This window comes from Gordionus sp. m RMFG-2023, chromosome 4 (assembly GCF_954871325.1).
Source record: "Gordionus sp. m RMFG-2023 chromosome 4, tfGorSpeb1-WG-v2, whole genome shotgun sequence".
NCBI classification, from domain to species: domain Eukaryota; kingdom Metazoa; phylum Nematomorpha; class Gordioida; order Chordodea; family Parachordodidae; genus Gordionus; species Gordionus sp. m RMFG-2023.
Genome location: NC_088778.1, coordinates 7,538,603 through 7,610,691, shown reverse-complemented (window position 1 = coordinate 7,610,691; position 72,089 = coordinate 7,538,603). Strand labels below are relative to the sequence as shown.

Below are 72,089 nucleotides of genomic sequence, written 5' to 3'. Positions count from 1 at the left end.
GCTTTATATAATGTGTAGTGGCATTATAGGTATAACGATATCCATTTGTAAGCTGTTTCTGGTATATAATATAATTTAGGCTAGATTCATAATTGATATTCCAAGAATTATTGAATATATATTAGAAATATAAATAAAAGTTTATTTCAAAATAATAAAGTAGTAAATTTTATTTTGGATTAAGGAATATGAGGAGGGAACTTCTATAAACTAAAGCAGATTCTTTTGGAAAAAAAAATTAGAGCGAGAGTTTACTTTGAGACTATTCAAAGTTTATTTTAAGTTATTATACTTATTTATAATAGTTATGAGTGTCAATCAATTATCAAATATTTAGTTATTAATGGGTGTTATCATGTAACTTATCCAATATACATTACTAAAATTTGCTACCAATTCGCTTTAAATAATATCAGATAAAAAATTCGATAAGAAAATTCGTAGCTAAGCCTAAGTATTATGGGAGTGGGGAAGGGAATTGGTAACTATTGCGTTCATAGCCATTTCAAATTCATTATCCTTACTCAGCTTCCTTATGTTCTGCTAACAAAAGATTTAAAAAAAAATTTTTTAATTCAATTAACAGATTTGAAAATGTTTTACTTTTTACTATCATAAATAGCTCAAAGCCGGAATTAGACAGGATAGGATGATACTTAAATCAATGATCCTAGCGACATCCCAGTTGCAAGAATCTTAACTCAGGAAGATGGGAATTTACAACACCTCATAAAAATATTAGCCAGAGCTTTGCTTTAAAGGGAGATGAATGGAGTTTTTTTTGGATAAAAAACTACCTCTCAAAGACATAAATGATAAAAACGTTGCAATCCTACCAATAACCTGTAAGCAGAGGCGGATTGAACATATACCTGGATGAGCATTTAATTAACTTACTTTAACGAATAAATGAAAGAATCGACAGATTCGCAATAATATCTGAATAATAATATATTTATTAGAGATAACCATTTTCAGACCAATGAAACATTTAGCAATTTTGAAATTGAAAATTTAAATCATGGGAATTTTCTTGAGATATCTATTATATCAAAAAAAGATAAAACTTAGAGACAAGCAAATTAACAGCAAACAAGACATCAATCTATTTGACGAATCATAAAAAAGAATGGATGTTATAATATGTATATTGTAAATAATTAATGGCCTTGGTCATCACAAAGATGAAACAAGAAGTCACGTATGCTGAAGTGAAGAGAGCGTACTACCGAATTATAAATAAGACCCATAGTATATAATTAATAAAAATCTATTGAGGGGAAAATTTTATCGTTAAATCAGCTCAAATTTTTTAGAAAATTTAATTGAGGATTATAAATAGCCAGTTCTTTGTAGTATTGTGAAGCAGTATTATATTAAAACATTCATAATAATCCACTTCAAAATTCCAGATATTTATAAACTACAAAAAAAAGCTTCATTTGTTGAGTTAAAATATAGTTAAATTAATTCTATAATATTATTTAATATTAATTATGTCTTAAATAATAACGATCCACAATATTGCAGAAAACATAAATATTTCAAACTTATTGTTTTATATAAATAAGCTTTTGTAAAATTTAAATTTCGATTACGACCATATCACGTTGAAAGCACCGGTTCCCTTTCGAACACCGAAGTTAAGCAACGTTGAGCCTGGTTAGTACTTGGATGGGTGACCGCCTGGGAATCCCAGGTGTCGTAATCTTTTATTATTTATAAATAATCTTTCTTAAATAAGTGTTTTTAAATTTTTGCAAGATTTAATTCATCCTATTAATAAGCAACCGACTTAATTTACGTATTATATAATTTTTATGACTGTGAAATACGAAGTGATTATAATTTATTCTATTCATTTGCTACTTGAAAACCACGATCAGTAGCTGAATAAAATATATTATAGACGATGTTCAAGATATATTTTTCTCTTAGTGAATTTTGAGGATAAAAGTTCCAAAATGGATGAAACTTTTCATTTTACCTGCGAAAATAATTTAGTAGCCACAGTTAATGCAGCGATAGTTTTAGAAAAAAGAAGAGTTAAAATTATTCCTACATTTCAAAAGTGTCAGTCTTTAGAGAATAACAATAAACAAAATATGTCCAAAAATATGGTTGATAATATATTTGAAAAGACATATCAAATACCACAAGATGAAATTCATTTTATGTAACCATGTTATAGAAAAAATATTAACCGAAAAACTGCAAGTCTATATAATTTATATTATAACATAGGATTTATATGATGGTAGTGAAGGGAAATCAACCCTCTTACCACCACCCACCCCCCACCCCTATCCTTGGAAATGTCTTGTTCTTGTAAATATGATAGTCCTTGAATTCGTGTAATATTTAATGAATAAAAACTTTATATTGACATAAACATTAAAAATATTAAGATTCCGATACTTTCTTAAAAATTATTCAAAATTTGATGTGTAAAAGCTTATATTAATATTTTGGAAAAATAGAATAGTAAATTATTTGATTATAGAGATTATCAAGAGTATTCTTTAGAAAAGAGGTCAATTCTTAATTGGAACTATTACTGTATTGATCTCTTAACCACCACAAATCTTAAAATAACACTTTGATTTCAAAGTGTCTAAAATAAATAAATGAATTTTATTGATTTAATTGTCTGCTTGGGGAGGGGGCAGGGCAGACAAAGGCTTTCTATTGTTATACACAAATCGAATTATATCAGTTTCACTGGAAACCTCCCTCTCAAGGAGTTAACCTAATTTTTTGATCATTTTTATTATTATTTTTAATATAAAATATAATATATCAAAATTTATCTAAGAATAGAGTGTTTGTGTTGGTCAGGTTGCTGATCCTACCGAAGACCGATTAAAAAAGATAAAAGTTTACTATGAGTTGCTTTTTGGTTAATGTACATGTTCATTAAGTAAGACATAAAACATGATTATTTAATGCCTAACATTTTATAATATCTCATTCATCGTTTAATTTTATTCTTCCGGTTCATTCATTCGTCAATTAATTTAATTTATTAGAAATGGAAATCATAGAAGATGATAATATTTTTGAATCATCACCCTCAGCCAAAGAATAACTATTGGTTTAGAAAATAGTATTAGTAGTGGAAATGAAAAAAATCGATCAAATTCAAATTTGAAAATATTTTAAAGAATTATATAAATTTTTTGATAGGATAATTCTGAGAATCCAGATATTTTCAATTCTTTAAGGACGAGTAAATTATGCATATATATCAAATTGAGAGCTCATATTTTAAATAAATGAATAAAAACTTTAATAAAAAACCAACTTATAGTTATGATTAGGACTGAAAACAATAAAAACCCAAGATTAATGAAATATTGTATTGGTATTAGATGGGTAAATTTTTTTAGAAGATAATTAAAATATTTAATTATAAATCAATTTTATTTTTTAACCAAATAGCTATCACATTCAAAAACAAAAACTAACTAATATGCTAATCAAATTGATTTAAATTATATTCAATAAATTTGTATTGGTTTAATCCTTTTGTAAAAATAATATAACAAAAATGATTTGATGATATAATCAAAAATTGTAACACATTTCATTTTTAATAAATTTCATGCAAAATAAAACTATTATTGCTTAACAAAAAAACATTTAAACATTTTTTAAACGGGACCGAATTGAACTAAAGGTCTGGTCTCACTTGACTTAATGGTCTCGGTCAGGTCTCATTTTAGAAAAAAAGGACCGGACTGTTGCAAACACTAAAGAATAGATACAGATACTTTTAAAATAGTCTTTATTATATAGATATTTTTATAAAAGTGTATAGATACAGTTACTATATTTTATATATATACTTTAACAACTCTATTAAACATTAATAATACCGGTTATCACACTGATGTATTTGGGTTGTGTGTTTTTTTATAAGATTCATTTGCTCGTTTCTATATCAACATTTTATTATAATATAAAAAATACATTTAAATAATGAACGCACAAAATTTTATATAATTAATTGAATTTATAGTATCAATGACTTTGGGTCTATAAATTCGCTCTATATCAATATTTCATATTATATTCCCAGTGGTCATATCGTCAATTTAAATTAAAAAATGGTTAATTAAATTAAATTATTTGAACGATGAAAAATAACGTGTTAAGATATAACATAAGCAATTTTAAAAAATAACAATTTATTTTAAAATAAATATATTTTTATGCCTCAATTCAATAAAAAGTCAACCAACACATCGTTCCTTTTGCAACAAATATGCTGAATACTCATTATATATTTTATTCAAGCCCTACATTTCTAAAATACAACATAATCAAATCTCAAGAGGGGATTCAACAGGGAGACCCCTTTGTCCCTGTCCTCTTTTACATTGGGATTTACAAAATAATCCAGGAAATTCAATCCAAATCCATCCTTACCTTAAATTCCTGGTAGCTCGATGATGAACAACCTTTCCACAATCCTGTCCATCCAACCCATCATCGAGGATCTCTCATATATAATAGGACAATCACTCAATTTCCTAAATGTGAGATTTGCTTCTTAAATCCTACATCCAGTCTTTTAGGCACCATATACCATGTCAGTAACAGAGATGAGATGATACATCTTGTATCATAGGTAGTGAAAAGCCTAATGAAATTTTAAAACAAATCCCTTAACAATTTGTCTATAATAAACATATTATTTATTTACCTCCTTGCTCATAATCCTTTTTTTAATCAAATATGCCTGAGATACTCACCGATCTTCAAATGTAGTGATAGATTTCTATGGACCCCAATGAAGGATTTTATTTTAGTCAGCTAATTTCTCTCGAAATCAGTCGGTTCATTTTAAGCATTCAATCTTCTCTAGGGGATATGTATCTTTTTTTTATATACTTTTTAATGTTTTTGTTCTTCATAAAAAATATATTTTTTTTATATATAATTAATAATCTATTCTTTTTTAAAATATTTTTTTAATTTAATTTTGTTCGTATTGTATTTAATTTTTTTACATTTATTTTATTATAAAAATTCACAAAATAAAATATATTATGATTTTAGGGTAACAATGAATTGAAATAAATAAATCTAAAACAATACTAAAACACAAAAAAAATAATCCATTTTTTCAATTTTCTTCATCATCCTCACTCTGTTCAGCTATAAATTTATCAATTCTCATTTGAGTTGCTTCATATGCGTCCTATTTTTTTAAAAAAAATCATATATTTTAATTGGCAATTTATTATAAAATCACTTATAAACTATTTTTTTTAACTTGATAAAAAATTGTACTTAAATTTACTGTAGTTTTTTTCTTCTCTTAAATAAATATTAAAAAAATATACAAATATTGAATCCAAATCATTCCTCAGTTACTCCTAACTCATCTATCTCACTCTTTCTAGAAGTTTCCCTATTTCCTATTATTTTCTTTCCCATAAACTTTTTTTAAATGTAATTTATCAAACACCTCCATATCTTTTTTTACAAAATCCGGCCGATTGGAATTTTAAAAAAAATCTAAATTATATTAAATCATATAATAAAGCATTTTGTTCATATACTGCTTATATATTTTTAATTTCCTATAAAACACAGTCAAGATGTCAAAATTTTTCTGCCCGGCGGTTAAAATGATCCAAAGAAAAAAATCCGGGCTGACCAAATTATTGAGCTGACCTTAAATGATTTTTCAAATTTAGACAGTATGTTACCAGCTGCAGGTTTCTCATTAAATTATCTTAGAGCAACTATTATGGAGAATTATCATGAAAATATTATCAATTAATTTTTTAAACCTTTACGGTCTTTTGAGCTTTCAAAAAATGTTCCATATCCGTTTTAAAGACTTCTTCAAAATATTTATCTTGCTCTTGGTACTGTTCGTCTTCTTCGCATATCCTTGAAGCGTTGTTTAAACAAAAAAAAGAATTAAATTTTATGAGATATTAAGTATCTGATAAGTAGCTCAATTGCCGATGATCTAAAATAAATATCAGGGAAAATCGATTTTAAAAATGTAAATTTTAAATAAGTGCGTCGACTTTGTAAAACCAATTCGGTGAAACATAATCGTTTAACTATTTCGCACGATTCTTCGTTAACTATATTTACTTGAGGATAAAAACTTCATAATGTTGTCAAAATCTATTATAAAAAAATTCGTATTTTTAAAAAGGAAAGAAATGCCTCTATTTATATTCTAGGATCGAGCATGGTATACATACATAGGGAAATTATCAAATTTTTAAATATATTTACTATATTTATTTTTAATTCATGTTTTAAATAGTCTCCTATAATACAAGAAGTTAAAGAGTATTCAAAGTCTCATAATGTAGTAAATATTCAAATAAATATGCAAATTAGTGTTGTTAAATGGCTTATTTTGAGCCGATTTTTAAAAACGGCTAACAAAATTTTATTAGGAAAATTATAAAGCAACCTTAAGATTTTGCTCATAGGTGACACAAAGGTTTTAACATCTATTAACGAAATCTCGAGGCTTAGACAATTTTTTTCTGGCTAAAATAATTAGTTGGGTGTTTTTAAAAATCGGATCAAATCGAACAGTTTAACAACACTAATCCAAATATACGATGCTAATGCCAACTGTTTGCGTTTTTTCAGATACCTTTCATATTTATTTTAAAACTAAAAAACCTCCTTCGTCAAAAGATAGAAATGAAAAGATTATATTTGTTTTAAAATATTAACATCCTCGATATCCATATCATAATCTTCTATATATAATATATAATCGTGCAATATTACATATCGCGTCCATTTCCTTCAAATAAAAATTATATAAGTGAACACATAATTTATTCAAAAATATTGTATCATAATTTATTTTGAAAAAATATAGATGATTAAACATTTAATTCTAATGTCTAATAATTATTGCAATTTTAATGGTAAATATTGTGTACTTCATTAGCTTTTTGGAGCATAAGATATTCCAATTAGTTGGGCACAGTAAATGAATAGTCACATTATTGCGAGTCATTTCTCGAAATTAACTAAGAATTTTATCCAATCGATGAAGTTTTGTAACATTTTTTCAATTTTAAATAATTTTGCGGACAAAGTTTTATATCCTTTTGAAACTATGAGATTTATTATATGGGTCAGGCATCTAATATTATTTAGAGGTTTTAATGTGGCGTCTTTTTTTCCTGTAATTTGAGAATTTTCAAAGCCGCCAGTATATTCGCAGCATTTTCATGTGTTATAAATAATACCTTATCAAATACGTTATAATTTTTTTTAAGCATTCAGTCAACTTTTATGAAATTTGCAGATTTTTTTTATTTAATATGTAAATAATATATAAATAAAAATCAATTTATTAGGTATCCTAAAAAGACATATCTATTTAAAGCATCCGGCCTTGAACATTAATAATATTAAAGGTAGCAAATAAATATCGAAAAAACTATTAACATCTATAGAAAAAATACAATTATAAATATGAATACACTAAAACTTATAATAAGGAATAATCTCCAAAATATTCGAATCGGAAAACTTCCGGAATATATTATTAAATATTAATGCTTCCATTAAAATTTGGTTAAGATCCACTGCCAAGGAAAAGCTCAGAAAAATATTTGATATATGTCAATATAAAATTATTTCCAAGATTTTAAAAACGATATATCTATAACAGATCTATGGTCTGCATTGAATGGCATATCGTACTGATCACTGCCCATTTTATCAAAGACTTTAAAATGATAAATATATTATTTGATATCGTTTCTTTCTCACTTCCCCATAAAGCCACCGATGTTGCTGATTTAATATTGGAATGCCTAAAAAATTATAACTTATTTGATAAAGTGTTATTTATAACACACGACAATGCCGCCAATATATTGAGACACCTTGCTAAAACCTTTAAATAATATGAGATGCCTAGCTCATGATATCAATCTTCTAAAGGCATTAAAAAGTTGTCACCAAAGTTATCAAAAATAGAAAAAATCGTTGCCAAACTACATCGCTTGGATAAAATTCTTAATAAATTTCGACAAAAGACGCGCAAAAATTTGACTATTCCTTTATCTTGCCCAACTAGGTGGAATAGCACATTTCTTATGCTCCAAAAAGCTAAAGAAGTACATAATATTTACCATTAAAATTGAAATTACAATATTTATTAGACATTAGAATTAAATGTTTAATCGTATATACTTTTCTCAAAATAAATTATGATATATATTTTTGAATAACTTTACGTGTTCTCTTACTTATTTTTTATTTGAAGGAAATAGACGCGCTGTGCAATATTGCACGATTGTAGATAGAATTTTATATGGATGTTGAGGATGTAAATATTTTAAAACAAATAGATTTTTTTCTATCATATTTCTATCTTTTGACGAAGGAGGTTTTTTAGTTTTTTTAAAATAAATTAAAAGGTAAGCTCTGAAAAAATGCCAACAATTGGCATTAGCATGGTATATTTGGATAGTACAATTAAATATTTACTACATTATGAGGCTTTGAATACGCCTTTACCTTCTTGTATTATATAGGCTATTCAAAGCATGAGTGAAAAATATAGTAAATAATATTAAAAAATTTGATAATTTCCCTATGTACATATGTACCATGCTCAGTCCTAGAATAAAAATAGAGGCATTGCCTTCCTTTTTAAAATATAAAGATTATCATAACAAGTTCAAACAATATTTTTATATTTTATCTATATTATCTTCCTCTTAAAATACGAATTTTTTCATAATAAATTTAGACATTATGAAGCTTTTTATCCTCAAGTAAATATAGCTAACGAAAAATCGTAGGAAATAGTTGAATGATTATGTTTCACCGAAACAGTTTTACAAGGTCGGCGCACTTATTTGACTTTCCCTTTTGCAGGCCTGGCCCGAATTTCAAATGTAGAAATTAATTCTTTTTTAAAAATTATTGTACCAAAATAATAAAATAATAGATATATATGTTATATTGAGTCTAGTTTTTATATTTAAAATTAAATATTTTTATTTTTCATAAAAAATTCAACATAAAATTGATAAATTTAAATATATTTAAAAAAATTCTAAGGCCCGACCCAGCCCAAACTTGATTTTTTTTAAAAAAAAGAAGCCTGGCACTGCAGATCTCTAATTACAATAGCAGCATATCATCTTTTTTTTAAATATTAAACCATATCTCATGTTTTTTTGTTGATAATAATAAAATATTAACATTAAATATAAATAAAATAAATTATTTTACTGAAAATAAATAATTAGGAAATTAATCCTAAGCATATCTTATGGAAAGCTGACGGACACTTAGCCGATGCAGAATTTTGACTAATTAAGTTTTCGCCGATTTCATATCTAAGCTTGATCACGCTTAACCAATTTTTTCCCCTAAAATCTCGGCTAAGTTGTTTTGTTGTAGGCTAAAATTAGCCAAATACGCACTAATCCCAGATACTCTTAAAGATACTTTTTTTCAAGATACATTTCCTTTCCTATTAAAATTAGGTACAATATGCATATTGTCAAAATTGAGAATCTATTGTTAAAACTTAAACATATTTTTTTATTCTATCCCTAAACACATGTCACCACAAAAAGTCGTAGCACTGGAAGGTAACGTATTTTACTTTATGAATAACAGGTTTATATTAGCATAATATTTAAAACATAGTTATGCTCAGACTTTTAATCTGAATAAAATTAATTAATGTTTGGGATAAATTATCATCAGAGATGAGTATTAAGATTTTTGGCAATTCATTATGCCAAATAACATTAGTATCGGTTTAATTTTATATAAAAAAATAGAATAAAATAATTATAATAAAAACGCGAAATAAAAGGGTATCAAAATGTGTTCAATAGGTTCGAACTAAAAATGTAACTATTTATATATATACCTACAGGTAGCCATATCTCCCCTTATCAGCAGAAGAACTCCCACAATTTTTTCCTCAACATGCGTGAATATATCTACCACAAATCTTCCACAATTTTAAAACTTCTCCCACATTAATATTTTTTAAATGTTAAATAATAATTTTTAAAAACTATTTTAAAATTAAATTTAAAAAGATGATCAATAAACAAATCCAGTTTGTTTCAATTTAAAAAAAAACATGAGTACGATATTTTTTTCTTTATCCTGGGTGTAAATCGAAAAATCGACTTATATATTTTTAAATTCAAAGTAAATTTTATCAATCATTATTACTATCTTTTTCGTAGAGATTCTCAAAGTTTAATATGCCAATTTATAAAAAGAGTATCCATTTTATTAAGAAAGCAATACATCTCCCAGTATAAATTAAAACTCTAAGATATAATATTAAATTAAAAAACATAAATTATATAACAACTAGTGCTTTCTAAATTCAGCGTTTGTGTTTTTGCATTCTTGTTTAAATGGAAGTGAATATCATTAAAAAATATTATAAAACGCAGAAAAAAAAATTGTACAATCCATTTGGAATAAAACGCAAAAAACCCATTTATTTTTAAGCACTAAAAATAAACTGATTTCATAAAGTATAATAAATTAACAACTATGAATACTCTTCAGTCAGTCAAAGGCCTGTAAAAAATAATATTTTCCCTTGATAATTCTTACTTAGCAGTCCGGATCTAGACTCTACAACTCAGCGACACAGATCTCTAATGTAAGTAAATAAATTTGCAAATACCTTAATTTATGTGCTTGCACAACTTTCTCCGCCAAACTAATTTTCATCTGCACTTTATTGAATTCTTCTGTCAAAGTTCTTAATTCTTCGCATATTTCGCGTTTTTGATTAACCGTAGCTGTGCATTTGGCTTCACATTCTTCGTTTTTTGCCTTTAAATCGAAATCCGCCGATTTAATGCTAGCTTCTAAGTAGGAAATGGAGTTGAGTTTGGAAACTATATCCTTCTTCAGCTTCGTTATATTTTTTATTAGAAAAATAACTATATTAAGAACGAACGTTGAATTTAATGCAATGTGCAGCTTTTTTTAAATCACATCTCAACAATTTATGTTATTTTTTCAAATTAAATTCCTATAGAATTTCAATAATTATAATTAGTTTTTGAGGAGATAAAATAACTTTTTATTTGCAGGTTATTTTTAAAAAAAATATTAAGATGACAATAAATTTTTATTAATTTCATTGGTATAAGAAAATTAAGAAAATAATGATAACCTTTATCAATATTCTCATATTTTAAATATATCAACGATAATTTTGAAATTGACCTATAATGTTGCCTTAATTCAACGATCATTTTTTAGAAGTCTATTAAAGTTTATTTATTTTTTGATAAATATGATATAGATGGGATGGTAATGAGTAGAAATTGGCTCTTAAATTCTTATATTTGATGCTTGTCTAACCCATCCTTAATGGGTAAAGTAAAAATGTAATGTTGCAAGAGCTTGGCTAAACAAATAATATAACGTAAGTAAAAGTTTATAAATAAAAATTTCATAAGCTGGTTATTATTTTTAAAAAATGATAAAGTTTTGATTTATAAAATTTGGAGAAAGGTCTAACAAAAGGAAGACAATTTAAATGTTATGAACTGATTCTTGAACCCCGTGACCATATGCTCTGAAGGAGATGGGGAGTTTAAATAGGAGGAATTACTTGTTCTAGAGTCTCGCTTTCCTTTTCGAGCAACGTCCTTACACTAGACACTGTTTGCCTGGCGTTTTCGACAGTTCCTCGCAAAAAGACTTGCATTTCCTCTAATTTTTCTGGAGTCAATTGGTGGGCCCTAAGCTCGTATTTGCAATTATAAAGTTCTAGCTCCATCATTCTCGTATTGGTGATGATGCAAGAGGCATTTACCTATTCATATTTTTTTTAAATTATATAATAAATGAACTATTAATAAATTAATCAAGTTAGATATAATTTATAACTTTATAAAAAATAAATAAAAGAATTTTATTTATTAAAGAAAACTATAGTTATGGTGTATTCAATTTTTATGTTTATAAATTATAATCTACTCTATCTTACTATTAATGTTTGTTTTAAAAAAATCCAACTCTATTTCTTCCTATAATTTTGAAAATTAATTGAAGTCTTTTGATTTTTAAGTTAATGTAGAGTCTTGCAACTTAATAAGAAAAAAGTAGGCTCAGAAATCTGAATATTGGGCTTGAAAGCCCGGCACATGGAAAATATTTTTCAACCAGGCCAACCCAGGAATTTAAAATTTTTTCCTGAAACCCTTAATAATTTAAATTTATGATTATTTCTTTCATAAAACATGGGTAAATTATTTTTTTGGGGCCAGGGCGAAAAATATTTCAGTGCTTGAATTAGGCCACACTGATATCCAACTAAAACACTAACTTAAAAGTAGGGGTGGAAAACAAAAAAAAATTTTTTTAATATTAAAAAAAAAACACTTTCCGCTGATTTTCAAGATTAAGTAATTTCAATATTAAAAAATTAGTCGTATATAGACCTTTGCATTTTTTTTTATTAAACAAATATATAAAGTATTGAAGTAGGAATTAACTTTTTTTTAAAAAAAAAATACGTTTTTTATATTATAAAACACAAAGAAAACGTTTACCTTTGTCCATAATCTAATTACAAAATACATTATTTGATATTTGAAGAAAGACAAAATCGAGAAAAAACAAATGTTTTAATTTGGAAGCACTATTCTTATAATTGATTTTAAAAAATTGACAATATCTTTTTACCCCCATGAAAACCTGAAAAATCACATTAGCAAAAAAAAATTCTTTATTAAAATACATACCCAAAAATATACTCGAATTTTTATTTTTAAATATGGTTTAAAATGATATTACAATATAACAAAATGAAGCATTAATAAAAGACCTTTTCTGTCAAAGTATTCAATTGGTCATCCTGGATAGCCTTATTCTTTTCGAGCTGCAAAATTTCTTTGCCAATCGATTCGATATCGTTCCCCAATTGGAACTTTTTATCTTGGATGATCTTCATGTCCTTCTTAGAGAACTTTTGAGTATTTAATTTAGCTATCAGAGCGCGGTGTTCAATTTCTTCTTTCTCCAGTTTACTTTCTTTTATATTTTTATAATTATTTATTTATGGTGCAATCGCTACACAATAAGTCATATAAATTCTTTAATATTTATACGTAAAAGATAAAAGTAGTAATTTATAGAGGTTATTGAAAATATAATAAACTTAATGTGTTTGTGATGGCAATTTTTTCGGATTGGTTATCAATGAGATGAGTTAAGTGATTTCTGCATTGCTCTCTGTACACATTGAGATCTCTAGACTCAGCTTCCAAATCTATCCTCTTTTGTTTCAGCCTAATTTGTTTAAAAAAAATTTTCAATTTAAAGCATTGTTTAACTGATATGTAATACTACCTAGCAGACCCTATTCTTTGGCCTATTTCTTCTCCCAAATTTCAAACTGTCCCCATCCAAAAAATTTACCGCTGCACCTTTACATTTTTTTTAAAATAATTCTTTTTGGTTTCTAGTGTGAGTAATATACGAAAAAAGGGTAACTTGGTTTTATTAAGACGTGAAAAGGACATAATTGAAAGTATTAACTTTGGAAATATTTTGAAAGTATTTAAAAATACATCCCAACCAAAAATATATTGTTAATGCTAATTTTTTATTAGTTTTACATTGCTCAATCATTGGTCATAATATCAATTGTTATATAGTTAAATTACATTTGTATATCTTTTATTAAAACCCCTAAAAAGTATTATGCAAGCATTATACTAAATTTAAAATAATATTTGTAACATCTTATTATTTTTCAGCTATAAGTCAATTCTCATCTATAAAAACATATTTGATCATAATTATATTTTTTGTATGATATTTTTGTGCAGTATTTTTAAATAAAATAATTGTATATTTCAATTTTGTGTTAACATAACTCAAATTCATTCTGAAATTTCTTCCAACCACCAAAAAATTTTTTTACCTGCTATTCCCACCAAGTAATAGAACTTGAATTGACCCTAAGCCAAAATGACAATTCATTCATTTAAATACAAATCAACCACTGACAGGCCATTTTGGTTACACACATAAATAATTAAAATTAGAGATCCGCAAAAGTAGGCCCAACCTTACCCAGCATGAACACTATTTTTTTTAAATCGGTTTAGGTTAGGCCTAATATTTTTTCAAAAAAACCAACAGGCCAGGTTTAAATTTTGAAATAAAATTGATAGATTTTAAACTTTTATGCAAGAAACAAGTCACCAATATTTTTTTAAAATTTGTTTGTTAGAATGATCAATAATTTGATTATGTTCAGTGTAAAAAAAAATCTATATGAAATACAAAAAAAATAACTTTTATCTTTAAATAAATTTGTACATGACCAGGCTGACCAATATTTTGGTGAGTTTATGGGACAAATAAAAAAAAAATCGTTTGAGATCAGGCCAGGCAATTTTTTTTTAAATAAAATATCTGGCCAAACTTAAAAGTGTCATCAGCTGATTTGCCAACGCCACTTCAAAGTATATTTTAATGTATGAATTGACAGTCTAGGTGAATATTATATATTGGTCTAAACTTGATTTTAGAGTTGCTCCTAATGCATTAGCTAGGATACAACCATCTATATTGACTATCCCAAACTAAGGAAGAAATTTCAGTTATTTCAACATCTAAAACTTTTATACTGGTTAAAATAATGGATATAATTTAATAGTGAAAATTATTTTTTAATAAGTAATTTGTGTTTGAATGTAGCCTATTTTTAAAAATAAATTTTTAACAAAAAAATTGTAAATAAAATTAATACAAGAAAGAAATGAAAGTAGAGTTGTGCCAATATTAAATATCAGATCAGAGTTCAGCCAATATTTAGCACTTTTAAAAATATTGGATCAAGGGACATTTATTTAAAAAAATACATTCCAACCTAATATTAAATTTAATTAATTTTTAAATGTTAAAAAAAAATATTTTTTTTAGAAGAAATACTAGCTAAAAAAGTGGTTTTGTTATTGTTATGTAATTTAGAAAAAGATTTGAAAATATTTAATGATATTTAAGGAGTTATCATCAGTCACAAAAATTTCCCATATTATGATTTGGGGTTATTAAAAAAAATATATATATTAAATCATATGTGATAATGCACCAAATACTGTCAGCAATAACAAAAAATTTTAAATTGTTTTATTTTTACTCATAGTTTACAGAATCTATTTTTAGTATAGAGAATATTGATTTTTTATGACATTGGTTCAAAGATTGCTAACTAACAATCTAATTATTGGATCAGTTTTATATGATATAGGAAAATATTGAATCTGATTGGAAAAATTTGGGTTTTTTGCCAGAACATCTGAATGCAAAGGTATAAAAAAAATTATTGATTAAAAAATTTAAGCAATTTTATTGAAGATTAATAAATAATTGATTTTTGAAAACCTTTCAAACTCTTGTAGCTTTATCTTCAAGATCTCACATTCATTCTCAAGTCTCTTTCTTTCACTTTCATCAATGTCATTTTTTATTTCACTATTTTCTTTTTAAAAATATATATAAATTATTAAAATTTTTATTAATCAAAGCATTTAGAGGATTAGGTTACAAATGCAAACAATACACAATACCACAATATACAATATTGAAAACATTAAAAACAATAAAAATGTGCTCTATAATGGAAAAAAAACTCATGTTTTCTAAAATAACTTATGCAAAAGTAAAATTTGTGTTCTGTATAAAGTGCCTTAAAAAATATAAAACTAAGAATCTTATGCAACTCAAATAAAATGGTTTATAAATTATGCCCATACCAGCTAAAGCAACAATAAATTATTAACCCTCTCTAAAAATGTACTTTCTTAGATTAACCAATTTGATTGACAATTATTATTCAAAGTTTCAAATCAAATATCAATAGTTAAAAAAAATCATTCAAATAAAAGCCATTTCATTATTTAAACTTATTTGTATTATATAAATTATCTAGCTATTATTCAAAAATATTTGTGAATAATCAATTAACTTTGATTTGAATTAAATTAAATATTTTACAAATTGAATTATAGTTTTATAATTTGTACAAATACAAAATTTGACTTATATAAATACAAATAAAATAATTGTTTGATTTGTAAAAAAAATGTAATTATTCAATTCATATTGTAGATGTACCCTAGATATTAAATTAAAATCATTTTTTAAAGAATATATTGACTAGTAGTTAAATAATGAGGAAAAAACCTATGGATTCAAATAATTAATAATGATAATGCTATAAACTAAATTAAATGAAAAAGTAAAATTATGTAATATACTATATATAATAATAAACCATAACTAGCTAGAAAATTTTGACAAATCTCATCTCTGTGATCATTATTACCATTTTGCATAAAATGTTTATATGATTCAGTAACCATTTCAAGTTCATACATTTTTAATAAGGTATTGTCAACAGATTCCACATCACATTTGAACATGTTATGATAATTAAGAGGGATGTTTTGTAAGATCTATTTGAAAACAATTTAGGACAAAATTAAGTTTAGAAAATAAATACTAGTTGAATATTTTGTCTTTAATATATAAATTGAAATAATTAAGTTAAATTTATAAGTAGAAGAATAGGAAGTGATAAAATTATAAATTAGGCTAATCATACTTCTATGGCCTCAATCATCCAATAAATAGTGGCTAATGAATTATGCCATGATATTAAGCTTCCATTGCAAGAGAGAACTGATTTTTGTAGGTTAAATGGATAACCAATTGATTTCAATGCTTTAAGGAAGAATTCAGGATCATATTTTTGTTGTATACTAAAACTTGCATCAAAATTTCTAAATATGAACTGAATAAAGTTTAAATCTAAAAACCTAAATTAATAACTAAATACCTCAAATATTTGTGAAAATAGTAATTGTGATGGAACATTAAAAGATTTGCTTGTTATTGGATAAGGATAGGAATTTGTTGACAAATACTAAAAAATAAATAAATTTATGATCTAAAAAAATTAAAACCAACATTAAATATTTTATCAATAACTTCACGTTGAAATTTTTTGTCATTAATTGGTCGAGTTTCTTTTTTGCCAAGGATACTATTTCTATTATAGTCTATATATAAATGTAATAAATTGTATTTTACCTGCCAGCAAAAGAAATTTCGCTAGGTCTTAATTTATTATTTGACAACAAGCTAGCCTTATTGCTAAGAATACTCTCTCTTATAGTATTGTTATCCTGTATGTTAATTTTTCCTTGAGATGATAGTGGATAAAATGAATCTCTAGGTTTGTTGCCAATGAAGCTTGTGAGTCTATTAGAATTATAAGTGGTAGAATCCATTATGAAAGATATAAATAATTTGATAATCCCGGCATAGTTGTAAATAAAATACGGACTATTAATATTTTTGTTATGATTTACCAGCTGTTTTTTTAACTTTTTAGTTAGTTAATTATATTTTGTAAATCTCATTATTCCAAATCAATCAACAAACAATCTTATTGAATTAACTGATATTATTGTTGTACAGTAAAATATACTCTTATATAATATTCACTTGAAATATTAACATTTCTAAATTAAAAAAAAATCAGTCTACAAAATAAATAAAATTAACTTAAGATAGCATTCTTACGCAATAAAATATCAAATTCTATTTTTGTGACTAACTATTATATAGATTGTTTATGGATGTATTGCGAGAAGAGTTAATTCCCCCTCCACCTGGGCATTTTCTAATGTAGCCCCCCTTTCTTTGTTTTGAGGAGGAATTGCCAAAAAAATTTATTATTTTTAAAAAAATTTGAATCCCTTTTCTCTTTATTATTGTTTAGTCAGATTCTTTTTAATAATTTTTTATAGCCATAAGCCACATGGAGGCAGAGAAGCAACAAGTTTTTTTTTCAATATTTACATTTTCATTATTTAAAATTTTTCAACTAAAATTATTATTTTGATTTCTCTCATTTTAGCAATTAATATGTATATTAGAAATAAATTTAAGGATAATAATAAGAAAATTTTTTCTTTTTTAAATATTACATATTAAATGTTAAAACTGTTATAGTAAGTAAGCAGAGGACTTTTAAGATTTAATACTTTTATATATTTTTTTATTTAAAATAAAATATATACTTCATAAATCTTCTTTTAAGTTAATTGTTGTTTATCTTATGTTGCTAAAATATTTTTCCTATTATCTATAGTTTCCATTTTATTAAGGATTGAATATATATGATTGTTTTCTAAAATTTATTTTTTTAAATGGAATATTTATTTTATATCAATTATTCATAAAAATTTAGTTTAATTAATATTTTTTTAGATTATTATAGACAATTTATGTGAAAATAAGAGATGTATTTCCATATATTGGCTATGGATGACTTAGATGTTAAGATATACTCTTTTTCTGAAGTTGTAGGATATATTTAAGGGCCGTAGCCAGGAATTTTCACTTAGGGGGGCCAAGTGCTTACTTGGGGGGGGGGGCACTATTTTTTTAAAATCAAACAAATAATTACGCATTCATAGAAATTTTTTCCTATTTTTATTAGAAATTTAATAACAAAATAATACTATAATATGAATATACAAAACAAAATAATACTATAATATGCATATACAAAACAAAATATACTTTAATAGAATACGGCAATTTTTATTTTTAAATTTTAATATAAATGAACTAAAAGATAAATTCTGCGTTATTCTTTTTTCGTACGCCATTAATACTAAATTTTGTTTACGTTTATCCTTCATAGACTCTCTACTGCTCGATAAAACTCTCTTTAATGTAGAGAACGAGGCCTCACAAGAAGCCGTTTATTGCTGCTGAGTAGCATTTATATAATTCTTTAAATGCATGATTATATTTTTTTTTATACATAATATGTAAGATATTTTCAAAATTATATTTTCTTTAGATTCCGAAGCTAGCAATCCTTTTGCTATCTTCATTTCATGATGCAGTGTTTCCAATGGCCATTTTATCTGATAAAAAATAATCAGGATCAAGGAGGGGGAGGGGGGGGCTATGTATTAAAAGATGAAAAAAGATTAAAATCATCTTCTCTAAATCGGTCTAATCAGTTTCTGAAATTTCTGATTTAGTATTACTAGTAGTTTGTAGAAGTGATGTTGCTTGACATTTGTTTAACTTTAACTTAAAATAAGAGTTAATAACTGATTGTTTCTTCATAATTTTAAAATAAACGCTGTAAAATAAAATAATTGGTTATATATTATAATATAAATGTGATACCTATAGAGAATGTTATACACAACAAAAACAAATGAAAAAAAAAATGAATGAATGATAATTTAATATTGGGTAAAAATAAAAATAAAACTGGATAGAAAAAAATTTACAAACTAGACATGTTTGTAGAATAAATATTCAAAATTTATTTTAAATATATAAAAATAATCAATTCTGAATAGACATGTTTTTTGAATATTTTGGAATAAATATTCAAAATTTATATTAAAAATATAAAAATAATCAATTCTAAAAAAAAATTTTCAAATTTGGGGGGGGGGGGGGGCAGAAAAATTTTTGGGGGCCGAAGATTTTTTCTGAGGGCCAGGTTTGGGGGCCAAAAATTTTTTTGGGGGCCGGCCCCCCCGGGGCCCCTCCGTGGCTACGGCCCTATATTTAACAATAATTTTTTTTTGTGCCTAAAATATTTTGCGAAACTTGACCAAGGTATTTTTATATTTAAGCCCGTTGTTTTGGTAATAGTTGTAGAAGGAGATAGTACGATTTCTATTTCAATATTCTGTATTATTTGATTGTCGTCCTCATCAAATGATAAGTTAGAATCAGATTTTATATTATGTTCTGTATTCTGATTCTTGGTCTTATCAAGTATCAATTCAGATGCATATACAGAACCAGACATTTAAACAAAATTTTAAATTAATAAATTAAATTTAAAATGCACTTATTATAACATATTAAATATAATAATAATGAATATATTTATCATGATATAATTTTTAACTTGTTACTTTTAGATATTTTTGTCACTTACATTCTAAAAAAATGAAACTAGTCACAGTTATTTTTTTGTAAAAATGTAACTAATTATTTAACAACACTACAAATATTTAATTTGAATAATGGAACAAAATATCACGTTATTTTGGAAAATTGAAAAACTTGAACACAATTTTTTTTTTCGCTAATTAGTTTTACCAAAATAAAAGAAAAAAAAATGTAATATATTTAAATAACACTCTACATTTAACATAATGAAATTAAAATAAGAATAATTGTCAAATTAAGAAAATATAAGGTCGTTTGGAATATCTAACAAAAATAGGCTAATAAAAAAAAGTATTAGTTGGAGAAGAAAATTCAATAAAAATCAACATTGATGATTGGTTATTAAATTTTTATGGCGGCACCTCAACCCATTGAAATATTCTACAAAATAGATGATTTACCCAATAATATTTTAAATATCAAATTTTTTTTAAAAAAAATATAGTCCCCATATATTTTTATAAATTATTTATTTAAAGTTAAGAGAGCTGTTCTCTCCACACACAAGTATTGGTGATAAATGTCTCAGCAGGGCTTGCACCAACTATAAAAAGACTAATTCGAATTTTTTAGTGAATCTAATATCTTAATCGAGGATTACACGTAGGATAGCTCAATCTTGAAAAAAAAATATTCTTGCCAAGGCTTAGCGAATTTTTTCGACTATTAGGATTGATTCTTGTCTTCATTTAACAACAGACAACCAAATTTTAACAAAATCTTATAAATATTTTGTTATTTTCATAGAAGGTAGGTAAAGAAAAACCAAAAATATATTTGAAATCTTTTATTTAATTTATCTTTATTTTTACTATTACTACTGAAGATATTAAAAATTTTACAACTATATATATATATTATTATTTTAATACTATTTACATATATACAATTTACAATTTGTTTTAAGGTTACTTTCAGAAAAGTTATTTTAACGTTTTACATATACAAATACGTTATCTTTTTTTAAAGGCCGCACAAAATATATTTCACAAAAAGAAAAAAAGGTCTTTAAATTAATTTAAAAAGAAAGAAAAATATAAATTTTTTATATTCTAATTAACATTTCCCTCTTTTTTTAAATCTCATTTTTCATCAGTTTCTTCCAGTTATTCGTCTCTCAATTGATCCATTGGTCATTTGTTCGTATATCTTTAGATTGTTTGTTTGACCATCTGATTATCGTTTGTTGAATCGATTATCGAACATCATGAAACATCGTTGGTTGCACGTCGTTGGTTGAACATTGCTTGTTGATTTGCTGTTTGTATTGATCATCCCATTTCTCTTTCAAAATTTTATATATATATTTTTTACAAAAATTTTTATTTATTTATAACAATCATTTTCTATGCCGTAGGTCATATTCTCGCTCTTGAACTTGACTTTGAATTTTGAACTTGAACTTGTTCACTTCTTCCCCCTTTAAAAATTTTTACATTTGTTTGTAGTAGAATTTTCATTTGATATTTTATTCGTTGTTTAGCCTCAGTCATATCTTTTTTATTGGTTTGTTCGTAGCTTGTTATCATTATCGTCTAATCATTCGCTTGAATATCATCCTCCCATTAGTTTGTTCATCTCGTTATTTATTATCATTTTTATCAATGTTTGTAAACACATATTATGATCATTCTCAAATACAATAATTTTGGAATAATTGAAATGATAATGGAATAAATAATTTATCAGAATCATTCATAAGAATAAGAATCATAATTTGGAATATAGAATAATAGAATATTTGGAATTGTCTCTTTTTATATAATAATTTTTATTTATTATTTAATTATTTTTATTTTTAAATTTTACTCCTTTATTTTTCAATTTAAACAATTTTTTATATCATAATTACTCTTCAAATTGTTCTTTATAACAAAATTTCCCTTTCTCCTTCCATTTTCAACATACGATCTCCATATCGTACTCTTAATCTCTCTTTCAACATCACGATATTTAATCACCTTAATATTTATTTTAAGTTTCTTTATAAATTTTTTATTAATTATAAAATTTTTTATTTCATTATTTTCTTCAATTTTTATTTCATTATTGTTTTTAATAACTATTATTTCTTCAATTGTTATCATATGATTTATTTCTTCTAATTTATAAGAATTTATTTCTTAATTAACATTTGGTATTAATTTACATAATTCAATTTTATTCAAGTTTTTCTTATCTTTAAAATTTTTATTAGGATAACATATATTATATGATCTAGTTTTTCCATTTATCTCTTTTACCTCTTTATAATCACAAAAATATTTTAATACAGATATTGCTTCTTCATAACTTGAAGCTCCATATATCGGTAACATTGTGTCCATAAGCAAATATAAGTCATCTGGTTTAAATGTTAAACTCAAAACATCTTTACTCTCATGGTATGTTAAATAATTTTCTAATTCATCTATGAATTTTGTTTTATTCTTATAGGTTTTTTCATATTTTAAATATTTTATTATTAAAATTTTATTATATTTATTTTTAATTTTACATTTTAATCATCTCTTACGTGTTTTTAGAATCATATTAACATCATTTTCCATAATCCTCTTTCTTCTAGCTTCACCATGTTCCAGTCTCTAAAATCATGCTAAAATTTTTTTTATACATATTTCAATTTGTAGCATAATAATTATCTGCCACCATGTTATTTTCATGGAAGGCAGGTAAAGAAGAACCAAAAATATATTTGAAATCTTTTATTTAATTTATCTTTATTTTTACTATTACTATTGAAGATATTAAAAATTTTACAACTATATATATTATTATTTTAATGCTATTTACATATATACAATTTACAATTTGTTTTAAGGTTACTTTCAAAAAAGTTATTTTAACGTTTTACATATACAAATACGATATCTTTTTTTAAAGGTCGCACAAAATATATTTCACAAAAAGAAAAAAGGTCATTAAATAAATTTAAAAAGAAAGAAAAATATAAATTTTTTATATTCTAATTAACATATTTAAATTGTAATTTATAATTTTCAAATAAGTAGGTTGTTAGTTGTTTAAATTAATCATTCTACATAGAGAAAAATAATAAATTTGGATAATTTTTTATCAAGTTTTTCGGTGTCCTTTTACCAATGACATAATATGTCATTGCCTTTTACTAATGAACCTTTTTATAATGATTGATATTTAAAAAAAATTATTAGGAATAGTTGACAAAAATATATGTCAAGGTGAAATTAAGCTTTTATTTAAAAATATACTATTAAAAAATCAAAAACTAGTAATATTAATAATATAGATCAATTTTTAATTTCTCTAGAAACCATCTGGCTTCCTATTTAAAACAGTGGCGTCGCTAGGGGGGCGCGCAGGGATTGAGCCCCCTGAAAAGTTTGAATAGCCCCCTGAAGCAAATTTTTTTTTTAATGGTTCCTTAATATCCCCTTGAGCTAAAAATAAATGTTTTTAATTGCCCTCTGAATAATTTCTTTTATAATTCTATTGAAATAATTTCTTTTATAATTCTATTGAGTAATATATAGATTTAATTTTATTAAAAAATTAATAAGACTATCTTAATTTTTATTAAATGAATACTATTTTAATTATTAGATTAGATTATTACATAAATTATACTATGTCAGCTTGCAATCAAATTCTATGTTAAAAATAAAACAATATCACTCACTAAATATTAATTTAGCATTAACAGTTGAATTGACCTTTATTATTTAAATTATTATATAACCCTAATTAAATAAATATAATCATTTATTAATTTAAAATTAATAATTTAATATTTTAGCCGAGTTCAAAATCACTAATCAACTATATTATTGATTTTTAAATTTAATTATTATGTCTCTTCCTAAAATTATTTTCAAGGTCCAAATCCAAATAAATATAAGAGATTTATTTATAAAAATATGTAGACATATAGTTTATAATCCTCTATTATATATAATTTTTTATAAAATATTAAGTAAAATGGCACTTTTACAGACGTATCTGACAGTTATATTATATATTACAGTTAATATTTTTAAAATTTTACTAATAAATGCTTTTGACAATAAATATAAGTAACAATTTACTTACAAATATTTAACACCATCTATATATTTACAATATAATTAAAATTAAGCGTATTATTATTCATCCCACAAGATATCTTTTCTTCTCTTTTTTGCTTGTTTTTAGGATGCTATTTTTTTTTCTACGGAACATAGATTTGAGTTAAATTTTTAATACGAATATATTTTTAATATTATTACAAACGACTATTATTTTAAGATATAATATACCAACTAAGGATGGTGCGACAATAATATATAAAATCTTAATTGCTTTCATGATACTGGTTCTTATTTTGTAGTTACAAAATGTTTCATTTCTAATATGGCATTTTTGCCGTGTAAATAACTCAAGGCTTTAATATATTTGCATAATTTCTTCTAAAGGTTTTTAGTGTTTTTGTTTTATCAATTTATCTAACAGAATAAATTCTGATATGGGTTACCATCGTGAGTGTCATGGCTAGAACTGCAAATTAACCAGCATCTATTATTTGTGTGGCTATGTAATTTAAGATTATTACTACAGCTGCTAAGAGCATATGATCGCATATTTTAGATAAGCAATAATGGTCAACTGTGTAGTCGTTTATGTATCATTAAAAATGGAAAATAATCTTTTAGAAATTTAATATCATACAATAATTTTCTCGATTACTTACCTAGCTTCCATCATGTCATCTAAGAGGAAGCTATAACCACCATATAGTTTTATGATTTGGATTAGTCGTTTATATTCTCTTCTTCAAGAATTGTTGATTTACTAAGGTCTATAAAAATTTTTTTATTAGTCTATTCTATAAAACATTGTCTAAAATGGTAATAGAGTTATATTAGTTTCATGACCTTTTGTCAATGTAAGTTGCTAAGATTATATTATATTATTTTATGTAGTTTTCAAAAACAATTATAAATTGAGACATATATATATCAATTAATTAACCTTTTTTATCATTTATAATTCTTTAATATAATAAATGACATTCAGAATAATTCTTTAGAGTTATTAAATTTTAAAAAGGTATAATATATTAATATAAAACCCGGCCGAAGGCCCGCAAATTGGGGGGTATGGGGGGTGAAGTCCCCCATAAAATTTTTTTAGTAAGCTCCCTGAGATTGTAAAGGCTAGCGACGCTCCTGGTTTAAAAGATAGATTTGAAAACGAGGTTAAAATGATTTGAATAAATTTGAATTAAATGATTATTTTTATTTTAGAAATTATTTCTCGTTCACAATTATTATAGCACAGGCGTAGCCGGGGGGGGGGGCAAGGGGAAATCCCCCCCCCTTCAGAAATTTATCACCTTTTGTAAATATGATTTTTAGCTAATAAAAAATATCCCCCTTAGTCCTCCCCCCACTCCCTGACCCTCAAATATGTATGCATATATCTTAAATAATAATTTAAAAGAAAGAATGTAAAAGTTGATATTTTTTTATAAAACTATTCATCATAATTTATAGATATTTGGGAAAATAAATTTTTAATATATAAAATGAACCAAAAATGTTTTTTAATAAATGGAATATAAGCCAAAGATAAGTCTTAAGACAGAAGTGAAATGTATTATAATTATTAATAATAGATCCATAAAATTAATAAATAATATAATATATCAAATATAATTTTTTATAAAGTGAGTAATTTTAATTTATTAATCTTAATAAAAGTTAAATATAATTTTAAAACTATTGATAAAATTAAATCATAAATTAAAAAATATTAAAGCACAATAAAAACAGTGGAATATTATATGTCGTAGATTTACAGTATATCTAATTATCAAATGACAATCAAGTAATTTTTACCTATATAGCGAATAATCTATTTTACAGATAACTATAAAATATTGATAAGGACATCAGAAAATATCTTTTAAAGACATTGTGGGATGAATAATATGAAAATTAAATTTAAATATCATTTTCCTTAAAATTAATAGATGGCGTTAAATAATTGAATGCAAATTGTTGCATATTTAATATCAAGAGTATTAATTAGTAAAATTTGTTAAATTATTAACTGTAATATATTATCTAACTGTCAAACATGTCTGTAAAAGTGGAATTTTACCTAGTATTTTATAACTAATTCTATATAATAGAGTAAAATCAACTATATGTCTACTTACTTTTTATAAATAAATTACTTATAATTGTTTGGAATAAATTATTACTTATGCTTTTATATTAAGGTATATACAATACAAGTAATTTATTATATTTTTATTTTATATAAACTAATAAAAATATATTTCATATTTGTTCCAGGCTTATATTAAAATTTGTAAAAATATTTATGCCTATATATAGACTAAAGTAACCCGGCCGAATGTCGGGGAAAAGTGAGCCAAAGACCCGCCCCAAAGGGGTCTGGGGCGAAGCCCCCAGTAATTTTTTAATTCCCCTCCCCCTTATGAAAATCCTGGCTACGCCTATGTTATAGTCTTAAGATGCAAGATTTGAGAAGCAAAAAAAAGAACCTGCCAAACAATTCAATTAAATAAAACAATTGCTTAGTTTTGACAATATATAGATAAAAGTATTCCTATTGGATAATTTAAGTAATTCCAAGTGTGAAAGGTACTTTCATCTTGTAAATTTGATCATGGCAGATAATCGAGCGAGTTTGAGAGTAAATTATTTGTCGAATTTAATGTTCATGGATATTAATAGACCTTCGATATGGGAGGGTAGTGTTGTTAAATGGCTCGATTTGAGCCGATTTTTATAAACTACAAAAACATTACGCGAGACAAAAAATTTTTCTCATAGATAAGACTAAGGTTTGGACATCAATTAGCGAAATCTTGAGGCAGAGGAAATATTTTTCTGGCCGAAATATTAGATGTTTTAAAAGATCGGTTCAAATCGAGTCGTTTAACAACACTATGTGAGGGAATTCCAGAAACATATATCAAAATTTGGAAAATAAAATATCGCGGGGCATATGAAATCTTTTCAAAAAAAAACATCCTAAAGAAAACAAAGAAATGAAAGATTCATGGGGAATTTTTTAATTCATTAATTTGTATAAATATATGTGGTATTAAACTTGTAACATTATTTTTAATATATAATATAAAATCAAGAATTTATTTTAATTTCGTAATAAAAAAATTACATTTTATATAATATAATATTATATTGCCATAGATTTACTGATAAATAAAAAGTTATTTTTTCAATTTGAAACTTATATTAGTGATTCCTTAGTATTCTAAATAAATTGTTAGGGTTAGATAAGAATATTAATTAATAAATTTAAATATATTATCTTATAAAAATTAAAAAAAATTAACCTTTCTATAGCAAATATATTGTTGAGGCTGATTATAGTTTTTAACCAAAAACAAGTATGGAAGGCAGTATTGCGAATACTCTATCTATGTTATATTTTTTTGTACTAGTACTTTGTATCTTTTTGACAGATTACTTGTATAAATTAATATTGAAACGTTAATTAGTTCAATAGTTACGCTGCAAATAGGCCATTGTCTCAAAAAATAAAAAAATTGATTTTATATATTTCTATAGCCACTTACACATTTTTTTATTAACTATTAAATGGTGCCTGAGTTATCCAAATCATCAGGGATTTATTACATATCATAATATACAAAGGAATTTACTTGACAAAATAGTATCCTTTGTTTCGAAATTTAAAACAATTGTTGGAAACTTTCCTCAGAAACCGTTTCGAAAAAATGTTCTGCTGGAAATGAGCTAGGATTTAAAATTGTAGCAATTATTATTGACTAACATTACCCCATAATATTATGCTATGGTGTAAAGATAATTATGTTTGCTTTTGAGATTTCCATTTGATTTTCCCAAAGAAACGCTCCTTCTATTCGTGTTTTCTGAAAAAGAAGCGATTTTTAATATAATTTAAGCAATCTATTTTAATCTAATCATATATTCTAGAAACTAATGGAAAGCAGGATCTTAGCGGATAACCAATTTTTGTTCTCGTTGATAATTTGTACATATGAAACTACAGGCGGTACGCAACGTTTAGAAATCACATTTGCAGCTGGCGGCATGGAATTTTTTATTTATTAGCTTCCATCATCAAATTGTACGCAAAGGCAATTATTTTTATAAACATTAAATTATGATTTTTTTATAGATACAATTAAATTTTTTTAGAAACGCTATATTTTTAGCTAAAAATAAAATATACCAGTAATATTCTTTTTTTTATAATTTTTTAATAACATGGTATGAAATTTAAATTTGTGGTGCTTGGAGATGATACCTTGAATTCAACGTCAACTTGTAATAGAGAAAACTCTTTTGGTAAGATTGTTAATTGCTGGAATTCAGAGAAAGTTTAATTTAAAAAAATTTAAAAAACTTTTTTTATAATATTAAATGAATCAGAATCTAGATCCATTTTTAGATGATGTATCTGTATCTAAATCTGTTTCAAAGTATCTAGCAACTCTGATATCGTGTAACTGTCGTCTTCCTATAAGAATTTGCTATTATTGTTCCAATCCATTTATAGTAGAATCCTTGATATTCATCTCTTTCATTCTCAAGTTTACTATTCAAACATCACGCTCCCTAGTAGTTTATTAAATCTAATCTTTATAAACATGTTGTGCTTTGGTGGAATAACCTCCGAGCTATGATCAATACTAATAAATTCTTTCTCATTTCTAAAGATTAGCACCAAATTATTTTTGTGATGAAATAAATTAAATTGTTTCTTTTAAATTTGAAAGATTATTAATAGCTCCTATAGTTTGATAATGTTTTCCAATTTTTTTCAAACATTATTAAGCGTATTTTTATTAACTTTACTTTCAGGCCTAAATTATATATTATGTCATCTGGCTGGAACATTTAATATTATTACCTTCATTTGAATGTTATTATTGTAATATCTTAATGGAATCAAATTTAATAAACTGTTTATCAGGGTCGGCAGTTATAATTTCTCTTAAGGTATTACTTTTTCATACCATCAACTGTTACTAAATTGTGTATTCCATGACCCAAACTTACGAGGTGTTCACATTTTCTCCTAATTTTTCACCCGTTTGAATCCACCATAAAGTACATCATTTCAAAAAATTTACAATAAATGAGAGGTATATGTAATATAATTTGTTCCAAATTGATCGATAACACAAAATTTTGTTAAGTTAATTTGTACCTATATGTGTCTTTTCATGGATAGATATATATCCTTATGAACTGTTCGATTTATTGGCATCTTATCTGGCAAATCAAAATATTTCTAAAAATATGTTTTAAATTTAATAAACTTATAATGCACAAAACATAAAATTTTAATAATGGTTAAAAAAAGTGAACTTTTTATTTATGCTGACGTGATTGAAAATACTCGACCACGCATCCTAGAGTGCAGAAAAATATCGGCGGCGTTAATAGTCAACCCCTGCATAGCTTTATTTATATATCTACCTTAAATACTTAATTTTCAAGATAATCTTGCATCTTTTTCATTTTATTAACATAACTTATTTAACAATGCATAAGAAATAGATATACCCTTACTTAGTTTTGGTTAAATTACGATAAATTTATAAATTTTAATATCACATCATATAGCTGATATTTTTAATCATTTCAAATAATTAAATGTATAATTTATTAACTTTATTTTATGCACTTATATTACAAATTAAAATAATTATTAAAAGTTATTTAATTCTAAATTATGAAAATTATATTTTCCTTATTAACTTTATTTTTCACGTAATTATTTTTTTCACCTAATATACAAAGATTATACAATGTATATGTAAAAAAATAATTATCATGTCATCATAGACAAAGATGTCTAAATGTATTTCATTAAAAAACAATGCACTGTTATAAATAAATTCAATAAACCAAAAAAAATTAAAATTTATGTAAAATAATTTATAAACACCTCCCCCCCCCACCTCTTTTATCGGTAAGTATGTTCATCCGTATCTTTCAATATCATCCCTCATTATACATACATTCATTTGTTTATTCATTCCTTCCTACCCGCTTTGAACAAATAAATCAGTTATGAACATTCTTTTATAAATCTTGATAGTTTTATATAAATAATAAATATTTGATAAATGGATAAAAGATAAAACGATAAAACGATAACTTAAACCAATTTTCTTAAATAACGTATATTTTTTGTCACCTTTATCTTTTAATAGTTAAAAAAAAGTCCAAAAATATTAATACTTAAAATAATTTATGGCAGAAAAATATATTAACAACTTGCTATTTATAATATGTCCTTGAATTAAATTAAAAAATATGTTTTGACCACAAATCAATTTTTTTCGTACCTGGTTTATAATCATTAATCATTATTAATATTTTTCTCTTTTTTTACGATTTTATATTTATAATACTTCATTAGAAAAAATATTCTGGAAAGTATAATAGATTTTATAAAAGTAACATTTTAAAAATAATGGGTAAATTAGTTCTATTTATATATTTCGTTAGAATTTATAACACTTAGGCATCGTTTATAGTAAGCGCAAAATCCTCGACATCCCTAAACTATATCATAACCGTATAAATTAACCCTATATATTTTGTAAATTATGCATCGCTTGAACTACATCGCGAAATTTTACGCTTACTATAAACGAGGATATGATAATCATAGCTAAACGATAGCTAGACTCTATTATTTAATATATTATTTTTTGTAATTTAATAAATGCATACGTTGTCTAACTTTTTTCGCGATTATTATAAATATAAATCAAAAATTTTAGGAAAAAAGTATTTTAATAAAAGAATTAATAAAAAAAGGGGGGGGGGCACATTTCAGTAGGAAAATCCTAGTTAGGCATATGGCCAATTATGTAATTACAAGAGTGATAGAGGAATTGCCTCTTCCTTTCCAATTCTCATCCCTTCCACTAATGTAATTTTGAAAGTTGTTTTATTGATACTCCTTTGAATTACTTTTTTAAACTTCTCACAACCTCCTCTGAGTCTCGTTAATGACCTCCTTAACGCCTGATTTATAGTAAGCGCAATTTGCTCAAACGATGCAAAATTATTCGCTGCGTAACAAAAGCAAGACAATAATAGGTATAATTTATAAATTAGAGCGGATGAAATCGCGACTTGTTTATTATATATCAACAAGGTATTATAGATGTGACGCATCAGCTGTGGTTACGCTAGTGATTAATTCTGTATCTCTTGAGCAAATCGCGATTGCTATAAATTCATCATAACTGTCAAGTTAGATTAAAACAAAAACGAATCCCTTATATTTTACCTTAACTTTAAATGGACTGTGAAATCAGAAATTTTTTAAAGTTATTATTTTAAAACAAATATTATACGCGCGCTCAAGTTAGTTTGTGTTGGCAATATTTTTGGCTTACTTAAATTTCAAATTAAAAAAATCTAAATATTGGTTGAACATAATTTTTCAAATTTCCAATGAAAAATCTATTAATGCTAACTGACAACTAAGGCAGAGACTTTTAACCCTCCTCCCAAGCCAATGACTATATTATTACCTCTTCCAGCGAAAATAAAATTAGCAATAAAAAAGGGATTCAAAAAACTCCTTATATCCCCCCTCCTCCAATTTTATTCAAATAACGATAGCATTACTAAAACTGCCAGCATATCTCCAATTTCAACGGCGATCTTGCGTCATAATCCCCCCACCCCACTGGAAGTTATAATAAAAAAAGGTGACGTCTAAAATGCTCTGTTAGGTCCATCGCACTGCTCGAATCATAATCATATATCCCATTTGAAAATTATCTTCCACCCTTTTGGGCATGTATATTAGCTTTCATAATGTTAGCTTTCAAATTAGCCTTTTCCCGGTTTGGCTAAATTTTTAGACCCAGCCCATTTGCAATTAAGGTTGTCCGGCCTGGCCAGTAGTATTGTTAAAAAGCCCGCTTTGGATTGATATTTCAAAACGGCCCGATTAAAATTTTAGCTAAAATATAATTATGTTAGCATTGAGATTTGACAAGCAGATGTCCAAGTATTTATACCGCATATGAACAAAATCTTTAGGCTTACATAATGTTATTTTGTTTATAATCTTATTCGGACCTTTTTTTAAAATCCACACGAATCGGGCTTTTAAACAACACTACTGGCCAGGCCCGGCCCAATTTTAATGTAAAGTCTAAGCCCAAAATATATTTAGTTGATGAACACTATAATAAACAACCATTTATAATAACGAGGAAACTACACTATATGGATTATGTCACTTCTATCAAATATCAGAAATTCATCAACAATACAAATCAAAAATATTTTTTTAAAGGTTTGGCCCAATTAAAAAAATTCAGACGTTGCCAGGCGTTAGACCTCTAGTTATAAATAATGTTGTCAATGACCTATAGGGAGGGGTAAAAATGCCTGCAATAAAAAGCCAATCAAAATCTTGATTAATGTAATACTTATCACAAGATTGATTGATATGGCATTTTTACTATAAAATCAAATGTTTTGCAGTGAAATAATTCTTAGATGAAATTACTATATATAAGATATATAAAATAAAGTTCAATCAATAAATTAAAATTTTTAATTAGGCAATTCAGTAAGTTTATGAAAATTAATATATACAAAAAAAACATAATAGTTTAAATACAAATGAAACACTTTGATGAAGTAGAATGTAAGTTCGAAGTAAGGTGTATAAAGGTGGAAGAGATAGATGGGATTCCAGAGTGGATCTACAAGGAAGTAGGCTGGACTACTAATGATTGCACATTTCTCAAGATATGCTACGATATAGATCCCAAGGGTTGGTTTGTGGCTGTCACCTCGAATGAAGACATCATTGGTTTAATTTTTTTTATTCAAAAATATTATAAATTTTGTTCAAGGAAAACATGCCAAACCTTTTTTAAATAAAATTTAATCAAATAAATTAATGAGTGATTCTTTTCAATTATATAATTTTTCTCTTCCTTACTATTTTTTTTTAATAATTTACGAATTATAATATTTTACTTGAACATGATGTAAGAATTGACTAATTCCATTAACTTTCAATGTTAAAGTAATTCGCAACACAAGTCATCTTATAATTTTATCGGGGAGATATAGTTTTATCTTTATAAAATTTAAACATGCTTAATAAATTGTTACAATTTAAAAATTTTTTTTTTATTAAATGTAATAGCGTGAGAGCCATGTCTCATTAGCCTCATTCTTTGGGGTTAGACAATCTATCATCGAACCTAATCCAAACTAGATAAATAAATTAGCTAACTAGTTTGTTAATATTTTGGCAGAACAGCACTGAATTTTAATTAATGCAATTTCATTCAATTATAATAATAAGTTATAATTAATTAATTACACGATAAATCAATAATAATAAGTATAACACGATTTTCAACTAACCTCTTCAGATTTTTTAAAAGATTTTTTGATTTCAAACTCACTAAAAGTCCGAGATATGGGTGTTCAAAGTATAAAATTTTTATTAAATTTTTGAATCTTGATAACATCTTTAAAATTTGCTGAGCTAACATATTCATTCAAATATGATTAGTAACTTTGATTGCTCTTTAATATTATATGAAAATATAATTATTGAAAAAATTATTAAGTGTAAATATGGTAAGTGTGTATATCAGGAAATCGGTATTTTTTTAAATATAAATACTTATATCAAGATAATATGAGGATAGAGATTCAACAAGTTTTAACGTTATTTATGTTTAGGGACATAAACGGCCCAATTTCTATCTTACTACAGTATTTTAACCTAAATAACTTTTATCTCTAAATTAAAGTCATAATGCCAGTATTTTTAAAAATATCTAAGGAGATCAGCTCGAAAATCATGTTGATTTATTGTGAAACTCCCCATATGTATTCTATAATTTGATAAAATGGAAGAAAAAAAAATAATTTTTAGTAATTAATTATTTATGGCCTGGGTTAGTGATATAAAATATAAATTAAAAAGTGTACCCTTGGGAGATTTTGCAGTGTATAAATATATTCCCATACAAAAAATTAAAATTGATAAATTAACGTTTAGATAATTTGACATGAGTTTTTCCAGTAGCCTGCAATTTTTTAAACTATATATTTCAACCGCATAACAAATACCTATTTTTATTGTTATTCGGCCACACTGGTTAAAGATTGCTCTAAAGCACCATTTTTATTTTTACGGCGCATTATTTTTAGTTGGCCAATCATTTTCCTAGAACTATTTTTCATTACAATTTTTCCATAAGTTGCAAATTCCCCCCTCCCCTAATCCTTATTTCATAATTCTTCAACTTCTGTTTCAATTTTCCTACGAATTTAATTTCTATTATTTTATCATTAAAGATTTTTTTAAAATCTATTTATGTGAAACAATAAATAAAATTATAAATATTTAATTTATTTTAGTTGATTTTTAATTTTATAGTAAACATAATGCTCTACAGTATCGTAGCTACGGGGGTTGTTTTGGGGTTTGGATCCCTTCCCAGAGCAAAAAAATACAAATACTGAATTCTTATCAATCTTTCTATAATTCTAATGATAAATTTTGGTTTATATTTTTATTTTGTTATCTTTTATCAATAGTAATATTTGAAAAAACATAAAATTTAGTACTGTTTGCACATATGGATTAATAGATTTATGGTTATATTATTGATATTTATTTAATATGCCAATGTTTTACATAATTCAATAAGATTATTGTACAACACGTAAATTAAAATAAATATATCTCACAAGATAGCAAACTTCTTTTTTTATTTAAGCTTTTATTTATAATAGTAAATTATATTATCATATTAATTAAAATATTATAAAATTATTTAAAATAAAAATTAAAAAACTATATAATTAAAATAGAATATTATAATTGGGTTCCCCAAAAGGAATCATAATTATGTCTAAAAATTTTAATTTAAGTTTTTTGGCGCAAATTTAAAGATTCTCTGTTTTGTATGTAAAAAACCGTATTTTATTGCCTAGATCTTTTAAAAAATATGTTAATGGCGGAAAATGACCATTTATAGAAGTCACTATTGGTGTGAATATGAAGTTAATAAAATTTTTAAATTTGTTACTTTTTAGTTTCTGTCTGTTTTAGTAGGTTGATATTTAAGTTTAGGAGGAATAAATAGACACATGCGTAGTTTTTTAACGATTTACGAAAGCCCAAGGTGTGCTTGTCATACCATCAGGTCTTAAACCATCACATAGATTTGTGGGTTTAAGATAATTCGGTTTGTGTGCGGCTGTTAAACCTCGATTTATTATAGTTTATTGCTGTATGGCTTTGATGTCGTCCCTGACTAAATATACAATTAAGGTCATGCTTACCCTTTGAATCAACCGGTGATTTGCATTTGATACAAGCATGAGGCTGACAATGTCACAACCTAGACTCAAACCAATGGCTACTTTCAGTTGTTCGTCTGATAAGAGATTAGCAAGCTTATGGAGTGATTCTAACCATTCATAAACATCAAGTCTATCGGTTGATTGAAAGAGTTGAATGCAATATAAAGTTTCTTCTGATAATAGATTACCAAGGTTACAACTAGGGAGTGATTCTAAATTCATACACCAAGTCTATCAGTTGATAAGGAGTTGAATGCAATAGAAAGTTGGATTGACTGATATCTATTTGGTATTTTAAAAGTAAAGGTGTGAAAAATATTTTGTGCATGTTGATTAATGATATATGAATTCAGTAAATTAGGAGTATCAAGGCCAAGTTTCATAGAAGAATTTTAAAAGGAGGTAAGATGAAGGCTATTGAAAGCGTTTTTGAAATTTAGTTTATATATTAATGGTTTGGTGGTGGGTTTTCTATATATATTATTAAATTATGAGCCACAATTTCACATCCGCCCTTAATCCCGAAACCTAGTTGATAAGAGTTCAAAATGTTGACAACATCATGTTTATACGTTCGATTATGATTTTGGCTATTAATCTTCTGGAAAAGGAGTCAATTGTAATGGGACGATACCGCCATCTAGTTTGGATAAAGCGATTAGAAGTGCTCAAAGGATTTGGTGATTTTGTGATGTCCTTATTAAAAATGTTATTGCAAAAAGTTGTTAAAACTTTAATGACAGAACTATGGGAAGGATTTTTTAAATTATAGCATTGAAATAAGAGAGTCTGAAACCATCAAGACCAATGTTAAAATTTTGTTGAAAGAATTGATAGCGTTGATATTTCTTCATTGGTAAAAATTATGATCTGGTATATTGAGGGGATGGGGAGATTATATCTGGAAGCCTCATCTCGATATTATTTAACATTTGTATGTTATATCATTTACTTGTTTTTTATTAATTTGGGTGTAGTTATTCATTTGAATAGTGTCAAAATTATCTATATGTTATTTTATTTGTTCAGGTAATGAGGGCTCTTTTTTAACGGAACGTATAAGACATTTGTGAGAGAAAGTATTCCCATGATTTTAATCAATTTAAGTTGTTATTAACTTTTGTGATAAGCTTTGTAACAAAATTTGAAATTAGGTTTCTAGATTTATTGGGTAGATTTGTCAAGGTGGGTCCCTTTTTCCATTTGAAAAATTTTTTAAGAAAATCTATGTTAATATGAGAGGGATGGGACTTAGTAATATTTAATAAAAGTTTGAATAATATTATAATTTTGATAGTTGAAGGTTTTTGAGAGGAAGGACACGTTATCCCTTTGTGTTTATATAAAAGATTTTCCTTTGATTAATTTTGCACGAATATTACAAAAATGTGAAAGTAGTAAATTAATGAGAAGTGGAGCCAGTAATTTGGATCCTGCACATTAAGACAATTATAGGCCAACAATATAGATTAGCACGGTTGCCAGCAAGTAAAAAAATTGGATTGTTTTATGAAAGAAACTTTATTTAAATGTGTTATTACCATTAAAGATCATTGATTTATTCAAATTATTTGATTTTTATTTTCAGCTGGGAGGATAGGTACAAAAATAATCATTTATTTATATGAATATGTATATATATAAATTGGTGTTTCAATTTCTTGTTACATGTTTGATGTATAATGTGAAAGTGGTAAACTCAAATAAACGGGTTAACGAAATGACGGGTAGAAAATTTTAAATTCCAAGCTGAAATTCCCTTCCCTCAAAGATAAACCTGTCCAATCATGGGCCGATGTCCCGTTAACGGGGGGGGGTCTAAGTGAAAGCCCCTTAAGCTATTATATTTAGATTCCCCCTATAATTCCTAGCTTTGTCAATGATGCTATATAATTGTTGCAATATTTTAATTAATTTTGACTATCTTTGTAAAAGCTCTTATAAAATTTAAAAAATGGAGTTAGTCATACACCATTTTCTAGTTGCTTTGCCATTTGCCATTTCACTCAGGAGTCAAAAATACTTTAAAAGGAATTCTAGAATATCCTGCATCCATTTTTATGTAAAAAAAATTTTCATGTTTTTAAGTACGTAAGGGGCCCAAAAATATTTTTTAAAAGGATAATAAAATAACCTAGTTTCGACCAGTTAACTCTTTTTTCTTAATTAAAAACAAGAGATTATTAGATAAGTGAGTAGAACCACGAGAACCATCATTACTTTAACTATATATTTTTTTTTATCCTTTTGTTTTGATCCCCGGTTTTATCTGAAACTGGACGAGTTTAGACTTAATAATAAAAGGCCAAGAGATATGAATACAGATTAATATATTAAAAATAATGGCAATTAGATATTACTAATTATGAAAAGAACCCAAAAATAGTATATTTATTTCCTCTCTGGTACGCTTTATAATAATTTAAGGAACCTTGTTGAGTGCCAACTTAAACGATAAATATTCGTTCGCTGGCTTGTTCGTAGTCTCTAAGAAGCACAGATTCCGAGGAGTAGGAAAGAAACTATTAGACAATATGTTTAAACACGTTGCTCATAGATGTTTGGGCATCAATTCCGTCGAAGAAAGAGTCTCCTCAAATCTTAAAATGGGAATGACTCAACCATTATTTAAAAGTATACAAAACAAACAATATATTAAATTTTTTTACTTTATACAATATCAATCTGCATACTATTGCTTTATTAGAAGAGATAGTTTAAACAGTGAAAAGGGTGACTTTTATTGAATTTTATAAATGTGATTACTTTCGTATTAGATTAGTAATTATTGGTCAATAGGCATAATATTCTATTTGTTTCAAATAATTTAAATTTAATAGTAAAGAATGAATAGTAAATAATTTGTTTTGTCCGAATATGAATTCGAGTCAAATTAATCGAATTCGAATAATATGTTTCATCCAATGTCCAAATCTGTTTTAACTTTTACTTTTTGCTAGCTCTAGTAAAAGTCTTGACTTCGGATGTAGAGTTAATAAAATTTAATTATTTACACTCCCGAAGCATATGACCCAGTTTATCTCAATTATAACTATTACCCCCCTCCTCCGAGACTCAAAATTCTGTTTTATTTTTATTTTCCTTCCCCGAGAGTTCCTTCTCGGCTCTTTATACGGTCTCAGCACTTAATTATTATTAAAATTATGGCTATCAGAATTAAAAATTGATTTGCCTACACAGTAGCGTACGCAGGAATTTGGTCTGGGGGGGGGATAATAAATTTTTTTAAGAAATATTATTGTTTTTTAAAAATATCAAGCATAAATTTATCAGGACATAACTATTTCTAATACAAAATTTTAAATTAATGTGAATTATAAAAAAATTATATGTAAAGAAACACTTAAATGACCCAAAATAGAAATTTGAATTTTTTGAGCTTTAAAATTTATATATAAAGTATAAAAAATTTAAATATTAGAAATATAAATTAATACACAAAAAGCTTAGGGAATAATTGTATTTTGTATGTTATATATTTACAATGTAAAATTTAATCTTCGTTGGGATTGAGCTAATTTTTCAATTATCTCATCCCTGCTTGTTATCAAATGCCTATGAATATTCAAAAGATCCAAACCTTTCAATCTACTTTCAAAAGTTGTACTTCTTGGTATGTTTTTCAGAGATCTGCAGGCCTGGCCCTGGGCTAGACAGTATGGCCGGGCCCGAAATTTTTAAAAATAAACACCCGGGCTGAGCCTAATTTTTTTAAAAAAAACATTTAGGCGTTGAAATTTTTTTTTAACAGTCTATATTTGAAATCGTTATTATTAGCTATAAAAATCAAAAATAAATATAATTTATTTTTAAAAAATCCGGGTCGGGCCTGAAAATTTTATTTTAAAAAAGGCCGGGCCGGGCCTGAAAATTGAGCTTAGCCGTAAAAATCTTTAAAAAAATCCGGATCATGCCCTGCAAATGGTACCTCTGCAAGGCTCTGTTATTCTTCTTAAAAAAAAGAATGTTCTCTCATTTTTTACTTTTGGGAAGAGTTGCTAATATATATAAACCCTTTTAATACATTGGGAATATAATCTAAAATGTGTTGGAAATAATGCAGAGCATCTATAGCATTTTTTGGGACTGTGTCAACCATAGTTAATCTTATAAACATAGTTATTCAGCTAATAAAGCATCATAAGATACTTTAACATCTTCATGATAAAAATCCAACAAATATTTTTTTTCTATCACCATCTGAAAAAGGTTGGGAAGGCTTTTATAGAAATAATATTTGCAGATTGGTAAGTGCTGCATAATGAATTAAAAACCATTCATTTATTTGGTTTATAAATGTATTTGTATCTAAGATATACTTCTACTGATCCTATATTAATGTTTTAACTATGAGCTTGCCTTGCTGTAAGTCGAGTGAGACATTAAACACGTATAGCTCTGCTTTTGACTTAACAATAACATATAAAATATGAAATTCTTCATAAACATTAGCCCTAATTTCCTTGAGTTCTAATAAAATGCTCTTCGCTATTCTCATCTTCTTAATCAAGTCATAATGATTTTGAAAAGTAATACATAAAATAGTTGTACATTAATGAGAAAAAAAATTTGGAATAAGCATTGTATCCAATAATTTTCTTGCTTCTAAGGAAAAATTTCTTTCAGGCCATTGTGATATGTCAGTAATAGCAAATAATCGGCTCTTCTAAATCCATAAAAGCTGTTACTGCTTGATGGCGGAGACTCTATCTCGTAGGACAAGGTTGCAATTTCTTTCTCCATGTTGGACAATTTCAGAATAATTATTATTTGACTAGAAATTTAAAAATGGTAGATAAATATTACGCCACTAAAAATTTGAAAATAATAAGATAATATTACGCCGGAAAACTTGAAATCGAAATTAATTGATAAACTTAGTGATGAATGTGATAATAAATATAATTAATTATATATTTAATATGAGATAGGAATAAATATTAACAAATATAAATTAATATAGTACTGTGTAAATTTAATTCAAAACATTTCCATATTTATTAATGATTTGAAAATAAAATTATTTGACTTGTAAAAAGTTGTTAAAATAACATATTTATATATTCTTATTAATTTTTACAAATTAAAATTTTTATTTACAAATTAAAATTTTTATTTACAAAAGAATTAAAAAATATGGAAATGTTTTAAATTAAATCTGCACAACACTCTAGACAAAAATATTTTTGAAAAATATATCCGGCATCTGCATTTTTTTGTTTGGGGGGGGGATTTGTCCCCCTGCCCCCCCGCTGCGTACGCCAATGTGCCTACATCACTATTCATACCCTATTTAACTCCTGAACCGTCAACCATGTTACCTTACCCATCACACCTTTCTCTTTTTACATCCCTCAATGGTCAAAGTCTGCCCCATTATTTTTACACTGCGACCTTCCCATTCTCCTACCCCAAATTATACATATCCATATTACTAATATTACTAACGCTCCAAAAATATTATATTGAATTACCCACTGCGAATCTGAGTGGCGCGTTTATCAAGATAATATTAACTACAAGTGAAAATCTTTTCTAAGTATAATTAATTCGCTCTCAAAAAATCGCATGTCTTATTAAGAATAAACAATAAGATATACTTTGTGCCTTAAAAATTAGCTTGGCTTTATAAAATAGATTAATATATTTTTAAATTTCTTCAAATAATTAGGTCTCATTCGTCATTTTTAGATTATTAAAATAATTTTTCTGTTTAAAATTATATGTGCAATAAATTTTGTCTATATATTTTGTAGGAATTACTTTATAATATTTAAAGTTATTATACCATTTAAATTATCTCATTCTTTCGAATCACCGTCTATATGACAGGATTTTCACTGGATGCAAATCTCTTTCAAAAACCTTACACCTTTTTAATTATAATGGTACCATAAATTTTAAAGAGAATAACTTAAATTATTTTATTTCTACTACCAACTATCAAAATATTGTGTATATATAAGTTATTTTTTTTGAGTATGAATTCAATTAAAAACCCTCTCATTTACAATGAATGCATTATTATAATATATTGTTTGGCAGTTTTAACACTTTTAAATTACATTTTAAAGGAGAGCAGACATTACAGTTTTTTCTTGGAAAATAATGTCTATGATTGTATGCAATATATTTCATCCAAAAACTTAATAATTAATTCTCCCCTCCCCCAATAAATTTATTCTACCCCCTCAAAGGCGCCTATCCCCTCCCCCTTATAAAATTGCATGCAACCTATTCCACCCCCCCCCCCCCCTGCCCTTTCCGCTCACGTAGACACTGGTTAGAATAATGTATTATTCAATTCATCATTGTTTTTGACTAGGCGTATAATAAAAGAGAACACTAAAAATTTATAATTTATATTCTCCACCTTAGTTTCCATATTCAAAGGATCTTTAATACGCAACTGTCCGATACTTGATTCTTCAACAAAATATGCATCCATTGATGATCTTACATCATTACCTATTACAATTAATGGAATGACGTGTAATCAGTGCAATATTAAAAAGCAGGACCACCTCCGGAATATTTATGGGACAAACCTAGAGTTAGAGATAAAGGAAACCACCGAAAAAAGTTATATAAACGCAACATTTTTATTGATTTTAAACTATTTTTGACAGATCATTTCTGCAGATGCCTGAGCACTAGGAATACTGGTTTCACAAAATATATAGATAGCATGGCAATACCAAGAAATGAAGATAGTTATTTGAAATTTATGGATGGCATGGATATCGATTTAAAAAGCCTATATGATTACGATAAGGCGATTCACGGTGGGGTGACTAGAGAAATTTTTTTGAAGGCCATTATACAGTTATCTGTGAAGGTTTACTTACGTTGATGTAAAAAAAGTTTATTTTATATTTAAGTGTTTACGTAAATTTGTTAATTTTACTTTGTTTATGCATCTGCTTTTCCTTAAAAATGCATTGGCAAGATAGTTAATAATTGTTTTATTTAAACTAACACAATAAAATATGTTTGTGATACATCACATTAACTACTTTAAAATAAACTATTTATTTAAAGAATGACCCGGCATACAAAGTAAAATGTATAGTAGCAGTTAAAAGCACTGAAACGATGGCAAACGAATCGCAAGCTTCATCTGCGCAGATATGCGGTTACGGAATTATACGCCCTAGATGGATGCCAACTTCAGCCAATCATGAAATGGTTACTTCCCCTTGCACCAATGATTCGATTCATCTAACTTCTGAGCGTTTCATGATTATAGGCCCGTTATACGCCGATAGTTCAAATATTGCCAACAAATTATTAAAAGCTCTCCTAGACTCGGTCCCATCCGAATGGTCCATTAATGTTGAGTTAACCGTTCCTTTCAGGGCAAATGACGGATTTGCCTGTAATTCTCACGATTCATCCCTCAATCCAAATTTCTTGTATGTGGCTGCTACCAAAGCGTTAGGACTTACTAAAGGAACAGATTGTTACAGAATGTATAAAAACGATATTCTGGAAACAGTGAACATGTGCGAAGAGAATCTTGAAGAAAGTGAACCTATAAAAAATAATAATGAATATGCTAACGGAAAACTAAATCTTGTTCCTATGCCTAACATTTTAATGGAAAAGGTTTATTCTTTTGTGAGCTCGGATTGTTTCTTAATTTGAACAACTCCGATCTAATAGTTTTTAGCAGAATATATTACTAAAATGCCTTTAATAGCTATTTAAAATATAAATTAAATATTTTAAATTAAATGACAATTTGAAATTCGTTTAAAATATGAATAAATTTAATCCTAAAAGATATTAAAGTTTATATTTATATATAATATATAACTTTTAATGATTTTTAATTTATTTAACTATTATAATAACCTTAATAATTTAATAGGCCTATGAAATAAAAAAAATCTAAAATAAATTACTAAATGGTTACTTATAGTTATATAATATTAAATAATAAATATTACAACAGAAATATCGGCGGATTACAAAAATTTAAATGTGATAAGGGAAACAGCTCATTAAAAATAACCCTTTTTTAAAAAATTTGGATTAATATTAAATTAATATTTTTTATTTTTAGAAATATAAGATGATTTTTAAAAATTGAACAAGCGTAAAACACACGTATTCTTTAAATAAGAAACACGTTCACATCAAAGTTCGTCAAAATTAAAGCGAACGCCGTTCATGAATTTAAAAAAAACTTTGTCCGCGTTCGTTTATAACATTATAATCTCAACATGTATGTGATAAGCTAATCTACGTTGATATACAATCCCGAATGTTAAATTTTTTAAATAAGTCTCTTAAATGAAATAATTAACCTTTACTCTGGAGGTAGTGTTCTTGTTGACTCAAAGGGACGGCATAGCCTACACTGCCGTTCATGCAAAGGCGCATCTCTAGACACAATCAATGCAATTCCATTATTCAACGCGCCCCTTATTCCCAAATTCCATTAATCCTCAGACCTCTCGGTCATATAAGATGTTGGAAAACATCCAGTTGGCATAACCCAAATTCTTTGGAAAAGGGGTCCTAAATTGTTATTTTAACATCTTCTCAAAGAGCTGTCCAAAATAAATAAATATTCGGAAATATCCAAAAAACACTACACAATATTTGGTGGTCGAGCCTTATCCATAAAATTATCGATTAACCCGAAAGATTTTTCTTAACTTAGGCAAAGGCTTTATCGTCATACATAAATCTAATAGTTTCATTGAAGCCTCCTTGGACCAACCTAACTTTTTTAAACATATTTATATATCGTTAATATTTTATTTTTTTTAAATCTTTTATGTATAATGTATTTAAATTATTACATGTTTTGATTCGAGTTAATAAAGATATAATATCAAACAAAATATACTGAAAAATTGTATATATTTCGTATTGGCATATGGAATTCATGGGGATTGAGAATCTCTTTTTTTTAAATCATACTTAGGGTGATTTTTTTTAAAAAATCTGATTGGAAGGAAAATGTATTCTATCTAATAAAATAATAATTTTTCTTAAAAATTTAAATTCGCAGTTTTCAAATCTCAATCTTTCATTAATAAATTAGCTTTAATATTTCAAATCCCAGTCTTTATATTATAAGTTTGAATCAAACAATAAACAATGAATAAAATAACAAAAATGGTCAGTACAAAATCTAAAATAAAACAATAATGACATCGATCATATCGATGTTTGACTATAATATTGTAATAACATATTAAATAAAACTAAATATATAATCTACGAATCTACATTACAACATTTCTTGATTGACATTGGATATAAAATTATATGTATATAAGTGAAAATACACAATTATACCCACATTTATATTGATCTTTCATTTAAATTAAAAAAAATACACATAAATTGGAAATGTCTCCGGATTCTTGTTTGATTAAAACTCTCATATTTCCCATTCTCATTAAATGATTTAAAATGGAGAGATTCCGAACGCCATGGATTACATATCCCGATATGACACATATAATATGTAGGGATAAGGTTTTTTCGAATAAAAAACAAACCTTATTTTTTTCGTCTTTTTTAAAAAAATTTATTGCTTTAAAATTTATATTTTATTGCAAATTTTTTATTTTCACAAGAATTTAATTTAAAATATTCTTTTATTGAAAGATAGGGTTTTTAAAAACGGCTATCCAGAAAAATTATACCCAATACTAAAGATTTTGCTAATAAATGGCTATATCTATTAGGGAAATCTCGAGGCTTAGGAAATATTTATCAGGCTAAAATATTGATTTAGCCGTTTTTCGAATCGTTTAAGAACACTATTAAAATATATATAAACAGCATGTCAACTCGGTCATTGGTAGGTTATTGTGAAATTCACCGTGGATATTTCCCACTACACACTAACAGTTGTAGATGTTGGAATATCTAGTAAACAAACTGCCAAACTTTGAGAAGGTACACACTATTTCCTACATTTACACAAAGTGGCACCATCAACGAGTTACGCGTCCTCCCATAAGCTTGAGCTAGCAAATATGAGTTTTTGTTCTATATTGTAAATATATTACCTAAATAATGAAAAATTTAAAATATCATTTCTACTCCATTTATCATTTCTACTCCATTTATCATTTCTACTCCATTTATCATTTTTACTCAGTTTATATTTTCCATTTTGCTACTACTCAAAGACAAAATATTGCTTTGAACATAATTTATTAAAATTTCCTCTTTTCTCCCGCAATAAAAAGTTTTGGGATTGCTGAAATTTTTATCGGAGCATATTTCAATATAAGAAATGTAAAAATTAAAAGTTATTATTTTTTAAAAAAGTTAAAATTTCTAATTTTTATAAATTATTTCGATTGTTCGTTAATTATTCTCACCCAACACTTACCGAAATATTCATGTTTTTAAAATATAAAATTTTAGTAAATTTTTTATTTTTATGTTATAAAAATAATAACTAGATTGAATATTTTTTTTTTCTATTTTCCTATTATCGTCACATTTTTTTTTCATCCTTAGAACTTTTTTTATCAAAAATTCTAAATGAACAACATACTATTATGGATTAAAAAACAAAAAATAAATAAAACAATGAAAAGAAAAATGTAATCAACAAAAAAAAACACGAAAATAAACAATGAAGAATATATTTTAAAAAAATTTCAAACTTAAATGGACATGTTGTTGCCCCTAGTGTACTGATGAGAAGGGAATTAAGTATATAATATTACGGGATCCGGCTAACTCAGCTGAACTTTGTTCATAATAAATAAAGGAAGGCGTCTAACCAGTAATACCTGATTCCATTCATTATTCCAAGTAGTGTTATTAAACAGCTCGTTTTGAGCCGATTTTTAAAAACGGCTAACTCAATATTTTGGCCAGAAAAATATTAACTAAGCCTCGAGATTTCGATAATATATGTATAGACCTTTATTTCTTCTCTGAGCAATCTTCAGGCTTGTGTAATATTTTTCTAGGTGAAGTATTGAGTTCAGTTTAACATCACCAATTCTAAGTATCCAGGTTGTAAGATAATATTAAGGTAAAGTAGTACAACATAGATATTTAAGTAATAGAAATAAAAGTATCATGATTTAGTTATATAAAGAGTTAAGAGTTTTAATTACAAATTATCAGAAGTAAAAATGGCTAATAAATTTAATTACTACCAAAAGCAAAGATAAAAATTAAGATTAATCAGAAAGTGATTTGCATCCCGTACATATTATACCTTTTTGGTCAATTTATGTGTGCTTTTATAATAGCCAATCACTATATAAAAGGCAGGGATAATTAAATCTATATATTGTACGACCAATCCAAAGGCTTGTAATTTAGCTAACCCACATGGTAACAAATATCTCAATGTATTGAACGATGTTTATATATAAAAAAAACCCTTTGCAACAAAATTTGCATCATCAGCGAAATTAAAAATGAAAGATGACACTTAATATATATTATATTTTATTTCAATCATCACATTTATCATCAACGTAAAGTAGTTTATGAAAGATCTTAATATATTTTGAGTTATGTATTAAACACAACGCTTTCTAATTCTAGAAAATTTAAAAGGAAAAGCCCTTATATTTTATAGTGATAGTTTTTAACCGCAAAAATTTTTTTATAAAATTCGAAAATCTTATACAACAATTTGAGCTTTAATAAAAGTGTGTTCGATCTCATTTATCATCCTGCTGCTGGCGTAACGATAAAGGCGCTTGCTACTACTATGTCTTTCAAAGCAAGTTGATAAGTAGAAACACCTTCTGGACCTAAGATTTATTTTTATCAAAAATAGTTTTCAAATAAAGTTTAATATTATTTGTATGGCAAAATAATATTATTATTTGTGACAATCCTTGAAATTGGAAAATTGATCAGATCAGACATGAGAATTTGTTAAATATATATTATGGAATTATCTGTATAATGATATTTTTTGCCAGGTTGAACTCTTTATATCGTAGCACTTGACGGCAGAGTAGTGGTTATATTTAATGAATAACAACCTTATATTGGTAATCATTAAATATATTAATATTCCGACATTAATTTTAAAAAAATTATTCAAAATGAATGTTAAAACTTATAAATATTAATATCATCTAAAGGGTGTACAAAAAGTTTAATATTAAATTATTTGATATATTTTAAAAGATTGTCTAGAAATATTGATCTAAAAATTGTGATATATAGTATTAAATTAATTCAAATAATATCCGCTGCCCACGATTCGAGTAAAAGGTTTATAAAACATAAATCTATTTTTTAAAAAATTAACACTTGTTTTTATTATAAAATATAACGACGCACGAAAGAATCAGCTGGTCTTTTTTTAAATTTTATTGAGGTAGAGTAGTATTACTTATTAAATAAAATTAACATATACATCTAATAAAAATTTGTGTTTAAAAAAAATATTAAAAATTAAGGTATTTAATAATATAATATATTATTTTTTATTATGATAAAATTTGGATATTTTAATATTCTCAAATGCTATTAATATATAATTAACTCGTTCGCATACACCGAAATGAGTTACTATACTATTTATAAGTGCTGTAAACGTTACCTCCAAAAAGAAACGCGTTACCGTTACTCGTTACATTGGGAAAAAAGAACGCGTTACCCTTACTCGTTACCTTTTTAAAAAAGGAACGCGCGTTACTGACTTTTCAAAAAAGTAACGTATTACTCGTTACTTAAAAAAATTAAATATTATATTCAAAAATATATTTATTTTTTCTTACAATATATAATATAGACAAAACTATAAAAAATAATACATAAAATGATGAAATCTTATTATAAAAATTTTTCATATATAATATATAATCATAAGATAACATTTTTTTGTAAAAATTTTTTATTTATTTTTAGCAATAATTGATTTTCAAAATTTTCATCAGACAAACAAGAGCGCTTAGTGCTCAACACAGCCTTCGCCGTGCTAAACACACGTTCAATTGGAGCAGAGGATGGGAGGGTGGTATTATATTTAATAAATAAAAATTTTAACTCGGGGAATTTATTAAAAATATTTAAAGAAGTATCTTTATTTTGAAAAAAATTTAATAAAACATCTTCACAAGGATTTTCATTAATTTCCTCATCAAAAAAAAATTTATCTTTATCAAAAAAAAAATTTTAATATTTGTTTTGGATAAGGGAATCAGGTCTGCTCTTTCTCTATCAAGATCTTTTCTCAAAATGGAAATAAGATCTTGCATTCTTTGTTTATTCATTTCTGATTTTATCCAGGGCCAATCTAATTTAAAGAGTGGGTGAATCATTGCTGATAGTATATAGGGTTAAATTTTCTTCATCAGAAGAATCAACTATTATAGAGTTTGGCATATATTCTTAAAATAAATTATAATATAGAAAAATAATATTAATATATACTTTGAATTTTGATTGAATATTAGTTAGATTAAAATTTGATTGAAAATAACGAGCGAAAATTTAAATAAGAATGAAAGGAATGGTGGTTGATATGAATTAAAAACTCGGTTTATTATTTATATTAAAAATAAATAAAAGTAATTTTATAGCACAATAAAATATGTTTTTTTTATTAATATTTTTTTAAGAAAAAATTTAAAGTAACGAGTAACGTTTTGCGTTACCGTTACCCAAAAAAAAGAAACGCGTTACCGTTACTCGTTACTTCTAGAAAAAGGTAACGTATGACGTTCCTTTTCTTCAAAAAAAGCGTTACCGTACAGCACTAATTTTAATACAATAAATTTATTTTACTCTTTTTCGGTGCCCGAAATATATATATATATATTCAGATATTATATATGTTTCTGTTGCCAAAATTTTTTAAAATAACTATATTTTATTATAATTTTTATAAAAAGAATTTTTTTTTATTAAACTGGAAATTTGATGGAATTTAAAAAATATAAGATACTTTATTTATTTATCAATTTAGCATCCTTTATTCTTATAATGATTACTAAATACTACAAGATTTTATCAACAAAACTTCTTTTTTTTAATATATTTAAAAGTTAGAAATAAATGAATGAGTTTTTATAAATGGAAATGTGAGATTGTAATAAAAATAATAAAATTTATTTATATAGACAAATATACCTGGAATTGCTTTTCCATAAATTATTGAAGAACAAGTGAGGATTGAAGCAATGAATAATAACTAGGGTCATCAAAATAATTTAGAAAAATAATGAATTTTAAATTATATAAATTCCTTACCATTAAGTATCCTGAATAAATCCGTACCATTATTTTATTGCGTTTTAAGAAGTCTAAAGAATGTAATTTTATATGAAATTATATAAAACTAATTTGAAGAGAATTTACACAATAAAATAATTTTACGTGAAACAAAAAAATCCAAAAAATTTATCTAGTACAATAATTATGCATTTATAAATAATTTAGTGAAAATTAAATGGCATTGACCAGATTGAAGCCTACAAAGAGGGTAGTTGAAAAATATTTTAAAAAATATCCAATATTTTGAGAAAAGATATGATTTCAATGATATTTGATATAATTATAAAAGTTATGATAATAAATGATATATTAAAATTAATTTAAATATATAAATATAGATGATATATTTACAGACTTTGTTATATTTTCAACATTCATAAAAACGGAGAATTTATAAGTAGTATCTCATCAAAAAATAGAAGTTTTCTACCTCTAATCAAGCTATAAATTTTTTAAATATTTGTAATTATGTATTTCGATTCCTTATTCAAATTCCCTAGTAGAGAATATATAGTTTGGCGAAAAAAAGTCGTTCTTCGCTCTCATTTGAAGGAGCTGAATTAATGATAAAATTTTCATATGAATTGTGAAGAATTCGCAAAATTCATTTCTAAAGGTAATATTTAAAATAAGATCTATTTTTCCGAAAAATATGTAAAGATTTATATTTAATTTTTTTATATTTGATTTTATAAATATGAAAATTGTTGAAATAAAGATTGATAAATTTGTAATTGATAAATTAAATTCACCAAAACTTATATAAAATGTTATTGCGTTTGTCCTAAGTAAAAAATACATATAAACTAAAAAAATATCTATACATGTTTCTATGGATAAAACATTTTTTATTTATAATTTTATCCCTTATATTTTAGAACTTTTTTAAGATCCTTCTAATATGTAAAGATGGGCCTTCATTTAATAAAAGAACTGCACCTGATACTTACTTCTTTGCAAGTTTAGTTTATTTTAGGTTGCCAATTTGTCGTGTCTAACAATACTCCCTTTTATTCTTGTTGATTATTTTGTATAACTTATTTAAAAAAAAATACGTGGTTCTCTAATTTTATTCTTTTAATATGATTTTATATTTATTCCAAAAGGACATTACATGGTACTATATTTTTATTATTTAAATATTATCCTATATCTATTCACAGGGATCTTTCCTTTTTTTGAAGTTTACCAGTTGGGCTCCCTGAACAATATTCCATTTTATTTTTGTTGATTATTTTGCAAAATTCATTTTAAAAAAACTATACATGGTTCTTTGTTTTTATTATTTAAATTGAATCGAAGGAAGAATGTATAGTATGATATTTTCATTATTTAACTAAAATTATCTATTCTTAAGAATCTTTAAAGGTTACCTATTGGTTTCCGCACAATATTCCCATCTATTTTATTTTTCACAAATCACGAAAAGACGATACATCATAATCATATGCTATATTGGTATATATTATTGTAGGGTTTTAGCAATTTTTTTTTATTCTAAAATTGTTTATTATGGCAGAGCTTTTTTTTAGAATTTATTTTTTAATGTTTCTGATGTTTTCGGAATCGTATCCCACATTTCATCGCCGAAGAATTAAATTATTCCACTTCTACTTTTTGTAATTTTGCCAGAAGAGCCATTTTAAAAATTATGTTTTTGTAATTTCAATATGATGATATTACCTTATTTATATTGGCTGTAATTTATACTTTTTATAAATATTTCGAATTTTTTTTTATGTATAATTATTTTACAAAAATGGATATATATATATATAACGTCATTCTTGGCAATAAATGAATATGGAATAACCACTTATTTTCAAGCGACCATCTGTAGAATATGTAACCAGGCAGGTATCTATTCTTTATAAAAAAATTTACTTGCTAAATATTAATGTCATCAAAGCTTCTTTTTTTTAGTTCAATCTGATCCGAGAAAATTTTTTCTAATCCATTGGATTTAATTTGATTCTTTTTACAGATTCGAGGATTGAAGGAAATTTTGTGTTATTCTTGAAATAATATTCATATCAGGAAACAAAAAATAATATTAAAAGTAGAGGTCTAAGTTATTCAAAATAAATTTTAAAGTTTTGATAGACGGATACAAGTTCGAGCGGTTTGGGTTCGAGCTTGAATCAAATTTTAAATTAATTATTTTCGGCGAATTTCTATTTACCTCAAAAATAGTCATTTTTTATACAATATTTTCCTTTCAATTCAATTTTCAGAACGAAATACGTTATTATTTTTAAAGTCAGATTATATATGGAGACTATTTTTAAATTAAAAATCTGCAAAGGACAAGATTTCATCTAGGATTGGTTGAATAAAAGATTTCTTTTATTTTATCGTATCAGTATTCACTGTAAAATTTAAAAAATACATTACTCGGCCAATAACGATACTTATATAAATTATTTCTAAAAAAGGGAAACTTCGGAGGACCTTTGTTCTGCAATATGAGCCTTTCTAAGAAAAAAGTCTTAAGGTGTTGATCCTTGGGGAAGAGACTGTGTCAATCACAGTAAACCTGCAGTTTATGTTGATTTATCAAAATATATTAAATGGATTGAAACACATTCAAGAAAATTATAAAATAAATTTGAAATGACCTAAAAAAAATTTAAGTCATTATATTATTCTTTAATCATTTTTAATAGAACTCGTTCAAAAACTAGTCATTTTTTTAAGCAATTTAAATGATTTCACGAAAAAAATATCTTTGTATTTATTTTTCATGAATTTTTTTATATAATAATAGAAGATTGCTAAAAAAAAAAGAAGGTTTTTTAAAAATTATTATTTTAAAAGATTTTTTGATATCTTGAAACCCTCCTCTTTTAAAAGGGGTCCAAGTTTGTGGATCGAATTTACAACCCTTTTAAAATTCTTAGGAAAGCAAAAGCCACCATACCAATTTAATCAAATTTCTCAATATCAAACAATCATTTTATAACTTGCTCATTTTGTTAAATTGCGTTTATTGAAAAAAACTTTATTTTCTTTAAAGAAAATTAATTTCAAATTAATTGTTAGATGTTTCAAAATTTCTTTAAAATGAATATAAGATGGCAGTGCTTGTCCTGAGTCTGGAAAGCGTCCTTCCCCTCCCTTCCAAAATCCCCTCTCCATTTTTTCTACTCACAGTTATACTTCCACCTCATCCAATAACGCCCACATACCAACCACATCAGACACATTCATTTCCCTCCCACCTACCACTCACGTCGACATCATTAACTTTCTAAAATCCGACAAACCTCCCATTATTTCTAGAATTCCCAAAGGCTCTAGAATACAAGTAGCCAAAGCTCTCTCTATCTGTCTTCATTCACTATTAAATAACTTTTCCTCTCTAGATCATTGGCTCAAACTTTTTTCATTTTCTTTCACGACTCTCCAACCTCCCAATCCTGAGATTCACAAATCTTTAACCCAACAAATTAAAGACGCAACCATACACCCCCTCACCCTCACATCCACTTTTTCTCCTTATAATTCTAAAAAACTTTTCAGCCTCCAATTAAAGGCTAAGATAATTTCTAACAAAATAAACAATCTAAACATCAAATCTGCTCTCCGCTTACTAGCATCTGACGACTCAATTGCAACCAGTAATGAGGAGAGCTACAACAAACTTAAACTTAAGCACCCTCCTGGAGGTGACCTCATACCTCCTCCTCCGCCCAACATATTTCCCACTAATTTCACCCCCGTCGAGGTGCGCAAAAGTATCCTATCCTTTCATCACGACTCCTCGCCCGGGTATGATGGGCTTCGCCCCATCTTCCTCCAGGACCTTACATCCCCCCTCATAGTCAGCCAGGTCCCTATTTTACAGAATCTAACAACATTCTGCAACAAAATTGCACATGGACCTGTTCCCGAATCCATCAGGCCACTCCTGTTCGGCGCTAAATTAATCGCACTCGAAAAGCCGAACAAGGACATCCGGCCGATAGCAATCGGGACCGTATTCCGTCGCCTCGTTGCTAAACTCATAGCTTCCAAAATTAAGGACAACGCAGCCTTAATTTTAGCACCCCATCAACTCGGTATTGGCATCCAGGGAGGTTGCGAAATAGCCACACACGCTACTCGCATCCATCTCCAAACCAACCCTAGCGACGAAATCCTCGTCAAAATTGATTTTTCTAACGCCTTCAACTCCATTCGCCGTTCCCACTTTCTTCCACAAATATACCACTCATTTCCCACCTTCTCCCAATTTTTCCACTCCTGCTATTCCAAGCCATCTCATCTCCAATTCAACAACTACTTACTTTCATCATCTGAAGGGATCCAGCAAGGCGATCCTCTAGGCTCGATACTTTTCTGCATTGGAATCAACGAAATGGTCAAAAACATTTCTACCAACTGCAATCTTCCACTCCACACTTGGTACATCGACGACGGAATGTTCTGCGGCTCCCCTCACGAGGTCGCCAAGGCCCTCGCCATCATTAATACACATTCCGTCGCAATTGGACTTTCACTTAACGAACAAAAAACCGAGATCTGTCCACTTCATTGTTCCATCCCATTCACCCATAACTTCCTTACAACCGAGCTATCATCCCTCACTCATCTCGGCTCACCTGTCGGTGGCTTACAATCCATTAATCACTTCTTCTCTAACGCATCATCTAGCTTACTTCATTTCAAAAACATCTCTAAATTTCTCCCTCGCCATCAAGCTTTTTTTCTCCTCAAAGACTTTTACTACATTCCTAAAATTCTTTACGCTCTTCGATCCACCTCAATCTTTAAATTTCCCGACTCACTAAAATCATTTGAAACTTCCGTCAAATCTCTTGCCGAAGAGATCCTTAATCTTCGCTTCAACCATAATTCATGGCTACAAGCATCACTTCCATGCAAGCTCGGGGGCAACGGCTTACGCTCACCTCTAACTCTTTCCATCAGTGAATTCATCGCCTCCCGCCTCTCATCTGACTCACACATTAGCCAGCTTTCTCACATTCCTGACCCATTATTAGCTGAAGCCCAGACCATTTGGGACAATTCCGTTGTCCCAAACACTCCTCGACCCTCCTCCTGTTTACAGAGAGACTGGGATACTCCACTCAACGAAGGCTCCGTCGCTTACCTAAAATCGAGCCTTCATGACGACGATCTCACAGTCTTTCACCAATTAAACCAAGGATCGGGTTACGAGTTTCTGGAAACTATACCCTCCAACAACCTCGACTTATTGCTGACCGCTGACGAGCTAAGATTTGCCATTGGATTACGGCTCAATTGCGAAATTGTTCTACCATACCAATGCAAACACTGCGAAACCAGCGTCGATCGCAAGGGCAGACATTGCCTCCATTGCCGCTTTTGCCGAGGCCGTTTTCCACGGCACACCAATTGCAATGACATCATATTGCGCGCTCTCAAATCCGCAGGCATTCCATCAAGACTTGAACCGACCGGCATTTTTAGATCCGACGGAAAACGTCCTGATGGAATGTCCTTGATTCCTTGGACAAGGGGCCAGCTACTAGTCTGGGACTTCACCTGCATAGACCCAAATGCACCATCCAACCACAACGTCGATGCCCTCGCTCTAGCAGAAACTCGTAAAACTATCAAATATAGTTCCATAGACCCCTCTTTCTTATTCATACCTATCGCCTGCTCTACTCTTACCACCTTCGGTAGCAAAGCTCTAAGTTTTTTTAAAGAATTAGGCAAACGGATTCGGGAAAAAACCGATCAGCCTAAAGAGTCCCTTTTCTTACGACAAAGACTTGCTACCGCCATCATTCGCTCTAACTACCTAAGTTTCATCTCTTCCATTGAATAATCTCCTATGTCTATGCTCTCTCTCTCCCTTCTCTTTCCTAGTTTCCTTCTTTTATCCCTTACCCTCTTTCGCAAATTATATTTTTATATTTTTTTTACCTTTATTAATTTTACCATATAAAAAAATTTATTATTTACTATAAACTTTTGATAACATATTATATCAGCAACTATTGAAATAAAGAGAGAATTTACCCGTCAAGATATTCTTTTGTTCTATTATTTGATTAAATATTTTCCCCGTTTAGGGGGGGGGGTTTACATCCATACATCCCTAAATATACCATATAAGTTATTATTCCAAATCAGATTCATTTTTTAAATTGATCACTTTTGTTGTACGTTATTATCTGAAAATATATAAAATAAAATAAGAAGTTTATAAATTATTGAAAATATATCATTTTGAATCGGAAAAAAATATATATTGAATGATATTTTTGTCTTTATACAAATAAATAGCTTATTTTTATAGCGTGGAAATTTTTTTTACAACTATTTTTAAAAAGTTTTTTCCTCCATTTTTCATTGTATGAAGGAAGAGATTAGAATTTCGTAAAATTTGGTATAATTTGATGAAAACATTAAAAATGACAATATCAAGGTTCAATCTAATTATTTTATCTTTGATAAGCATATGTTGCGCTAGAATCTATAAACATCAATCAGATGTTAGCAACAAGCTGGTAGAGGAATTTATTTAATCCATCTTACCCTTTAAGGGAAATGCTATATGTATTAGTTTCAATTTCAAGTAAATTAAGTCCACGTGGGATGATAACATTCATACAAAAAACTAAAATCAATTTAAAATTTGACAAAGAGAAAATCAGCCACTAAGTTTATTCTGATTAATTAAAAATATTACCGAATATGATATTAATTTAGCTTGAATGCGAAAAACAAAATCATATCATAGCACTAAAATTTATTTTTTTAGAACGAATCAATCACAAAGAATTTATATTTTATTGAATACTATTAATTTATACCAAATAAGGTTGAATTTGGCCATAATTTAAAATTACTTCGAAATACATTCGATCAAATAAATTATACATTTGTTAAAATTTTTAACATGTCTTCAAAAAAAATTCATGATGATATAGGTATATTTCCCTTTTTTCTGAACTAATTAGTGCTAATATTTAAAATTAAAAACAGTTTTATCGCAGAAATAAATTTTTATTAAAAAATAGTTAAACATTTTTCAAAACTGAAAATTATGAATTCTTTCGCATATTACAATATATAAATTTATAAAAAAAATTTAGCCAACGTTAGAGGCCTCTTACTATTTAAAATATAATGATTTTTCCTATATTTTTGATTCCTAAATTAATTCCCATTGCCGATGTAAGGTCAAATTAACAAGAAATTCTATATCTATCTTCCTCATTTAAGACCAGAAGGCTTATTTTCTCAATATTTTTTCTTTGATTTATAAAAATAATAATTCTTTCGAAAACAACCTGATAAAATTGATATAAATATGAGGATCCTATTGAATTAGATTTTCAAAATAGAAAATTAAAGTAAGGTTTTTTGTGAACATTAATTTTCAAAGCAGGTAAATTAAACTAAGAACTGATCCAATCAAAATTTGGATAGTTTATCCAGATACAAAAAATTTGCATCTGAATCTTATTTTAATACAATTATATAAAGGTGCATGTCTCCAGTATACATTTTAATATAATTTTATTTTACTGTTTATTTATTATATAGATTGTTTTTAAATTTAATCATATTTTGTATTATTATAAATTTATCCGATTTCAGTTCCTTCCGATTCAAGACAAGTTCTATTTTACACAATAGATAACCAAAATATGGTAAATAGCAATCGTTATAAATATTATATATTTTGATTAATATCTGTGATAGTAATAAAGAAGAAACACTTATCATAGCTTCGGCAGTTTTAAACTAGATTGGACTGATAAAGTACAAATAACATATTTAATACAAATTTTATTGTAAATAAAAGTGTGTTCAATCTTATTCATTATCCTGCCGCAACAATCACAAGGTTTAATATTTGGTCTACTAACTGGGGTTGATTAGTAGGGGAATATCTTCCATCTAAAATATGTTTTTATTAAAAATATTTTTTAAATAAAGTTTAATTATATTTAAATATTAATAGTATGTATATATATATAAATATTATTAGTATATATATCAGAGACCTGCAGGCCCGGCCCTAAACCCGGCCCGGGCCGTATTTTAAATTTTTTAAATATACCCGGGCCGGGCCTAAAAAATTTTTTTAAACATATCCGGGCCGGGCCGGGCCTAAAAATTTTTATTTTAAATATATCCGGGCCGGGCCTTAATATTCTTTATAAAAATTTTTACATTATGAGTTAATGGTTATAAGATTATATTATACTATATTTATGATTAATATTATATTGGGTGATGGTTAACACTACCTAACACCCACAGATCGATCTAATTATTAATTTCCTGCAAATTTATTCAAAGTATTAATAAATTTTTTTATAATTCATATCTAAATTTTTACAAAATATTTTACCAAAACAATCAAATAAAGGAATATCTTAAATAAGCCCCAATATTCAAGTATTATTAATATATTTTTTTATAATTCATATCTAAATTTTTAGAATATATTTTACCAAAACAATCAAATAAAGGAATATCACTTCTTGAAGTTTGTAATACCTTTCAAAGCGAAAAAGGAGAAATAAAATTGATTTTACTTAATATAAAGCATTTTATAATTGAAAAATTTGTTTTACACAAGTATCATTTTATTTCTCTTTTTCTCTGTCCCAAATTCAAGCAATTACGTATGTTGTCAGGGACAGATCGCAAGAAGACGGAAAACTATATAAAAGATTATATTAAATTACAAGAGGCTCAGGAAGTAAATGAAATACCATAGACCAGTCAAATTACTACTGTTGTTAAATAAACTGAATCGTTTTATGACAAATGGGGCGATGGTAATTCTGGTAATATGTCAATACCCGATGATGAATATTATAATTACATAAATAAAAAAAATAGATGAAATATTTAAGGTGGATAATTTGTTAGAGTGGTGGGCGGCTCATCAAAGCGAATTTCCAATTTTAGCAAAATTGGCAAAACGGGTATTGGCAATTCCTGCTTCAAGTGCAAGCTGTGAGTGGAATTTTTCCACTACTGGAAATTCTTGAAGAAAGAAGTAATCTTCAACCTGAAAAGGTAGATATGCTTCTCTTTCTTCATGATAATTTGTGAATTTTTAATATCTTTCTTGAGTATAGGGTTTCGTCAATCATGCGTTTTTTACTTTGCAAACTGTCAAATATTTATTGCATTTATTATATTTACATTGAGTCATGAAAGTTTTTAATCCAACATTTTTCATTATTTTTTTTTACAATATTATATAATACAATTATCTTCTTTTGTTAAAAATTTATATTATAAAATAAATTATATTAATATTGTGCAATTAGATTATATTTTCAAAATACTATTTATTATACATGCATTTTTTAAATAGCGATTTATTTTTATTTTATAAATTAAATAGTAAATTAATTACAATATATTATATTCTCAAAATATTTTCCATTTTTATAAATTAAATATTAGTTTTATTTTATTTAAATGCAATATAAAATATAGTATATGCTCAAAATATTATTACCATTTTTATAAATATTAGTTTTATTTTTATAAATGCAATATAAAATATAGTATATGCTCAAAATATCCATTTTTATAAATAACAGTTTTATAATTTTTATAAATTCAATATAATCTCAAAATATTAGCTTTTTACATGTATTTTTTAAATAATAAGCGATCTGAAAAATATGGTAAAATACCTCATAGGTGAATTTTTGTATATACCAGGTCGAATATAATTTTTAAAAAACCGAGCCGGGCCTGAAATTTTTAAATCCGGGCCGGGCCGGGCCGTGCAAATGGTACCTCTCTCTGATATATATATAAATAATATTAACTTGTGACAATCCTTGAAAGGAGAGTTTGATTAAATTAAACATATAATGATAATTTATAGGATATAACTTAACGGGTTCAGAGCCTAAGATTTTATTAAACAAATACAATGGTGCTATCTGCTCAAATTACTTAAATATTGTTAAATTTTTTTATTGTAGTCAAAAAAAAAATTCTTGAAATTTTTTTTAAAGGGATTTTTGGTTTTTCAGGGGAAAAAAATAATTTTAAGGTTGTCGAAATAATTGGTGAATTACAGAATTAATAGTTATATTAATTATAATTTATAGAATATTAAGTAAAATTTATATAATAGATGGTGTGATCCGAGGTAGTTCTAACATTGATAATATTAGAGGAGAAGCGAATTTATTTTATGGGGAGCTTATGATGTTGATGCAGTAATATATTATTGATACTGACCTTGGGGTGGGGATGTAATGAAATGGGGAACGTATTATAGTCGTAGCAAAATATTTGTAAATTCATTTATTCTTTGGATTAGCTCAGAGACTAGGTTAGTAGACGCAAGGGGCTTATCGGTTTAGCAGATTTTACTTAAAAACTAGTAATGTTTAAATTTTCAAATTTAATAATATAATAGCACTATATAATATGTATATTTATGAGGCAGGTGTGTAGCCGGGTGAGTGAGAGAAGAGGGGGGGGAAGACAAATCCCTAAGCCAAAAATGCAGATTATAAAATTATTTTTTAAAATACTTAATTATATATTCCCAGATAATTAAGTTGAAGGTGCTTAAAGAAAGGGGAAAATGGCATAAAAAAACTTTTCTTCTGAAAAAAAACATCACATTATAACTCGGTAATATTTTACATTAATAAACATATAATTTAAATATTTATCTTATGCAAAAAGAAATAATGATTTAGTAGATACAATAATAATAGCATAAAGTATTTTAGGCTTTAAAGAAATAGTAAAATGAAATATTATAAAATGATTTATATATGACCCTGTTCCTGATCTGGTTGGGTAACTAAGAATACTGGGCTCCGGTAGAGATTAACGGTAAATAAATCTGTAAATCTATATTTCTTACAAAATTTTACAATGCAGACGCGTACGCAGGAATTTAGTTCTGGGGAGGGGGGGGGGATAATAAAATTTTTTAAGAAATATTTTTGTTTTTTAAAAATATCAAGCATAAATTTATTAGGACTAATAACTATTTCTAATACACAATTTTAAATTAATGTGAATTATAAAAAAAATTATATGTAAAGAATCACTTAAATGACCCAAAATAGAAATTCGAATTTTTTGAGCCTTTACACAAAAAGTTTATTAGGAATAATTGCATTTTGTATGTTATATATTTAAAATGTTAAATCCAATCGTCGTTATGATTGAGCTAATTTATCAATTATCTCATCCTTGCCTGTCGTCAAATGCCTATGAATATTCAAAAGATCCAAACCTTTTAATCTACTTTCAGATGTTGTACTTCTTGGAATGTTTTTCAAAGACCTGTAGGCCCGGCCCCCGGGCCGGAGTATTTTAATTTTTTTAAATATACCGGGGCCGTGCATGAAATTATTTTAAAAAAACACCCAATCCTTGCTGTATTTTTTAAAACAGCTTATATTTGAAATCGTTATTATTAGCTATAAAAATCAAAAATAAATATAATTTATTTTAAAAAAATCTGGGCCAGGCCTGAAAATTTTATTTAAAAAAAAGCCGGGCCGGGCCTGAAAATTTTTTAAAAAAAGCCGAGTAGGGCCTAAAAATTATTTTAAAAAAACCCAGGCCGGGCTAAAAAATCTTTAAAAAAAATCCGGGCCGTGCCCTGCAAATGGTACTTCTGCAGGCCTCTGTTATTCTTCTTAAAAAAGAGAATGTTCTCTCATTAGTTTACTAATAGGAAGAGTTTATAAACTCTTTTAAAACATTGGGAATTTAATCTAAAATGTGTTTGAAATAATGCAGAGCATCCATAGCATTTTTGGGACTATATCAACCATCGTTAATTTTATAAACATAGTTATTCAGCTAGTAAGGCATCATAAGATACTTTAACATCTTCATAATAAAAAAACAAATATTTTTTTTATATCACCATCTGAAAAAGGTTGGGAAGGCTTTTGTGGAAATAATATTTGCAGATTAGTAAGTGCTGCATGATGAATTAAAAATTCATTTATTTGGGTTATAAATGTATCTGTATTTAAAATATACTCTTCTACTGATCTTATATTAATGTTTTAACGATGAGCTTGCCTTGCTATAAGTCGAGGGTGACAAATATTAAACACGTATAGCTCTGCTTTTGACTCAACAATAAAATCATTTTCTTAATCAAGTCAATGTCATTTTTTGAAAAGTATTACTTAAAATAGTTGTATAATTAAATAATACATTCTAATGAGAAATAAAATTTGGAATAAGCATTGAATCCAATAATTTTTTTGCTTCTGAGGAATTATTTCTTTCAGGCCATTGTAATGTTTCAGTAATAGGAAATAATTGGCTCTTCTAACTCCTTAAAAGCTGTTACTGCTTGATGACAGAGACTCTATCTCGTTGGACAAGGTTGCAATTTCTTTTTCCCTGTTGGACAAGAAGTTTCAGAAATAATTATTATTTGACTAGAAATTTGAAAATGTTAGATAAATATTACGCCAAAAATTTGAAAATAATAAGTAAATATTACGCCGGAAAACTTGAAATCGAAATTAATTGATAAATAACTTAGTAGATAAATGTGATAATAAACGTAATTAAATATATATTTAATATGAGGTATGAATAATTATTAACAAATATAAATTAATATAAACAATAATATTTTTGAAAAATATATCCGGCATATGCATTTTTTGGCTTGGGGGGGTGTGGGGGGGGTTCTGCTTACGCCAATGTTACAATGTCATTAATGTTGTAGCAGTTAGAAAAGAAGAAATAAATTTAATATAATATACTAAATGTCAGTCTTTTTTATGACATGAACAATTAATTTTCCTTGGAGAAAGAAGGGAGAATGGGGAATCACGGGATTCCAGATGGGGAAGAACAATAAGGACTGATTTTGAAAATTTTGCAATGTAATGGGATAGTTATTGGTTATTTATTTACATATTTTTATATTAGTTTATTTTATCATTGTGAATAAAGAATTTGAAAGGACTTTTGGGATATTTGTGATTCAATTTAAGTGTAGATTAAGATAAAGGGAAGGGTTGAAAGTAAAGGTCTTCTTTACAATTAATAAAACAATTTTTCCAAGTGTCCCTATAATTTTAAAAATTTATAACAGCGTTTATCATTTATTTTTTTCTTCATCTCATCCACAAGATTATATTTCGTTGATGAATAGGCTTTCATCAATATATTACTTTTGGAAGGTCTAATTTATATTTTTATTTGTACAATCAAAGTTTTTTCAAAGATAGTATATAGAATATGAATAAACTTAAACTTTTTTATAAATAAATAAACAACTTTATGAAACTTTTTATTCCAAGTAAATTTTGAGATAACCTTCGGGTAAATCGGTTCCATGTCAATTCAGCGAAACTTTTATCGCGAATGTCGTTTATCGCAGATGGATTTTCTAGCGAAACTTTTATCGCGAATACTATTCCGCGAATGCAATATCGCGAAACAAATATCGCGAATTTTTTTATAGCGAAACCTTTATAGCGAAACCTTTATAGCGAATACATTACCGCAAATACAATATCGCGAAACAAATATCGCAAATTTTTTATAGCGAAGCCTTTATAGCGAAACCTTTAATGCGAATACATTACCGCGAAACTTTTATCGCGAATCAATAATCCCGAAAATTTTATAGCGAAACCTTTAAAGCGAATACATTACCGCGAAACTTTAATCGTGAAAATTTTATAGCTAAGTTATTATCGCTAAACCCAAATTGCGAAGACAATGTAGCGACAATTTCGCGAAACATATATCGCGAATATCGCGATAATTGCTAATAATGACTAATTTATTTTGAATCATTTTTTTTATAATATTATTATTTGAATAATATATTTTTAATTCACATAGTTTGTAATTTTCTTTTAACCTTAAAAAATTTATAACTATTAAAAAAAAGTATTGCCGAAATTTTAAAAAAAAAAATTTCTCGTCTGGCTGGTGCCATTCCTTTGGTTATAAATTATAAATATTTCCGCCATTCTTTCCTCTTTATTTCGTAGTCTTATAAAATATGTTATCAAGCAAAAATAAGGAGATCTTAACCTTTAAAAATTATTTGTTCCGCCTGGATAAAGTAGTCTTAGATAAAAATTATTATAGATGCCTTAATCAAGATATATTTAAATGTCCCTTACGACTTACAAAAAAATGGTAAGATATAAAAGATAAAAAAGAAATACAAAATCATCCAGAAAATCCAATCGAAATATAAACCAAGAAAATAATCAATTCAATTAAGAATGAAGCTTTGAATAATACTACGGAAACTCCAAACTTTATTGTGGCGAAACACGTATCTCATTTAAGTGATTTATATCAATGGCACTACCATCACCGAATCTTATGAAACGTATAATTTACCAAACGCGGAGTTCAAACTTCGAATCCTAGCAGCCTTATTGAGCTGGTAATTCCGCGTGAATATTCAATTACAGATAAGTATGAGGATTTCATACCTTATGATGATGGTCCGGTAAGATTTTCTATAAATTTTTTGAACAAATATAACTAAATCTTTCATTTTTATTGCGATAAACTGCCCGATAAGAAACACTTTATTATAATTGCTTATTTATTTATCATGTGTGCTAGGTTCCCGACCGTGTTATCATATTTGGAACAAGAAAAAATTTGGACTTCTTAGCTTCATGCGAACATTGGTTTTCTGATGGTGCATTTAAATCGTCGCCACCTTTATTTAAGTAAATTTATACAATTCATGGGATTAAAAATAATAATGTTTTACCTCTCATATATATATTGACCAATAGAAAGGATTATGAAACATATAAAAGAATATTTACTATTATAGGTGACAACTTAATATCAACTCCAAAAAAATTTATGTCGGATTTTGAAATGGCCAGTGTAAAAGCTTTCAATGAAGTGTTTCCCAGTTCGCAACACAAATGTTGCTATTTCCATTTTGGCCAATCCTTTTGGCGAAACATTCAAAAATATCTAAAAATATCGCAGAAATATAAAACAGATGTGGAATTTAATATACAACTTAGAATGATGGTTTGCTTGGCATTTGTGCCATCCTTAAATGTAGTTGAAACATTTGAATTACTAATAAACACCGAATTTTATTCTAATAATCAATTGTTACTTCAGCCTCTAATTGAAACTTTTGAAAAAGTTTACATTGGTAAAACGTTTAGAGGAGGCAGACTACCTGCTTTGTTTAATATTGAACTATGGAATTGTTAACAATCAACTCTGAACGGGAAAGAGAAAACCAACAACGCGGTTGAATGGTGGCATAGATGCTTCAGTTCCCTCCTAACAAGTCACTATCCAAACATTTGGAATTTATATCAAGTTTATATATCTATTATTTTAAAATGATTTAAAAGTATAAAGATTTACTAATAAACTTTATAATTCATGTTCTAGGCTTAAAAAACAACAAGGGTTGACAGAGTTAAAAATTGCTCAATATAATTCTGGTGAAACACCCTCTACTCCGAGAAAAATATCGAAATCTACATGCGAGAATAGTAACAATTGTTTCTGATTTTGAAAATCGATCAAGATTAGATTATCTTAAAGGAATCGCTATTAATATAACATTGAATGTTTAATTTTTTTTTTTAATTCTTATCTAAAATAATAAAAATTTTGTTTGTTTTTATATAATAGTCTCAAATTTTTTATATTCATTATTTTTTGTGACAAAAATATAGGAAGGTCTACTTTGGTATAAAATTTAGCTAGCTACATACAGATTCATTCATCAAGATACAGATTTTATGAGAGTATTTACAAATTTTTTTATATGTGACGCAATTTTTCTCTACCACATCAATCCCACGATTAATATTTCAAAAATAACTACCTTTTGTCATGCATTATAAAATTATTTTAACATTCATATTCCTAGCCCTTGAGTCATATAGTTGTTTTCCCTTACAAATATTATCATTTTTGATGAGAAACATTATTAGAAAAATATTATTATAAATCAAGTATTACACTAAAGGGCAAAGTTTAAAACGAGGATTACATTTTCCTTTTATTTATTAAAGCATGTAAATTTTTTTATATTGGGGTGTTTTTGTCCGATGTTTTTTTTTCCATGGTTATTTTTAACCGTCTCTGTCCAAATCAGTGATTCTTTTAAAATTTTACACTTCAGTTATATATTTAACAAACAAACTATTGGTTTAGACGATATGATATGGCAATGCTTTACTTTTACCTTCACATATTCAATAAATAAAAAAATCATTTTTTAAAAAACTTTTTATAATGAAATTTATTTTTTAAGGATATTTATTATATATGAAAATTAGATATAAAAAAATATGACCTAAAGGGATCTATTAAAATTAGATAATACTTGCTATACCATTTCCTATTTTAACTTAATAAAAGGACTGCTGAGAATATAATCAAGGGCTTGTATACATATCTATAAATGATAACAACCCTCTCAAAACTTTTAACCTACTACCAAATATAAATAATTAAAAAAAGAAAACATCCCTTTCCAATTTTATTCAAATAATGATAAATATTTCATAACTAACTAATTTCAATGATGCTCCTCTAATGAGTTCACAGTTCAAGTTACGATATTGATCTTGCTATAAAATTGGAAAAAAATTGGTCTTAAGGTTATTAATTATTTAAATATTGGCATTATTTGGTTAACTTTTTTTAATATACTATATTCTCATTTGATTTGATAACAATGTAATTGAGTTTGGTGGCTTTATGTCATGTCATGAAAAATAAAAAAAAAACTAAAATTAAAATACATCATTTTTTTGGTTATATTTTTTTAAAAATTATTTTTATTTTTTTTAGGCATTAAAAATAATCTAATTTCTTTTTATTAAACAATAGCTCAAACTACGGTATGACTAAATATTGTCTTACTAAATACTGTCTTGCTAAACTGTCTTGCTAAAAAAAAATTATAATCAAATCAATCATAATTTGATGATATAATATCTTTAAAAAAAAATTTTTCAAAAACATTTTTTTTATTTTAATAATTAAAAATTGGGAAAAAAATATATTTACTAGCTTATTACAACTTAAATTTTATTTATCAATTACAAAATTTAACAAATTTATATCCATAAGAGGGCTTTAAATACATAAATATGAAAATATATTCTTAGGAAACCAGAATAAATATTGGATAGCGCTTTTTTTGTATTTGGTTGTAAATACATGTGAAAAACCTAAGATTTTTTTAAAAAATAGAGGTTTCTTTGAGATTTAATTAATGAGTATGTTTAGAATCGAAAAATAGTAGAATGTTTGTAAGGAACATATTGCTGGCGTTATTGATCAAAATCTCTTCATTTTTGGTTAATACGTGTATATTTAGGTGTTAAACATATCCTAAAAAATATTTTGAAAATATTATGATTTGATCGAATGGCGAGCTCAAAACCGACCACTTACTAAATATTCAATCTACCAAATTAGGTAGTAATATTATTTGGAAAATGTTCATTTTTGGCTAATTTATCTATAAATACGTGCAAATCATTAACCCAAAAAATAATTTAAAAATATCGTGATTTGACCGATAACCGATTTGAAACCGAAATACTGCCTTGCTGGCGTTATACATAGAAAATTCTTCATTTTTGGTTTATACGTGAACAATAACATGTTAAACATTATCCTAATTAATTTTTTAAAAATATTATGATTTGACCGAATGGCGAGCTCAAAACCGACCACTTACTAAATATTCGATCTACCAAATTTGGTAGTAATATTATTTGGAATATGTTCAATTTTGGTTTAAATATCTATATATACGTGTAAATCATTATCCCAAAAAATATTTTAAAAATATCGTGATTTGACAGAAAACCGATTTGAAACCGGCTCAATGACTAAATACTGTCTTGCTGGCGTTATACATGGAAAATTTTTTAATTTTGTGAACAATAACGTGTTAAGCATTATCCTAATTAATTTTTTGAAAATATTAAGATTTGACCGAATGGCGAGCTCAAAACCGACCACTTACTAAATATTCGATCTATCAAATTTGGTAGTAATATTATTTGGAAAATGTTCATTTTTGGTTAATTTATCTGTAAATACGTGCAAATTATTATCCCAAAAAATATTTACGGAATAAATGATTTGAAACCGAAATACTGCCTTGCTGGCGCTCTCCATGGAAAATTCTTCATTTTTGGTTTAATAATGAACAATAAGGTGTTAAGCATTATCCTAAATAATATTTTGAAAATATTATGATTTGACCAAATGGCGAGCTCAAAACCGACCTACTAAATATTCGACTATCAAATTGGTAGTAATATTATTTGGAAAATGTGCATTTTTGGCTAATTCTGTAAATACGTGCAAAACATTATCCAAAAAAATATTTAAAAAATATCGTGATTTGACCGATAACCGATTTGAAACCGAAATACTGCGTTGCTGGCGTTATACATGGAAAAGTCTTCATTTTTGGTTTATACGTGAACAATAACGTGTTAAGCATTATCCTAATTAATTTTTTAAAAATATTATGATTTGACCGAATGTAGAGCTCAAAACCGACCCCTTACTAAATATTCGATCTACCAAATTTGGTAGTAATATTATTTGGAATATTTTCAATTTTGGTTTAAATATCTATATATACGTGTAAATCATTATCCCAAAGAATATTTTACAAATATCGTGATTTGACCGATAACTGATTTGAAACCGAAATACTGCCTTGCTGGCGTTATACATGGAAAAGTCTTCATTTTTGGTTTATACGTGAACAATAACGTGTTAAGCATTATCCTAATTAATTCTAGATATTATATCATCAAATTATGATTGATTATGATTAATTGCTTTTTAGCAAGACATGTTGACAAAAGTCTCCAAGCTTAATTATCTTTTTAAAATATCGAGTTAGCCTTTTATCTTTAAATCTTCATATTTTGAAATAGGAAAAAAGTTGATTTTATAAATAGTAATATTTTTTTAAGATATTTCATTTAATTTTTTTATTATAATTGCTTTCTTTCTTTGTTCAATCTAAATTTGATTCAAATTTTAGAAATTCGTAACTTTTGGTTCATACATACTTAAAGGTGTGCTATTGTCTATTTCTCTTATTAAAACTAGTTTTTGTTTATTGACTAGAAAAACTGATTGATGGAATAGTAAGTACTAATCTGGCATTTCATATGGAATGAGCTCACCCAAAAATATTTGTTTGTTTTCGCATATTGCCAATCCTAGCATATTTATCTTATTTTGTCGTTAAAAATTATCTACCAAACGAATTGAAGAATCAATGTAATAAATTTCAATTATTGATTTAAGTTCCAGATTAAATGCTTCCAGAAATTTGGTTGATTTTACGCTTTAATGGGTGATATAGATTTTATTTCTCTTATAGTACGATTACCTTTTTGTGAGTGAAAAAAATGACTGAAGAATTAATAAATATTAGCGCAAACCAGCTATTTTCCATTCTATCAATAATGCTAAATTAGGCAATTTTTCTTATTTTGCTAATAAAATTTTTCTTTATACTGTCTATTAAACGAATTAAATTATAATTAATATGGAACATCGATAAAATATTCGGAATAAATTATTTCAGTCGCTTAAATCATAGATTTGCCAAAATTTTGTTACTAATAGTTTTTTCCTTTTACGAAATACTATATACTCGTTTAAATACTCAATTGGTACTAATAAAGCAAGAAATATTGATATAATTTACAATTAGTTCGTAGAACTATTCAGCGCCAAATTTAACGGCGCTGATATTAAAGTATATAAATCTTGTCTATTCCTCTGTTCTGATACACAAGTTTAAGCATATAAAGAAATTAATTATTCAAAATTTAATGAGTATTGAAACTTACAAATGTTAATATCATCTAAGGGGTGTCCAAAAAGTTTAATATTAATTTATTAGATATATTTTAAAAGATTGTCTAGAAATATTGATCTAAGAATTGAAATATATATATTTAAATTAATTCAAATAATATAACGCTGCCCACGCGCATAGTAAAAGGTTGCATAAAACATAAATTAATTTTTTTTTAAATTAACACTTGTATATTTTTATTATAAAAAACGAATAAGATAGAGGTCCGTGAAGTTGGCCCCGCAATTTTTGATTTTCAATGGTTTATCAGTTGGTGTGATTAGTACCCGATTTGTACCGATTTGTACCGTTTTCAGTTCGATTTGTACCATCACCGTTTTTGAGATATTCAAAGAACAAAATGGGGGGCCAACTTCACGACAGCCCCCCAACTTTTGAACTTAAAAATAAAAAGTGAATAGGTCGATAGAGAATGATTTGTACCGATTTGTACCGTTTTCAGTTCGATTTGTACCATCACCGTTTTCCAGCTATTGACCGTTGAAAATATGGCGCCAAAAATAAAAAACACTCAACATTTATTTTTTTTTAAATTTTTTAACGTACAACGGTAGAGAATTTTTTTCTCTTCCTAATGATGCCTCAAATTAAGCTTTATCTTCATTATTAATTTCGGAAATCAAATTTTAAACCTTATATTATAGCGTGAAGTTAGCCCCCCCAATATTCAAAATTTGAGATTTTTCAAATTTTTAAAACGGGAATGATTTGTACCCGATTTGTACCGATTTGTACCGTTTCAAACTCGATTTGTACCATTACCGTTTTCCAGCTATTGACCGTTAAAGATATGGCGCCAAAAATTTAAAACACTCAACATTTATTTTTTTTTAAAATTTTTTAACGTACAACGGTAGAGAATTTTTTTCTCTTCCTAATGATGCCTCAAATTAAGCTTTATCTTCATTATTTATTTCGGAAATCAAATTTAAAACCTTATATTATAGCGTGAAGTTAGCCCCCCCAATATTCAAAATTTGAGATTTTTCAAATTTTTAAAACGGGATTGATTTGTACCCGATTTGTACCGATTTGTACCGTTTCAAACTCGATTTGTACCATTACCGTTTTCCAGCTATTGACCGTTAAAGATATGGCGCCAAAAATATAAAACACTCAACATTTATTTTTTTTTTAAATTTTTTAACGTACAACGGTAGAGAATTTTTTTCTCTTCCTAATGATGCCTCAAATTAAGCTTTATCTTCATTATTTATTTAGGAAATCAAATTTAAAACCTTATATTATAGCGTGAAGTTAGCCCAACCCCCACCCGATATTCAAAATAGTTTGCTTATTTATAAATAAGCATTTAAAAATGGACACATCATAAAGAATATGACTTTATTTTATATATAAATAAATATATTTGCAAAAATAAATACAATAATATATGATTTCGTTTTATTAAAGAAATATAATGATGGTTAATTTGAAGGTGTTTCTTTTGAATTTGTAGGTTATAATTCAACAGTAGTGTTTTGATTCTTTGATTTCTCCATCAATGTCTCACATTTAAAAAATTATTTACTTATTATATGATTGTAGATACAATCTAAAATAATATTAAATTTATAGATAAAAAAAATATATTTTACTGTTCAGATGGCACCCATTCCAATATAAACCTTTGGTGTAATTTATTTTATCATTGTTCATAAATATTTACTAATTTTTAGTAACCTTATCCTATATTCTAAAATTATATAAATTAATATATTCCTAAATGATATAATATCAATTAATATAATAAAAAGCCGGTTCCGATTGCTAGTTCCGGTTTTTTTCAATTTTAGTGCAAAATTATAAAATAAATCAAACTAGTTAGCTTTTTTTAACGCTTACAGTAAAAAAATCCAATATGCAATACCATCTAAAATGCATTATAAGCTCTTCAAACGGAGCGTAATAACATGTATTTTATTATCCAAATTTTATATATAATAAATCATTTATTTACAACATGTTAATGACTTTTTATTAGTTTTTATTTGTAAAAATATTTAAAATATACACAAAGCTTTACTGAAAATTCTTTTATTCCTCCTTTTTGTATTCTCATTGAAATATTAGAACACATTAATCACTATGTTATTATATTTTGTTTGCAAAAAATTAAAACATAGACAAGAGCATTAATGAAAATTCTTTTTTCCTCCTTTTGTTATTTTATTAAATATTTTTATATGAATGGGATTTAATTGAATCGTCAACAGGTTTCATTACTATATATATATTGCAGTCATATCAAATCCTATTTAAAAAATTTTTTTATGCTTAATGAAAATAAATAAATTTTATTTAACCCTGGATATAATATATATTGTCAATATTTTATTTTAGTAAATATCTGCATGCCATTTCGTCGTAATTGAAATTTTTTATATTTAGCTTCAATTTACAAGTAAGATATTTTGAACATTTAAATTATTATATACGTATCTTATTAATAAATAAATATGCTATCCAATTTATTTTGGCCTAAACCAATGATTTAGGAAATCTCAAGT

At 26.4% G+C, this 72,089-nt stretch overlaps 2 protein-coding genes, 1 long non-coding RNA gene and 1 other non-coding gene across 6 annotated transcripts; 2 read left to right on the top strand and 2 right to left on the bottom strand.

The window, feature by feature from the left end:
• Positions 1 to 1,592: 1,592 nt before the first annotated feature.
• LOC135929198 (5S ribosomal RNA) lies at positions 1,593 to 1,711 on the top strand. The gene has a single exon (XR_010572513.1). It is a non-coding gene; the product is annotated as a 5S ribosomal RNA (ribosomal RNA).
• Positions 1,712 to 5,084: 3,373 nt separating this feature from the next.
• LOC135928495 (uncharacterized) lies at positions 5,085 to 16,379 on the bottom strand. The gene is made up of 8 exons (XM_065464960.1): positions 16,313 to 16,379; positions 15,421 to 15,517; positions 13,184 to 13,314; positions 12,851 to 13,056; positions 11,633 to 11,836; positions 10,691 to 10,923; positions 5,805 to 5,907; positions 5,085 to 5,206 (listed from the first exon to the last, which is right to left on the bottom strand). Exons 1-8 carry the CDS (start codon positions 16,371 to 16,373, stop codon positions 5,132 to 5,134), a joined length of 1,110 nt encoding a protein of 369 aa, XP_065321032.1. The 5' UTR covers positions 16,374 to 16,379; the 3' UTR covers positions 5,085 to 5,131.
• Positions 16,380 to 30,392: 14,013 nt separating this feature from the next.
• Positions 30,393 to 44,305, top strand: LOC135927750 (uncharacterized). Of its 3 annotated transcripts, none has more exons than XM_065463911.1 (6): positions 30,393 to 30,511; positions 32,701 to 32,904; positions 37,857 to 38,063; positions 41,829 to 42,032; positions 42,080 to 42,288; positions 42,492 to 44,305. In XM_065463911.1, exons 2-6 carry the CDS (start codon positions 32,712 to 32,714, stop codon positions 43,095 to 43,097), a joined length of 1,419 nt encoding a protein of 472 aa, XP_065319983.1. In that variant the 5' UTR covers positions 30,393 to 30,511; positions 32,701 to 32,711; the 3' UTR covers positions 43,098 to 44,305. The 3 variants fall into 3 exon arrangements, with proteins under 3 accessions (XP_065319983.1, XP_065319985.1, XP_065319984.1); XM_065463912.1 differs by having other exon boundaries at positions 30,405 to 30,532; XM_065463913.1 differs by lacking the exon at positions 37,857 to 38,063.
• A 2,799-nt stretch (positions 44,306 to 47,104) lies between these two features.
• On the bottom strand, positions 47,105 to 49,716 carry LOC135929163 (uncharacterized). The gene is made up of 3 exons (XR_010572499.1): positions 49,665 to 49,716; positions 49,545 to 49,605; positions 47,105 to 47,209 (listed from the first exon to the last, which is right to left on the bottom strand). It is a non-coding gene; the product is annotated as an uncharacterized LOC135929163 (long non-coding RNA).
• Between the last annotated feature and the right edge of the window lie 22,373 nt (positions 49,717 to 72,089).

What these genes read in the sequence shown, in the direction of transcription:
- LOC135928495 (XM_065464960.1), bottom strand. Translation starts at nt 16,373, where the DNA reads ATGCAAAATGGTAATAATGATCACAGAGATGAGATTTGTCAAAATTTT. An exon ending in GTGCAAGCACATAAATTAAG is followed by an intron (nt 5,908 to 10,690) that starts GTATTTGCAAAT and finishes CAACGCTTCAAG; the next exon opens with GATATGCGAAGAAGACGAAC. An exon ending in AAGCTCAAAAGACCGTAAAG is followed by an intron (nt 5,207 to 5,804) that starts GTTTAAAAAATT and finishes TTAAAAAAATAG; the next exon opens with GACGCATATGAAGCAACTCA.
- LOC135927750 (XM_065463911.1), top strand. Translation starts at nt 32,712, where the DNA reads ATGAAACACTTTGATGAAGTAGAATGTAAGTTCGAAGTAAGGTGTATA. An exon ending in CTCGAATGAAGACATCATTG is followed by an intron (nt 32,905 to 37,856) that starts GTTTAATTTTTT and finishes TAATAATTTAAG; the next exon opens with GAACCTTGTTGAGTGCCAAC. An exon ending in AAAGGAAACCACCGAAAAAA is followed by an intron (nt 42,033 to 42,079) that starts GTTATATAAACG and finishes TATTTTTGACAG; the next exon opens with ATCATTTCTGCAGATGCCTG.